Source organism: Triticum aestivum, chromosome 7D, assembly GCF_018294505.1.
Source record: "Triticum aestivum cultivar Chinese Spring chromosome 7D, IWGSC CS RefSeq v2.1, whole genome shotgun sequence".
Taxonomy (NCBI): Eukaryota; Viridiplantae; Streptophyta; class Magnoliopsida; order Poales; family Poaceae; genus Triticum; species Triticum aestivum.
The window spans coordinates 562642573-562714661 of NC_057814.1; the positions used below are offsets into that span (position 1 = coordinate 562642573).

At 43.6% G+C, this 72089-nt stretch overlaps 1 protein-coding gene across 1 annotated transcript; it reads left to right on the top strand.

Moving 5' to 3' along the window:
• The first annotated feature begins 28982 nt into the window (after window positions 1–28982).
• Window positions 28983–33461, top strand: LOC123165691 (calcium homeostasis endoplasmic reticulum protein). Its single transcript, XM_044583385.1, has 3 exons — window positions 28983–29956; window positions 31629–31894; window positions 32424–33461. The coding sequence occupies exons 1-3, from the start codon at window positions 29052–29054 to the stop codon at window positions 33131–33133; spliced, it is 1881 nt and encodes a 626-aa protein (XP_044439320.1). The 5' UTR covers window positions 28983–29051; the 3' UTR covers window positions 33134–33461.
• Window positions 33462–72089: the final 38628 nt, after the last annotated feature.

Below are 72089 nucleotides of genomic sequence, written 5' to 3' on the forward strand. Positions count from 1 at the left end.
GGTAAGAAAGATTTCAGAGAGCACTCCGGTTGAGAAGAGATGCAAGACTTGATAAGATGAAAAGAACTTGAGCAGAGGACACACACTCCGGTTAAACGGATAAGCATGAAAAGAACACGATCCCCACAACTGGAGATGATGAGAGAAGAGAGCAACATCACAATGCCTCTGGAAGAAATGAAAGAATGGAATGGAACTAACGGAGGGAAACAAGATCTTGAAAGAGCACGCTTACAACAAATGCTAGAACAGAATAGTTGGATTATCAACAACGGAAGGATAAGCTTGATGTGGGCTTATGGAAGACATCTCAAAATTATGAGGTGACAACCTGCCATTCACAGGAAAAAGATTTGATTGAGAGCTAGAAAAGATAGAAAGCTTCTTCCACCGAGGTGATAAGAAAACTTGGATCATAGGTAATCATCACAAAGAGCAACATTCCCAATGGAAGGCTTTAGGTGAAATCTATACCAAGATAACTCCAAGGAAGAAAGTGATGGATTTAAATATCTCATTCCTGAACTTGTGAATCATGAAACACAAAGAAATTGTCAAAAATGACATAACGCCATCTCAAAAGATAAGGTAGAAAGAATTGCACTTTGGAATGCAAGATGAAGAATACTTGAACTCCTCAAAACAAAACATGTGTTGAACACCATGTTTATTTTAGAGTATAGCTAGGCGGATCTTAACTCCGAGAGAAATCTTGAAGAACAAATGAAGAATGAAAGGAATCCTTGACGAACTACCATGTAGAGCCTCCATGAAGAACTCCGGTAATAAAAAGATGATAGAAAGAATGAGAAGTTGAAAACACAAGGTGGAGTCTTGCAATGATTTAGATGGAGCTTCGCGATGATGTAACCGAGAAAACTTGGAACTCCGGAAAAGAAAGATGAGCAATTGAAACCAAGAATTTTGATGAACCTCCGGAATAAGGAATAGAATTTACTCGATGAAGCAAGAATAAGAATTACATTATGCTTATCCTTCATCAATTAAATTGATGACCCACAATGGATTTGGCATGCCACTTATTCTCATTAAAAAAATGATTAAAGAGAGATAGAACAAACTTGGGAAGGTCTTGAACGAACCACCGGTAGGATTATGAGAGAACAAATGAATTGATACGATACCAAACGAAGAGGAATCTTAAACAAACCATGGTAAGAACTGAAAATGAAAGTAGCAAAGGCACAATTCACCGGGAAGAATTGGAAAACGAAAGAAGATACTTGAGGGGATTTAGATACATGAGAATGAAGAGATCGTGAACTGATTAGAGGATATTTTAACGACGCACCGGTAAGATTTGGGGAACAAGAGCTGAAAGCTGGAATGAATAATTCTGAGATGATGGACTCCGGAGAATCAAACTGAAAAGAGTCCTGAAATGCTTCGGATGGGTATGAAAAGAATCCTTGATGACCGGAGCAATTATGAGGATGGCATGAAGCTAGAACCATGAATCTTTGGAAGAACGGGTAAGGATTTAAGAGGAACTCCTCTTCGGTCTTCAAAATCCGAGAATGACGATGAGAAACACCATTAATTGTTGAGGCACTCCAGAATGAAGAATAGAAAGGTTGAACCAGCGATGAAAGAATTTGAAAGATCTTGGAGAAACACATTTGACTGGTGACAATTCATTCTTATGTCAAACTTGGGGAAGAATTTGAGAGTAACTCCGGAAAACTTAGAAGAGTCAGGTAAGATTCTGGGAAAAGACCTGTGGGTTAGGGCCCACTCAAAAGATACACCGTTGAACGATTCAAAAGAGAGATGTGCCGGTTGAATTAAATGGCTTGAATGAGATAACAACCTCGAGATAGCTTGAACGGATCTTGAATGAAAAGACGAGCCTTCTGAGATATCTTCAGCACTCCGGAACAATTGAATAGCGAGAATTGGATGATTAAGAGGTGCACCGGCATGAGAAAACATTTGAAACAAGGAAAGGTATGATCGACAAAGCTTGAATTGAATCCACCGGAGAATAAAAGAATGAAGAATGATAAACTTGAAGCTCCGTTAGTATCTTCATGGGAAATCACCGGATAAGAACATTGAAATAAAAGAAGGAGAGACTTCACATCAATAAAAAGGATACTTGATTAAGAAATCTGAGTCCTTGAAGAAAAGGGTGGGAGGGTGGGACAACAAAGGAAACTTGGGGACGGATGAAACCAACAACGTTGGGAAACTGAGAGGTGATCTTGCGAATGTTGAAATGATCGGATCCACTTGAAGAGAAGCACGCCGGTTGGAAAAGAGTTGACATGACAACCTCAGTGATCAAGAAGGATTAGCACTCCCATAGAAATATGAGAACACCGTTCAGAAAAGGTATGGAATCCACATTTGACTTCGAAGCAACTCGAATACCACAACTCAAAACCAAACAAAGGATTGGCTTGCAAAATAAGCCGGAAACAAACATATGGTAGATCCCATATCGTATCATGTGTCTGTTGGAAAGATATTCTAGGAGCTACTTGAATTCCCACTTATAAACTCCCAAAACTTTCTGGTTATGCAATCTGGTGTTGGGGATATAGGGGACGCAATATATCTCACCCAAACTAACAATCCCTAGATCCAGCTGTATCCATCCGTCAACACATAACCAAGAAAACACCGAAAATCGTGTACGTCAACCTTCGAAAAGCGTCCGTTATACGAGTTATGGCAATACTCCTGAACTCCCGCCCCAGTACTGGGTGGCGTCGAGGTGATCTCACCAACAAACAACATAAAAGAGATTTTCGATGTCGGCGAAACTCAGGTATTCCAGAACTGCAGTGATAAAATTGTGACGACAACACCTCGGAGCTCAACTCCCCGGGACACTGCCACAACCCCTAAATGTCAGGAGGCACCAAGAACAATGTTCTCGTTACAAGACTATCGGAACGATTCCAAGATACCCGCGTGATCCTAAAAAAATTTAGTGAAATTTGAGGATAGGAAAGTCAAAACATCTACGTCAGGAGGCCTCACCAGAGCGACGAAGGGACTGAGGAGTAAAAAGAATCCTACTCTCCGATATATATAATACTAAGACTCAAAACATTTTGTTCTAGACTCAACAACGCCAGCGATTCGATCAAGCAGGGGGCTCCTAAGTCGGGGATGGCTCTGATTACCAACTTGTAACGCCCACGATGTGGCTATATCTCTCATGTGTCGAGGCACGACTTAGAGGCATAACCGCATTGTAGGTTTTGTCGCAAGAAGGGTCATCTTCACACAATCCCATGTAATGAACAAGAATGGAATAAAGAGGGTTGGCTTACAACCGCCACTTCACACAATACTTAAATAAATCATACATCATTCAAAATACACACATAGACCGACTACGGTCAAATCCAAATGAAAAGAAGATAACCCCAAATGCTAGATCCCCAATCGTCCCAACTGGGCTCCACTACTGATCATCAGGAAACGAAACATAGTAACGACCAAGGTTCTCATCAAACTCCCACTTGAGCTCGGTTGCGTCACCTGCACTGGTATCGTCGGCACCTGCAACTGTTCTGGTAGAATCTGTGAGTCACGAGGACACAGCAATCTCACACACGCGAGATCAAGACTATTTAAGCTTATGGGTAGGAAAGGGTAATGAGGTGGAGCTGCAGCAAGCACTAAGCATATATGGTGGCTAACATACGCAAATGAGAGCGAGAAGAGAAGCAACGCAACGGTCGTGAAGCTAGAAGTGATCCTGAAACTACTTACGTTCATACATAACACGAGACCGTGTTCACTTCCCGGACTCCGCCGAGAAGAGACCATCACGACTACACACGCGGTTGATGTATTTTAATTAAGTCAAGTGTCAAGTTCTCTACAACCTAACATTAACAAATTCCCATCTGCCACATAACCGCGGGCACGGCTCTCGAAAGTTTATACCCTGCAGGGGTGTCCCAACTTAGCCCATCACAAGCTCTCACGGTCAACGAAGGATATTCCTTCTCCCGGGAAGACCCGATCAGTCTCGGAATCCCGGTTACAAGACATTTCGACAATGGTAAAAAAAGACCAGCAAAGCCGCCCGATGTGCCGACAAATCCCGATAGGAGTCGCACGTATCTCGTTCTCAGGGCACACCGGATGAGTCAAGCTACGAGTAAAACCAGGCCTCGAGTTTCCCCGAGGTGGCCCCGCAGGCTGCTCGGTTCGGACCAACACTTAGAGAAGCACTGGCCTGGGGGGGTTAAAATAAAGATGACCCTCGGGTTACTTACTCCCAAGGGAAAGGTAATAGGTTGTTAGGAAAATGTAAAACCAAGGTTGGGCCTTGCTGGAGGAGTTTAATTCAAAGCGAACTGTCAAGGGGTTCCCATAACACCCAACCGCGTAAGGAACGCAAAATCAAGGAACATAACACCGGTATGACGGAAACTAGGGCGGCAAGAGTGAAACAAAACACCAGGCAAAAGGCCGAGCCTTCCACCCTTTACCAAGTATATAGATGCATTAATTAAATAAGAGATATTGTGATATCCCAACATATCCATGTTCCAACATGGAACAATCTTCATCTTCACCTGCAACTAGCAACGCTATAAGAGGGGTTGAGCAAAAGCGGTAACATAGCCAAACAACGGTTTGCTAGGAGGGTGGGTTAGAGGCTTGACATGGCAATATGGGAGGCATGATAAACAAGTGCTAGGTAGCGCGACATAGCGATACAACGAACAACTAGCAAGCAAAGATAGAAGTGATTTCGAGGGTATGGTCATCTTGCCTGAAATCCCGCAAGGAAGAAGAACGAGTCCATGAAGAAGACAAACGGACGTAGTCGAACGAATCCTCACAATCGCAACGTTACCGGAACTATCAAGGAGAAGCGCAACCAGAAAGAAGCAAGCAACATAGTAAACAATCATCACATAAACATGGCATGATGCACAATCAAGTATGATGCATGACCGATTTAATGAGCATGGCATGGCAAAGTGCAACAAACAACACTACAAATTAAGTGGAGCTCAATATGCAACCAGTTGCATATTGACGAAGCACCACATCCATTTATTTAGTTCTCTCCCGTTTATGTACCCAACAATATTCAATGTTGTTAACCATGGCAAGAGGTGAAGCATAATAAAACTACCTATCTAGGCAAGTTTAAATGAGGCCGGAACAACAAACAACAATTCCGGAAAATCCTCATGTGCATATTTCGAATTTGGTACTGTTCTGCCCTAATTCATATTTTAAAGTTGTTAAACAGTAAAACAAAGTGAACCATGTTAAACTAGGCATTTTTCTACCCCATTTACATATAAAGTTTATTAAAACCAAGCTACGGTTATTTAGTTATGAAATAAATCATTTTAACATGTCATTTATGCAAAATTAAACAAACAGCAAGTTAAACATTTTAAACATGGATGAAAGTTGCATATTATGAAACTAGACAGAATTCTAAGCATTTTACATGTATAAAGTTTTTACATATGGTGCATGGTTATTTGGTTATTAAATGCATGAACAGTAAGGGTTTTTCTGCAAAACTGCGGATCCTGGAATAATAGCTAAATTCGCAGATCTAGGAAAAAACCTACACAGGCCGAATCTAAACTGGAGCAGGCCCAACAGAAGAAAAACAAAGGGGCGCTGGGGGGGTTTCTCACCATGGGCCATGGCCCAGTTCGGAGGTGAGGTGAGGCCACAAATGTGAAGCAAGACCCACTCCCTCCCATCCCAGGGGGGCGGATGCAGGCCGAGGCGAGGCCGGCCCAGGCAAAGTCAACGCGCCTGGTTCCTTCGATGCAGGGAAGCAGGGGATCAAGCTCGTGCTCGACAAAAGGCAGCGACGGCGCAGGGACGCGGTCAACGCAGGCGGTCGAGGCAGAGGCGATGCAGGTGTGGGAACACCGGATCTAGGCAGCGGCGCGCCCGGCAAGAACTTGGCGACGACGGCTCCTTGCTGCAGCAGCTACAGGGAGAGAAAGAGATGTGAGCCGAGAGAGAGAGAAGGAAAGGAAAAAGGGAAGGGCGGAGGGGAGCAGAGGGGCGGCCTGGTAATCGAGGTCGCCGGCAGCAGGTCGAGCTGGAGGAGCTTGGGGCCTCAGGTGCGGGAGCATAGGAGGCCGAGGCGCCATGGCAGGGGAACGGCAGCAACGTGGCATCCGGATGGGCTCGACGACCTGCTGCTCGCTGACGGGAGCGCAGTCCGATGAGGCTCGGGAGGTTACAGGAGGCGGAGGAGCTCGCGATGCGGAGGACTTGGCTCGGGGTCGAGAGAAGACGAGGACGAGCGTTCCTGCTCGGGACGACGAGGAGGTTCGGGGCCCGCGCGAGGTTGAGCTCCAGGAGGTGCTTGGGCATGGGAGCTTCTTCTCCGATGGGGATGGACGGGGGAGGTGGCTCGGGAGGAGGGGATCGAGGGGAGCTCTAGTTGGGTTCACTGCAAAGACGAGGAGAAGGTGGTGGCTTGCTGGAATTCGGTGGCGGCGGAAAACAAGGGAACTGGTCGGAGCTATCCGGTTGGCGGGGATTTTGGATCGGGCGGGATCCCGAGGGAGACATGAGAGGGGGCTAGCGGCGGCGCGATGGGAATTGGTGGATTGGACAGGTAGGGGCTAGGGTTTAGGATTATTATATAGCAGGTGAATTTTGGTTAGGTGCATCTGGTCCCTCCGATCTTAATCGGACGGTCGCGAATAAATAGCTAGGGAGTCCAAATAAGAAAACGGAGATGTTTTATAGATGTTTGGGGATGATCCGGACCCAACGGCGATGATTGAGCGGGTCGGGTTTGGGGAAGTTTTGGGCACGCGCGAGGGGTCTTAGAGAGGTTGACAAAGACAAAGGGGCCTGACAAAAGGTCAACGGAGACAAGGGAAGAAGCGGTAACCACGAACTACTACGAGTTTTTATGAAAACATGCAGATGCAATGCACATGATGACATGATGAAATGCAACAAATAAAATAAAACACACGACGGCAATGAAAAACATTGAAGGCTTCTGAAACGTCGGTCTCGGGATGGATATCTTTCCTTTCCCCCTCTCTCTCCTTCCCTCTCCTCTCCTACTCCCACATGGAAGGGGGGAGTCCTACTCCCGGTGAGAGTAGGACTCCTCATGGGGCGCGCCAAGGGTGGCCGGCCTCCTCCCCCTCCTCCACTCCTTTATATACGGGGAGGGAGGCACCCCTTGGAGACACAACAATTGATCCCTTGGATCTCTTAGTCGTGTGCGGTGCCCCCCTCCACCATAATCCACCTCGATAATATAGCAGCGGTGCTTAGGCAAAGCCCTGTGTCGGTAGAACATCATCATCGTCACCACGCCGTCGTGCTGACGGAACTCTCCCTCAAAGCTCGGCTGGATCGGAGTTCGAGGGACGTCATCGAGTTGAACGTGTGCTGAACTCGGAGGTACCGTGCGTTCGGTACTTGATCGGTCGGATCATGAAGACGTACGACTACATCAACTGCATTGTGCTAACGCTTCCGCTTTCGGTCTACGAGGGTATGTGGACACACTCTCCCCTCTCGTTGCTATGCATCACCATGATCTTGCGTGTGCGTAGGATTTTTTTTGAAATTACTACGTTCCCCAACAGTGGCATCCGAGCCTGGTTTTATGCGTAGATGTTATATGCACGAGTAGAACACAAGTGAGTTGTGGGCGATACAAGTCATACTGCTTACCAGCATGTCATACTTTGGTTCGGCGGTATTGTTGGATGAAGCGGCCCGGACCGACATTACGCGTATGCTTACGCGAGACTGGTTCTATAGACGTGCTTTGCACACAGGTGGCTGTCGGGTGTCAGTTTCTCCAACTTTAGTTGAACCGAGTGTGGCTACGCCCGGTCCTTGAGAAGGTTAAAACATCACTAACTTGACGAACTATCATTGTGGTTTTGATGCGTAGGTAAGAACGGTTCTTGCTCAGCCCGTAGCAGCCACGTAAAACTTGCAACAACAAAGTAGAGGACGTCTAACTTGTTTTTGCAGGGCATGTTGTGATGTGATATGGTCAAGGCATGATGCTATATTTTATTGTATGAGATGATCATGTTTTGTAACCAAGTTATCGACAACTGGCAGGAGCCATATGGTTGTCGCTTTATTGTATGCAATGCAATCGCCCTGTAATTGCTTTACTTTATCACTAAGTGGTAGCGATAGTCATAGAAGCAATAGTTGGCGAGACGACAACGATGCTACGATGGAGATCAAGGTGTCGCGCCGGTGACGATGGTGATCATGACGGTGCTTCGAAGATGGAGATCACAAGCATAAGATGATGATGGCCATATCATATCACTTATATTGATTGCATGTGATGTTTATCTTTTATGCATCTTATTTTGCTTTGATTGACGGTAGCATTATAAGATGATCTCTCACTAAATTTCAAGATAAAAGTGTTCTCCCTAAGTATGCACCGTTGCCAAAGTTCGTCGTGCCCAGACACCACATGATGATCGGGTGTGATAAGCTCTACGTTCATCTACAATGGGTGCAAGCCAGTTTTGCACACGCAGAATACTCAGGTTAAACTTGACGAGCCTAGCATATGCAGATATGGCCTCGGAACACTGAGACCGAAAGGTCGAGCGTGAATCATATAGTAGATATGATCAACATAGTGATGTTCACCATTGAAAACTACTCCATTTCACGTGATGATCGGTTATGGTTTAGTTGATTTGGATCACGTGATCACTTAGATGATTAGAGGGATGTCTATCTAAGTGGGAGTTCTTAAGTAGTATGATTAATTGAACTTAAATTTATCATGAACTTAGTACCTGATAGTATTTTGTGTTGGGGAACGTAGCAATAATTCAAAATTTTCTACGCATCACCAAGATCAATCTATGGAGTCATCTAGCAACGAGAGAGAGGAGTGCATCTACATACCCTTGTAGATCGCGAGCGGAAGCGTTCAAGAGAACGGGGTTGATGGAGTCGTACTCGTCGTGATCCAAATCACCGATGATCCTAGCGCCGAACGGACGGCCCCCTCCGTGTTCAACACACATACGGAGCAGCGACGTCTCCTCCTTCTTGATCCAGCAAGGGGGGAGGAGAGGTTGATGGAGATCCAGCAGCACGACGGCGTGGTGGTGGAAGTAGCGGGATCCCGGCAGGGCTTCGCCAAGCGCAAGCGGGGAGGAAGAGGTGTCACGGGAGGGAGAGGGAGGCGCCAGGGCTTAGATCTTGCTGCCCTCCCTTCCCCCCACTATATATAGGGCCAAGGGAGAGGGGGGGCGCAGCCTTGGCCCTTCCTCCAAGGAAGGGTGCGGCCAGGGAGGAGTCCTTCCCCCCCAAGGCACCTCGGAGGTGCCTTCCCCCTTTAGGACTCTCCCTTTTCCTTATCTCTTGGCGCATGGGCCTCTTGGGGCTGGTGCCCTTGGCCCATATAGGCCAAGGCGCACCCCCTACAGCCCATGTGGCCCCCCGGGGCTGGTGGACCCCCTTGGTGGACCCCCGGACCCCTTTCGGCACTCCCGGTACAATACCGATAAAGTGCGAAACTTTTCCGGCGACCAAAATAAGACTTCCCATATATAAATCTTTACCTCCGGACCATTCCGGAACTCCTCGTGACGTACGGGATCTCATCCGGGACTCCGAACAACTTTCGGGTTACCGCATACTAATATCTCTATAACCCTAGCGTCACCGAACCTTAAGTGTGTAGACCCTACGGGTTCGGGAGACATGTAGACATGACCGAGACACCTCTCCGGCCAATAACCAATAGCGGGATCTGGATACCCATATTGGCTCCCACATGCTCCTCGATGATCTCATCGGATGAACCACGATGTCGAGGATTCAATCAATCCCGTATACAATTCCCTTTGTCTATCGGTATGTTACTTGCCCGAGATTCGATCGTCGGTATCCCGATACCTTGTTCAATCTCGTTACCGGCAAGTCTCTTTACTCGTTCCGTAACACATCATCCCGTGATCAACTCCTTGGTCACATTGTGCACATTATGATGATGTCCTACCGAGTGGGCCCAGAGATACCTCTCCGTTTACACGGAGTGACAAATCCCAGTCTCGATTCGTGCCAACCCAACAGACACTTTCAGAGATACCTGTAGTGCACCTTTATAGCCACCCAGTTACGTTGTGACCTTTGGTACACCCAAAGCATTCCTACGGTATCCGGGAGTTGCACAATCTCATGGTCTAAGGAAATGATACTTGACATTAGAAAAGCTCTTAGCAAACGAACTACACGATCTTGTGCTAGGCTTAGGATTGGGTCTTGTCCATCACATCATTCTCCTAATGATGTGATCCCGTTATCAACGACATCCAATGTCCATAGTCAGGAAACCGTAACCATCTATTGATCAACGAGCTAGTCAACTAGAGGCTTACTAGGGACATGGTGTTGTCTATTTATCCACACATGTATCTGAGTTTCCTATCAATACAATTCTAGCATGGATAATAAACGATTATCATGAACAAGGAAATATAATAATAACCAATTTATTATTGCCTCTAGGGCATATTTCCAACAGTCTCCCACTTGCACTAGAGTCAATAATCTAGTTCACATCACCATGTGATTAACACTCACAGGTCACATCACCATGTGACCAACATCCAAAGACTTTACTAGAGTCAACAATCTAGTTCACATCACTATGTGATTAACACTCAATGAGTTCTGGTTTGATCATGTTATGCTTGTGAGAGAGGTTATTAATCAACGGGTCTGAACCTTTCAGATCCGTGTGTGCTTTACGAATATCTATGTCATCTTGTGGATGCTACCACGCGCTACTTGGAGCCATTTCAAATAACTGCTCTACTATACGAATCCGGTCTACTACTCAGAGTCATCCGGATTAGTGTCAAAGTTCGCATCGACGTAACCCTTTACGACGAACTCCTTTTCACCTCCATAATCGAGAAAATTCCTTAGTCCACTAGATACTAAGGATAAGTTCGACCGCTGTCATGTGATCCATTTCCGGATCACTATTGTACCCCTTGACCAACTCATGGCAAGGCACACTTCATGTGCGGTACACAGCATAGCATACTGTAGAGCCTACGTCTAAAGCATAGGGGACGACCTTCGTCCTTTCTCTCTCTTCTGCTGTGGTCAGGTCTTGAGTCTTACTCAATACTCACACCTTGTAACACAACCAAGAACTCCTTCTTTGCTGATCTATTTTGAACTCTTTCAAAATCATGTCAAGGTGTGCGTTCTTTGAAAGTATCATCAGGCGTCTTGATCTATCTCTATAGATCTTGATGCCCAATATGTAAGCAGCTTTATCCAGGTCTTCCTTTGAAAAACTCCTTTCAAACAACCCTTTATGCTTTCCAGAAATTTTACATCATTTCGGATCAACAATATGTCATTCACATATACTTATCAGAAATGTTGTAGCGCTCCCACTCACTTTATTGTAAATACAAGTTTCTAACAAACTTTGTATAAACCCAAAAACTTTGATCACTCCATCAAAGCGTATATTCTGACTCCGAGATGCTTGCTCCAGTCCTTAGAAGGATTGCTGGAGCTTTGCATACTTGTTAGCATCTTTCAGGATTGACAAAAACCTTCTGGTTGTATCACATACAACCTTTCCTCAAGAAAATCGTCGAGGAAACAATTTTTTGACATCCTATCTGCAAGACTGCTAATACAATTCCAACAGACTCTTAGCATCGCTACGAGTGAGAAAGTCTCATCGTAGTCAACTCCTTGAACTTGTCGGAAAACATCTTAACGACAAGCCGAGCTTTCTTAATGGTGACACTTACCATCATTGTCTGTCTTCCTTTTAAAATCCATCAGCACCCAACAGCCTTACGACCATCAAGTATTTCTTCCAAAGTCTATACTTTGCTTTTATACATGGATCCTCTCTCGGATTTCATGGCCTCGAGCCATTCGTCGGAATCCGGGCCCACCATCGCTTCTCCATAGCTCGTAGGTTCATTGTTGTCTAGCAACATGACTTCCAAGACAGGATCACGCATTACTCTGAAGTAGTACGCATCCTCGTCGTCCTACGAGGTTTGGTAGTGACTTGATCCGAAGTTTCATGATCACTATCATAAGCTTCCACTTCAATTGGTGTAGGTGCCACAGGAACAACTTCCTGTGCCCTGCTACACACTAGTTGAAGTGACGGTTCAATAACCTTATCAAGTCTCCACCATCCTCCCACTCAATTCTTTCGAGAGAAACTTTTCCTCGAGAAAGGACTCGTTTCTAGAAGCAATTACTTTTGCTTCCAGATCTGAAATAGGAGGTATACCCAACTGTTTTTGGGTATTCTATGAAGATGCATTTATCCGCTTTGGGTTCGAGCTTATCAGCCTGAAACTTTTTCACATAAGCATCGCAGCCCCAAACTTTTAAGAAACGACAACTTAGGTTTCTCTAAACGGTGTCGTCTCAACGGAATTGCGTGGTTCCCCTTTTAAAGTGAATGCGGTTGTCTCTAATGCCTAACCCATAAATGATAGTGGTAATTCGATAAGAAACATCATGGTATGCACCATATCCAATAGGGTGCAGTTATGATGTTCGGACACACCATCACACTATGGTGTTCCAGGCGGTATTAATTGTGAAACACTTTCCACAATGTCTCAATTGTGTGCCAAACTCGTATCTCAGATACTCATCTCTATGATCATAACACAGACATTTTATCCTCTTGTCACGACGATCTTCAACTTCACTCTGAAATTACTTGAACCTTTCAATAATTCAGACTTGTGTTTCATCAAGTAAATACACTCAGCATCTACTCAAATCATCTGTGAAGTAAGAACATAACGATATCCACTGCATGCCTCAGCACTCATTGGACTGCACACATCAAATGTATTACTTCCAACAAGTTGCTCTCTTGTTCCATCTTACTGAAACGAGGCCTTTCAGTCATCTTGCCCATGTGGTATGATTTGCATGTCTCAAGTGATTCAAAATCAAGTGAGTCCAAACGATCCATCTGCATGGAGTTTCTTCATGCATATATACCAATAGACATGGTTCGCATGTCTCAATCTTTTCAAAAATGAGTGAGTCCAAAGATCCATCTACATGGAGCTTCTTCATGCGTTCTATACCAATATGACTCAAGTGGCAGTGCCACAAGTATGTGGTACTATCATTACTATCTTATATCTTTTGGCACGAACATGTGTATCACTGCGATCGAGATTCATTTTAGGTGCAAGACCATTGAAGGTATTATTCAAATAAACAGAGTAACCATTATTCTCCTTAAATGAATAACCGTATTGCGATAAACATAATCCAATCATGCTCAACGCAAACACCAAATCTCGATGGTAGAGGGAGCATGCGATGCTTGATCACATCAACCTTGGAAACACTTCCAACACATATCGTCATCTCACCTTTAGCTTGCTCCGTTTATTCCGCAGCTTTTATTTCGAGTTACTAACACTTAGCAACCGAACCGGTATCTAATACCCTGGTGCTGCTAGGAGTACTAGTAAAGTACACATTCATATAACGTATATCCAATATACTTCTGTCGACCTTGTCTGCCTTCTCATCTACCAAGTATCTAGGGTAGTACTGCTTCAGTGACCGTTCCCCTCATTACAGAAGCACTTAGTCTCGGGTTTGGGTTCAACCTTGGGATTCTTCACTAGAGCAGCAAATGACTTACTGTTTCATGAAGTATCCCTTTTTGCCCTTGCCCTTCTTAAACTAGTGGTTTTACTAACCATCAACAATTGATGCTCCTTCTTGATTTCCACTCTCGCGGTGTCAAACATCGCGAATAGCTCAAGGATCATCATAACTATCCCTGATATGTTATAGTTCATCACGAAGCTCTACTAGCTTGGTGGCAGTGACTATGGAGAACCATCACTATCTCATCTGGGAGATTAACTCCCACTCGATTCAAGCGATTGTAGTACTCAGACAATCTGAGCACATGCTCAACGATTGAGCTTTTCTCCCTTAGTTTGCAGGCTTAAGAAACTTGTCAGAGGTCTCATACCTCTTGACGTGGGCACTAGTCAGAAATCCCAATTTCAGTCTTCGGAACATCTCACATGTTCTGCGACGTTTCAAAAACGTCTCTGGTGCCACAATTCTAAACCGTTAGCATTACGCACTGAACTATCACGTAGTCATCAAAACGTGTATGTCATATGTTTCACAACATCTACAGACGACGCTGAGGTTCAGCACACCGAGCGGTGCATTAAGGACATAAGCCTTCTGTGCAGCAATGAGGACAATCCTCAGTTTACGGACCCAGTCCGCATAATTGCTACTACCAACATTCAACTAAATTTTCTCTAGGAACATATCTTAAACAGTAGAACTAAAGCGTATGACATAATTTGTAAAGACCTTTTGACTATGTTCATGATAATGAAGTTCATCTGATTATTGAACTCCCACTCAGATAGACATCCCTCGAGTCATCTAAGTGATACACGATCCGAGTCAAACTAGGCCGTGTCCGATCATCACGTGAGACGGACTAGTCATCATCGGTGAACATCTCCATGTTGATCGTATCTACTATACGACTCATGTTCGACCTTTCGGTCTCTTGTGTTCCGAGGCCATGTCTGTACATGCTAGGCTCGTCAAGTCAACCTAAGTGTTTTGCATGTGTTCCGAGGCCATGTCTATACATGCTAGGCTCGTCAACACCCGTTGTATTCGAACGTTAGAATCTATCACACCCGATCATCACGTGGTGCTTCGAAACAACGAACCTTCGCAACGGTGCACAGTTAGGGGGAACACGTCTCTTGAAATTTTAGTGAGGGATCATCTTATTTATGCTACCGTCGTTCTAAGCAAATAAGATGCATAACATGATAAACATCACATGCAATCAAATAGTGACATGATATGGCCAATATCATCTTGCTCCTTTGATCTCCATCTTCGGGGCACCATGATCATCTTTGTCACCGGCATGACACCATGATCTCCATCATCATGATCTCCATCATTGTGTCTTCATGAAGTTGTCACGCCAACGATTACTTCTACTTCTATGGCTAACGCGCTTAGCAATAAAGTAAAGTAATTTACATGGCGTTTATTCAATGACACGCAGGTCATACAAAAATGAAGACAACTCCTATGGCTCCTGCCGGTTGTCATACTCATCGACATGCAAGTCGTGATTCCTATTACAAGAATATGATCAATCTCATACATCACATATATCATTCATCACATCTTCTGGCCATATCACATCACATAGCACATGCTGCAAAAACAAGTTAGACGTCCTCTAATTGTTGTTGCAAGTTTTTACGTGGCTTGTATAGGTTTCTAGCAAGAACGTTTCTTACCTACGTAAGACCACAACGTGATATGCCAATTTCTATTTACCCTTCATAAGGACCCTTTTCATCGAATCCGTTCCGACTAAAGTGGGAGAGACAGACACCCGCTAGCCACCTTATGCATCTAGTGCATGTCAGTCGGTGGAACCTGTCTCACGTAAGCGTACGTGTAAGGTCGGTCCGGGCCGCTTCATCCCACAATGCCGCCGAAACAAGATAAGACTAGTAGCGGCAAGAAGAATTGGCAACATCTACGCCCACAACTACTTTGTGTTCTACTCGTGCATAGAAACTACGCATAGACCTAGCTCATGATGCCACTGTTGGGGAACGTAGCAATAATTCAAAATTTTCTATGCATCACCAAGATCAATCTATGGAGTCATCTAGCAACGAGAGAGAGGAGTGCATCTACATACCCTTGTAGATCGCGAGCGGAAGCGTTCAAGAGAACGGGGTTGATGGAGTCGTACTCGTCGTGATCCAAATCACCGATGATCCTAGCGCCGAACGGACGGCACCTCCGCGTTCAACACACATACGGAACAGCGACGTCTCCTCCTTCTTGATCCAGCAAGGCGGGAGGAGAGGTTGATGGAGATCCAGCAGCACGACGGCGTGGTGGTGGAAGTAGCAGGATCCCGGCAGGGCTTCGCCAAGCGCAAGCGGGGAGGAAGAGGTGTCACGGGAGGGAGAGGGAGGCGCCAGGGCTTAGATCTTGCTGCCCTCCCTTCCCCCCACTATATATAGGGCCAAGGGAGAGGGGGGCGCAGCCTTGGCCCTTCCTCCAAGGAAGGGTGCGGTCAGGGAGAAGTCCTTCCCCCCCAAGGCACCTCGGAGGTGCCTTCCCCCTTTAGGACTCTCCCTTTTCCTTATCTCTTGGCGCATGGGCCTCTTGGGGCTGGTGCCCTTGGCCCATATAGGCCAAGGCGCACCCCCTACAGCCCATGTGGCCCCCGGGGCTGGTGGACCCCCTTGGTGGACCCCCGGACCCCTTTCGGCACTCCCGGTACAATACCGATAAAGTGCGAAACTTTTCCGGCGACCAAAATAAGACTTCCCATATATAAATCTTTACCTCCGGACCATTCCGGAACTCCTCGTGACGTCCGGGATCTCATCCGGGACTCCGAACAACTTTCGGGTTACCACATACTAATATCTCTATAACCCTAGCGTCACCGAACCTTAAGTGTGTAGACCCTACGGATTCGGGAGACATGTAGACATGACCGAGACACCTCTCCGGCCAATAACCAATAGCGGGATCTGGATACCCATATTGGCTCCCACATGCTCCTCGATGATCTCATCGGATGAACCACGATGTCGAGGATTCAATCAATCCCGTATACAATTCCCTTTGTCTATCGGTATGTTACTTGCTCGAGATTCGATTGTCGGTATCCCGATACCTTGTTCAATCTCGTTACCGACAAGTCTCTTTACTCGTCCTGTAACACATCATCCCGTGATCAACTCCTTGGTCACATTGTGCACATTATGATGATGTCCTACCGAGTGGGCCCAGAGATACCTCTCCGTTTACATGGAGTGACAAATCCCAGTCTCGATTCGTGCCAACCCAACAGACACTTTCAGAGATACCTGTAGTGCACCTTTATAGACACCCAGTTACGTTGTGATGTTTGGTACACCCAAAGCATTCCTGCGGTATCTGGGAGTTGCACAATCTCATGGTCTAAGGAAATGATACTTGACATTAGAAAAGCTCTTAGCAAACGAACTACACGATCTTGTGCTAGGCTTAGGATTGGGTCTTGTCTATCACATCATTCTCCTAATGATGTGATCCCGTTATCAACGACATCCAATGTCCATGGTCAGGAAACCGTAACCATCTATTGATCAACGAGCTAGTCAACTAGAGGCTTACTAGGGACATGGTGTTGTCTATTTATCCACACATGTATCTGAGTTTCCTATCAATACAATTCTAGCATGGATAATAAACGATTATCATGAACAAGGAAATATAATAATAACCAATTTATTATTGCCTCTAGGGCATATTTCCAACATTTTGCATGTCTATGTTTGTTGTAGGTAGATGGCTTGTGTTGTTGTTCCGTTGAATTTTAATGCGTTCCTTGAGAAAGCAAAGTTGAAAGATGATGGTAGCAATTACATGGACTAGGTCCGTAACTTGAGGATTATCCTCATTGCTGCACAGAAGAATTACGTCCTGGAAGCACTGCTAGGTGCCAAACCTGCTGCAGGAGCAACACCAGATGTTATGAACGTCTGGCAGAGCAAAGCTGATGACTACTCGATAGTTCAGTGTGCCATGCTTTACGGCTTAGAACCGGGACTTCAACGACGTTTTGAACGTCATGGAGCATATGAGATGTTCCAGGAATTGAAGTTAATATTTCAAGCAAATGCCCGGATTGAGAAATATGAAGTCTCCAATAAGTTCTACAGCTGCAAGATGGAGGAGAATAGTTCTGTCAATGAGCATATACTCAGAATGTCTGGGTATAACAATCACTTGATTCAATTGGGAGTTAATCTTCCGGATGATAGTGTCATTGACAGAATTCTTCAATCGCTGCCACCAAGCTACAAGAGCTTCGTGATGAACTATAACATGCAAGGGATGGATAAGACGATTCCCGAGCTCTTCGCAATGCTAAAGGTTGCGGAGGTAGAAATAAAGAAGGAGCATCAAGTGTTGATGGTCAATAAGACCACCAGTTTCAAGAAAAAGGGCAAAGGGAAGAAGAAGGGGAACTTCAAGAAGAACAACAAACAAGTTGCTGCTCAAGAGAAGAAACCCAAGTCTAGATCTAAGCCTGAGACTGAGTGCTTCTACTACAAGCAGACTGGTCACTGGAAGCGGAACTACCCCAAGTATTTGGCGGATAAGAAGGATGGCAAGGTGGACAAAGGTATATGTGATATACATGTTATTGATGTGTACCTTACCAGAGCTCGCAGTAGCACCTGGGTATTTGATACTGGTTCTGTTGCTAATATTTGCAACTCAAAATAGGGACTACGGATTAAGCGAACACTGGCTAAGGACGAGGTGACGATGTGCGTGGGAAATGGTTCCAAAGTCGATGTGATCGCCGTCGGCACGCTACCTCTACATCTACCTTCGGGATTAGTTTTAGACCTAAATAATTGTTATTTGGTGCCAGCGTTGAGCATGAACATTATATCTAGATCTTGTTTGATGCGAGACGGTTATTCATTTAAATCTAAGAATAATGGTTGTTCTATTTATATGAGTAATATCTTTTATGGTCATGCACCCTTGAAGAGTGGTCTATTTTTGATGAATCTCAATAGTAGTGATACACATATTCATAATGTTGAAGCCAAAAGATGCAGAGTTGATAATGATAGTGCAACTTATTTGTGGCACTGCCGTTTGGGTCATATTGGTGTAAAGCGCATGAAGGAACTCCACACTGATGGACTTTTGGAATCACTTGATTATGAATCACTTGGTACTTGCGAACCATGTCTCATGGGCAAGATGACTAAAACGCCGTTCTCCGGAACTATGGAGCGAGCAACTGATTTGTTGGAGATCATACATACTGATGTATGTGGTCCAATGAATGTTGAGGCTCGTGGCGGGTACCGTTATTTTCTCACCTTCACAGATGATTTAAGCAGATATGGGTATATCTACTTAATGAAACATAAGTCTGAAACATTTGAAAAGTTCAAAGAATTTCAGAGTGAAGTTGAAAATCATCGTAACAAGAAAATAAAGTTTCTGCGATCTGATCGTGGAGGAGAATATTTGAGTTACGAGTTTGGTCTACATTTGAAACAATGGAATAGTTTCGCAACTCACGCCACCCGGAACATCACAGCGTAATGGTGTGTCTGAACGTTGTAATCGTACTTTACTAGATATGGTGCGATCTATGATGTCTCTTACTGATTTACCGCTATCGTTTTGGGGTATGCTTTAGAGACGGCCGCATTCACATTAAATAGGGCACCATCAAAATCCGTTGAGACGATGCCTTATGAACTGTGGTTTGGCAAGAAACCAAAGTTGTTGTTTCTTAAAGTTTGGGGCTGTGATGCTTATGCGAAAAAGTTTCAACCTGATAAGCTCGAACCCAAATCGGAGAAATGTGTCTTCATAAGATACCCAAAGGAAACTGTTGGGTACACCTTCTATCACAGATCCGAAGGCAAGACATTCGTTGCCAAGAATGGATCCTTTCTAGAGAAGGAGTTTCTCTCGAAAGAAGTGAGTGGGAGGAAAGTAGAACTTGATGAGGTAACAGTACCTGCTCCCTTATTGTAAAATAGTTCATCACAGAAACTGGTTCCTGTGACGTCTACACCAATTAGTGAGGAAGTTAATGATGATGATCATGAAACTTCAGATCAAGTTGTTACTGAACCTCGTAGGTCAACCAGAGTAAGATCCACACCAGAGTGGTACGGTAATCCTGTTCTGGAGGTTATGTTACTAGACCATGATGAACCTACGAACTATGAAGAAGCGATGGTGAGCCCAGATTCCGCAAAATGGCTTGAGGCCATGAAATCCGAGATGGGATCCATGTATGAGAACAAAGTATGGACTTTGGTTGACTTGCCCGATGATCGGCAATCCATCGAGAATAAATGGATCTTCAAGAAGAAGACTGACGCTGACGGTAATGTTACTGTCTATAAAGCTTGACTTGTTGCAAAAGGTTTTCGACAAGTTCAAGGGATTGACTACGATGAGACCTTCTCACCCGTAGCGATGCTTAAGTCTGTCCGAATCATGTTAGCAATTGCTGCATTTTATGATTATGAAATTTGGCAAATGGATGTCAAAACTGCATTCCTGAATGGATTTCTGGAAGAAGAGTTGTATATGATGCAACCGGAAGGTTTTGTCGATCCATAGGGAGCTAACAAAGTGTGCAAGCTCCAGCGATCCATTTATGGACTGGTGCAAGCCTCTCGGAGTTGGAATAAACGTTTTGATAGTGTGATCAAAGCATATGGTTTTATACAGACTTTTGGAGAAGCCTGTATTTACAAGAAAGTGAGTGGGAGCTCTGTAGCATTTCTGATATTATATGTGGATGACATATTGTTGATTGGAAATGATATAGAATTTCTGGATAGCATAAAAGGATATTTGAATAAGAGTTTTTCAATGAAGGACCTCGGTGAAGCTGCTTATATATTGGGCATCAAGATCTATAGAGATAGATCGAGACGCTTAATTGGACTTTCACAAAGCACATACCTTGACAAAGTTTTGAAGAAGTTCAAAATGGATCAAGCAAAGAAAGGGTTCTTGCCTGTGTTACAAGGTGTGAAGTTGAGTAAGACTCAATGCCCGACCACTGCAGAAGATAGAGAGAAAATGAAAGATGTTCCCTATGCTTCAGCCATAGGCTCTATCATGTATGCAATGCTATGTACCAGACATGATGTGTGCCTTGCTATTAGTTTAGCAGGGAGGTACCAAAGTAATCCAGGAGTGGATCACTGGACAGCGGTCAAGAACATCCTGAAATACCTGAAAAGGACGAAGGATATGTTTCTCGTTTATGGAGGTGACAAAGAGCTAGTCGTAAATGGTTACGTCGATGCAAGCTTTGACACTGATCCGGACGATTCTAAATCACAAACCGGATACGTGTTTTTATTGAACGGTGGAGCTGTCAGTTGGTGCAGTTCTAAACAAAGCGTCGTAGCGGGATCTACATGTGAAGCGGAGTACATAGCTGCTTCGGAAGCAGCAAATGAAGGAGTCTAGATGAAGGAGTTCATATCCGATCTAGGTGTCATACCTAGTGCATCGGGTCCAATGAAAATCTTTTGTGACAATACTGGTGCAATTGCTTTGGCAAAGGAATCCAGATTTCTCAAGAGAACCAAGCACATCAAGAGACGCTTCAACTCCATCCGGGATCAAGTCCAGGTGGGAGACATAGAGATTTGCAAGATACATACGGATCTGAATGTTGCAGACCCGTTGACTAAGCCTCTTCCACGAGCAAAACATGATCAGCACCAAGGCTCCATGGGTGTTAGAATCATTACTGTGTAATCTAGATTATTGACTCTAGTGCAAGTAGGAGACTGAAGGAAATATGCCCTAGAGGCAATAATAAAGTTATTATTTATTTCCTTATATCATGATAAATGTTTATTATTCATGCTAGAATTGTATTAACCGGAAACATGATACATGTGTGAATACATAGACAAACAGAATGTCACTAGTATGCCTCTACTTGACTAGCTTGTTGATCAAAGATGGTTATGTTTCCTAGCCATAAACAAAGAGTTGTCATTTGATTAACGGGATCACATCATTAGGAGAATGATGTGATTGACTTGACCCATTCCGTTAGCTTAGCACTTGATCGTTTAGTATGTTGCTATTGCTTTCTTCATGACTTATACATGTTCCTATGACTATGAGATTATGCAACTCCCGTTTGCCGGAGGAACACTTTGTGTGCTACCAAACGTCACAACGTAACTGGGTGATTATAAAGGTGCTCTACAGGTGTCTCCGAAGGTACTTGTTGGGTTGGCGTATTTCGAGATTAGGATTTGTCACTCCGATTGTCGGAGAGGTATCTCTGGGCCCACTCGGTAATGCACATCACTTAAGCCTTGCAAGCATTGCAACTAATGAGTTAGTTGCGGGATGATGTATTACGGAACGAGTAAAGAGACTTGCCGGTAACGAGATTGAACTAGGTATTGAGATACCGACGATCGAATCTCGGGCAAGTAACATACCGATGACAAAGGGAACAACGTATGTTGTTATGTGGTTTGACCGATAAAGATCTTCGTAGAATATGTGGGAGCTAATATGAGCATCCAGGTTCCGCTATTGGTTATTGACCGGAGACGTGTCTCAGTCATGTCTACATAGTTCTTGAACCCGTAGGGTCCGCACGCTTAAAGTTCGATGACGGTTATATTATGATTTTATGTGTTTTGATGTACCGAAGGTAGTTTAGAGTCCCGGATGTGATCACGGACATGACGAGGAGTCTCGAAATGGTCGAGACATAAAGATTGATATATTGGACGACTATGTTCGGACACCGGAATGGTTTCGGAGAGTATCGGGCATATACCGGAGTACCGGGGGGTTACCGGAACCCCCCGGGGAGATTAATGGGCCTATTGGGCCCTAATGGAGAAGAGGAGGGGCGGCCAAGGGCAGCCGCGCGCCCCCTTCCCCCCCAGTCCGAATTGGACAAGGAGGGGGGCGGTGCCCCCCTTTCCTTTCCCCCTCTCTCTCCTTCCCTCTCCTCTCCTACTCCCACATGGAAGGGGGGAGTCCTACTCCCGGGGGGAGTAGGACTCCTCATGGGGCGCGCCAAGGGTGGCCGGCCCTCTCCCCCTCCTCCACTCCTTTATATACGGGGAGGGAGGCACCCCTTGGAGACACAACAATTGATCCCTTGGATCTCTTAGCCGTGTGCGGTGCCCCCCTCCACCATAATCCACCTCGATAATATCGTAGCGGTGCTTAGGCGAAGCCCTGCGTCGGTAGAACATCATCATCGTCACCACGCCGTCGTGCTGACGGAACTCTCCCTCAAAGCTCGGCTGGATCAGAGTTCGAGGGACGTCATTGAGTTGAACGTGTGCTGAACTCGGAGGTGCCGTGCGTTCGGTACTTGATCGGTCGGATCGTGAAGACGTATGACTACATCAACCGCGTTGTGCTAACGCTTCCGCTTTCGGTCTATGAGGGTACGTGGACACACTCTCCCCTCTCCTTTTCTCTATATTTGTATAGATTCTCGAAGTGGGAGTCGGTCATAGCCTCATACTTCATCATCAGCTCACACCACCCTGCCTCAAATTCTTCTAGCATCAAGCTGAAGTCAACACAGTTGTTGAAATCTTTGGACAAGCCAGGGTTTCGCCCCAGCAATGCTCCAAGCTTCTCTTGTGCTTTTTTCATAATATGCTGATACGTCCATTTTGCATCATGCTTTTATATCGTTATTTATTGCATTATGGGCTGTTATTACACATTATGTCACAATACTTATGCATGTTCTCTCTTATTTTACAAGGTTTACATAAAGAGGGAGAATGCCGGCAGCTGGAATTCTGGACTGGAAAAGGAGCAAATATTATAGACCTATTCTTCACAGCTCCAAAAGTCTTGAAACTTCACAGAAGTCATTTTTGGAATTAATAAAAAATACTGGACAAAGAAAATACCAGAGGGGGGCCACACGCTGGCCAGGAGGGTGGGAGGCGCGCCCTACCCCCTGGGCGCGCCCCCTGCCTTGTGGGCCCCCTGGTGGCCCTCCAGTGCCCATCTTCTGCTATATGAAGTCTTTCGTCCGAGAAAAAAAATCATAAGCAAGCTTTCGGGAAGAAACTCCGCTGCCACGAGGCGAAACCTTGGCGGAACCAATCTAGGGCTCCGGCAGAGCTGTTCTGCCGGGAAAACTTCCCTCCGGGAGGGGGAAATCATCGCCATCGTCATCACCAATGCTCCTCTCATCAGGAGGGGCCCAATCTCCATCAACATCTTCACCAGCACCATCTCCTCTCAAACCCTAGTTCATCTCTTTTATCCAATCTTTGTCCCAAAGCCTCGGATTGGTACCTGTGGGTTGCTAGTAGTGTTGATTACTCCTTGTAGTTGATACTAGTTGGTTTATTTGGTGGAATATCATATGTTCAGATCCATTATGCATATTAATACCCCTCTGATTATGAACATGAATATGATTTGTGAGTAGTTACGTTTGTTCCTGAGGACATGGGAGAAGTCTTGCTATTAGTAGTCATGTGAATTTGGTATTCGTTCGATATTTTGATGAGATGTATGTTGTCTCTCCTGTAGTGGTGTTATGTGAACGTCGACTACATCACACTTCACCATTGTTTGGGCCTATAGTAAGGCATTGGGAAGTAATAAGTAGATGATGGGTTGCTAGAGTGACAGAAGCTTAAACCCTAGTTTATGTGTTGCTTCGTAAGGGGCTGATTTGGATCCATATGTTTCATGCTATGGTTAGGTTTACCTTAATACTTCTTTTGTAGTTGCGGATGCTTGCAATAGGAGTTAATCATAAGTGAGATGCTTGTCCAAGTAAGGACATCACCCAAGAACCGGTCCACCCACATATCAAATTATCAAAGTACCGAACGTGAATCATATGAACGTGATGAAAACTAGCTTGACGATAATTCCCATGTGTCCTCGGGAGTGCTTTTCTCTATATAAGAGTTTGTCCAGACTTGTCCTTTGCTACAAAAAGGATTGGGCCACCTTGCTGCACTTTATTTACTTTTGTTACTTGTTACCCGTTACAAATTACCTTATCACAAAACTATCTGTTACTGATAATTTCAGTCCTTCTGCTCCTCGTTGGGTTCGACACTCTTACTTATCGAAAGGACTATGATAGATCCCCTATACTTGTGGGTCATCATATGCCAGCGACAACAGCGGTGCACACTTGTAGGAAAGATCTTTTTAATTGACTGTGCCATTGCGATGTCTTGGTCGGCTATGATGTTGGTGGGTGCTACATTATGCATTGCCTCAAGGAAGGTCTGGAATAGCCAATCAAAGCTTGATGCCAACTCTTGCCTAACAAAGCCACAGCCCAACATGAATGACTACCCATGTCTGTTAATCCCAATGAATGGTGCAAAGGGCATGTTGTACATGTTAGTCATATACGTTGTGTCAAAGGAGATACAATCATGATAAGATTCCACGTACACCTTCCTTGGTGCACCATCGACCCAGAAAATATTCTCAACCCTGTCTTCCTCATCATATTTTATCTTGTAAAAAAAACTGGATCCTCTCTCTGCTAATCTTTAAAGTAAGCAACTGTCTCTATCATATCCCCTTCTTTTGTATCATCCTTGTTCAAGAGCATCTTGAGGTTTTTAATGTGCTTAGTGCCATAAGGTACAATGAGTTCTGACCCATAGAAATCTGACATGATGTGCATCATACGACCTGTTGACATGAAGTCACAATGGTGGTCAATCCTTTTTCTACACAAAAACAGTACCAAAAATAGTTTCTTTTCTGTTTTCAGCAAGGCAACTCAAATGCAAAGCTCATGCAATTCATCAAGCTATACAAGCAACTACAACAATACGCCTCAGGCAACGCATGAACAAAATACACAAAACAAACCAGGGGGTAACTATGCATTAGTGAGCAATAAAAATTTCAATCATAGGCAAGTTGACCTCATCCAGAAACAAGTACTATTGTACATTTTAGCTACAAAGAGACTAATCATAGGCAAGTCTAGAGTCAACACCAATTTTTTTTACACATGAAAACACTAGGCAAGTAGGAATTTGCATTGAGCAACAAACAGGTAAACAGTAGGCAAGTCCAGCATCCAGAAACAAATCAGGCATTATATCTTTTTGTATTGCTGTAAGCAATTTAATGTCATTATCAAGCAACTAAGTCACATGTTTGAAGCAAACAGTCACATGTTTCAAGCAAAAATCAGGTAGTTGTTGATGGGCCAAGAAACTTACAACCAGTAGGCATGTCCATGTTCTTAAAGTTAGAAGGTAGGGGGACCTGTAGTTAAATTGCAGTTATGAAGATGAGTAAGGAAGGCCCTTTCTTCTGGCGGGATCCCTTGGTGTGATCGCAAATACTTAGTCAAACATGGCTTGTCAACCAACGGATGGTTGTGCTCGCCAACAAAGTAGATCACCTCCCATCTGCCATCTATTATGTTCACAATCATCTTAGCTTTGCAACCAGTTTGCACAATTTTATCTCCTTTTCATTTCTTGCTCCTCTTTTTGCCTTTACTATCATCATCAAGAAAGACAATAGCCTCATCTTCATTATCATCTTTTGCTTGCTCAACAATGTCATCTAGTACGGGAATCTTTTCTGCCCCTCCGTCATCGACATCAGGCTTTCAAAACTTGTTGCAAACAAACTGTTGTTTTATCAACTCTCCGGTTTTCATATCCTTCCTTGAAGTATTCATTTTGATTGAAAACCCCATCTGTAAGGAATATGCATTGTAGTGCTCCTTGGCATCTTCCAAAGTGTCAAACCTCATGCCCACATAAGGCTCCTTGGGCTGTGACCAAGCTTCATCATCATTTTTAGCACCCAAACCATTACCAACAGTCCCACCAGTATCACCTGCAGCACCTGTGCCATCAAGGGTATGAGCATCACTCTCAGCTGCTACTGCTGCAGGTACTTGTGTACTGCCCGGAGCCCGTCCCCCACGACTTGACTGCCCATCTGTCTCCATTGCTTCTGTAGCAGCATTGACTTTTTGCATGATAGGGGGATTAGGTGATTCCGTCACAAATTCTGCATTTCCAGCAGCATGTTGCGTACAGTATAAAGGATCACCATTATTTTCATCTGGTTCCTCATTCAGGTCAATCATTATCAATCTGTTTATTTTTTTCAACATGGGAAAAAGTAAAGCAAGTCAGCAGAATGATGCAAGCAAGTAGCATAGTAAATACAGGCAAGCCAATAGCACAACCACCCAAGCACACCACAAACAGGTCAATCATCTTCAACCTGTGCATTTTTTTAACCAGAAAAATTAAAGCAAGTTAGCTTATTGAGGCAAGCTAGTGCCACACTAAACACATGCAAGCAAGTAACACAACAACCCAAGCACACCAGATTCACAAGATAGCATTCATTTTTGTTTTTAAGGAAACAATTGAACATAACCAGGCAATTCAAAGTACACTATCAGGCAATCCAAACCATATAACCAGGCAAGTCAAACTATATATGTCAGGCAATATATTTTTCAGGAAATCCATGTTTTTTTGTACTAATGAAACATTTGTACATATAACATAGGCTTGTTTTTTGTGTATCATAATATATTTTCTTATTTGTTTTTCTTAAACGCAGGCAACATTAATTTGGTGAAGCGAGCCTCCTGCCATAGAAGTGCTACTTTTGAAGTGTCTTCAGAATGGAATTCACTCCAAAATAAGAGAGAATAGAGCATGTTTTGTGTTAGAAAAAACTTAAGTTGGCAGTTATGGGCATGGTCGCTCTTTATATTCAGACTATATTTTCAGTACCTATGTTTTCATCTTATAGCAGCAAGCTTGTGTGTTTTGGCTATGCTCACTATGTTCAATGTTGTTTCCATTTTTGCACAATTGGTTGAAGTAACGTTTCGTAGCTGAGATAGTTGTTGGTATATGGCTTTTCTTGTTTTTTTTCTTTCTTTGCAGGATGAAATACTAATAAATTTGCAACTGTATCTTGGCAACTTTCCAACTTTTTTGGGATCATGGTGAAGGATATGCTATAACAAAGGTAAATTGTACTACGCAATAGTCTCTCTTGTTTTTTAGCTGCAATTTTACGTTTATTCTTCTCATGTTTTTTCACTGTTGAACCAAAAAATAATGGAAACAAATGACCAAGAGGAATGTTTTTCTAGCTTCATCAGGAGTTGCCTGGACATCATTATGCTTTTGCTTAATCCTATAATGCAAGTTGCTCCAATCAGCCATTTGTTTTTGGTCCACATGCACCAAAAAGATCTGCTAGGAAAAATCCTTGTTTTTTGCCTTTTTTCCATAATGATGTCAGTGTTCATCGTCTTATAATCGTCTTATAAGTTTCAAAAGTGTTCATGTTTTGCCATGTCATAAGTTTCCAAAGTTGTGTACATACCGTATACCTAGTTGCCTCATGATAGCTATGTTTTTGCTCAAACAGAATGTCTAATTTACCTAGAACATTTTCATAAGCAATTAACAGAACTGGAACACATTGTTAATAGATCATGATCATGATAGCACTGTTTTTGCTCAGTCGTTTTTTTTGCTTAAGGCATGATATTTTGTCCCCAGCAATACTATCAGCACTTGCTTACAACTTATAATGTGTTCATATGCAACAGAATTGCAAACAGAATTTGAAAATTGGCAAAAACTATCCTTTAGGGTGCACAACACTACTAAATTTGCCCAAAACAGGGGGCTGAAACTTGCCTAAATACCAGACTAAACATGCTTAACATCACATCTTTTACACAATCTTTTGCATAACTGCAACCTTGTACAAATCATGGGGAAAGAGGAGGGATCTGGAAGTGAGCTAAATCTGACCTTTTTCCTTTGCTTATTTTGCCTTTTGCTAGGCAATCTGAAACGAGCCCCCTTGATTTGCCTAGAGAAGAAACGCTAATGAGCCGCCATTGAAGGGTTGTGAAGGTTTTCTGGATCTGGAAGTGGCGAGGGGAAGGGGCGTGTTGTCCTTTTTGGCTTGGGAGAGAAGAAGATGGAGCTGGGGGTTAGGTGAGGAGAAAAGGAGACGCCAAGGGATGGGGGAGGGACCAGGGGAAGGGGAGGATCAGGTGAGTTTGCCCGCTCGATGGTTGGTCGCGGGAATCGGGAGGGGGACCACGGTTTTCCTATCCTGGATAGGGGGACATAAAGTTACTATATTTGAAGGGCTGCCACGAAACGTTAGGGAGCAGCTGCTGCCTAGACGCGTCCAAAAAGAAAAAATAGAGTTGTAGTTGTTGTAGACTAGAAGGCCAATAATAGAAATCCAGCACTCCACGGGGGCCTTTGTCAAAAAACCTGCCAGCAGGGGCAGCCTAACCCTCTTCTCCCCTCTTCCTCCGCCGCCGTCACCACCGGCGCAGCGAGCCCTACCCTACCCCCACCCCTCCCCTCCCCGCCGCCAAATCCCGCCGCCCCATGGACCGGCAGGCCCAGGACTACGCGGCGGCGGCCATGGCGTACGCGCAGGCGCAGCAGCCCCCGCCGCCGCAGTACGGGTTCCACCCGCAGGCGCAGCCGCAGTACCAGCACCACCCGCCCTACGCCGCCCCGATGCCGCAGTACGCGCCCTACCCGCGCGCCATGCCGCCGCCGCAGCAGCAGCTCTACCCGCACCTCCCGCCGCACCAGCAGCCGTCCCCCTACCCGCCGCCCCACGCCCAGCCGCCGCCGCCCCACCCCTACATGCACCCGCCCTCGCCGTTCGAGCCCCCCGCGCCGCCGGCCCCCGCCCCGCCCCCCGCCGACCCGGAGCTCCAGAAGCGCATCGACAAGCTCGTCGAGTACATCGCCAAGAACGGGCCCGAGTTCGAGATCGTGATCCGCGACAAGCAGCACGACAACCCGGACTACGCCTTCATCTTCGGCGGGGACGGCCACGCCTACTACAGGTACATGCTCTGGGTCACGGGGCGCCCGCCCATGCCGCCCTACCCGCCGGGGTCCATGCACATGATGCCGCCGCCGATGGGCCCGATGGCGGCGCACGGCCCGCCGGCCCCAATGCACCAGCCGGGGTACCCGCCGTTCTACGACCAGCACCAGCACTTTGGCGCCCACGGCCACGGGGAGTACGATACCGGGGCGACGTTCAAGGGCCTCTCTGGGCCGCTCCCCGCTGATGTCGCCGCCGAGCTGCACGACGTGCTTAGCAATCTTAATGGCACCAAAGAGTCGATAAAGGGTGCCAAGACATGGTTTATGCAAAGGGCGCCGTTCGCGCCTGCTCTGGCCGAAGCTCTGAGGGAGAGAGTATTTGCCTTGGAGGATTCAGAGAGGCAGCTGCACATTGTTTTCCTGGTGAATGATATTCTTTTTGAAGGGTATGTTTTCATTCCAGCATCTATTTTGTGAATACAATTGCTCGCCTTATGACTTGTAAATTAAGTGTAGTAAATTTGAGCTATTTCCAAGCTGTGTTCAGTGTTCAAGCTGATGAAAACTTGAGTAAAGAAATGATGAACTTTGATGCAATTGAAATACCAACACATCAAGAGAATTTCAATTGACAGATCTTATTGCCATCTTAGCTTATTATGCCCCCCTTTGGATTGAAGGAGTTTTGTAAGATTTTAATCTATAGGAATTTTCCTTATGATTGCTTTCATACACCCAAATCAATAGGATTCAGCAAGAGGTTGGGCCTCATGGAAATTTCATTTTGTGTCCTGCACTTTCTGTCTCTTCCAACCTCCGCAAAATTCTTGTGGAGCATCCAAAGAGCAATATGTGCAAATTCTTGTGTTTTGGTTTTCTTTAGGATTCAATAGACCACCACGTCCCAATCCTGCATTTGTACTAGTCCTACGTTTTAGAATCCAGCATTCCAAATAAGCCCTACAAGATTCTAGAAAAATGCACTAAAGAAAGAACCTCCCATTTTTTGGTTTCGAAGTTATTTTCCATTCAAAGTTTTAAATGACAACTGAGTGCCATTTGATATGACTTACTTCACTCTGATTCATTTCAAAGATCAACGTACGAGAGAAGATCAAAATATAAACAAATTATTGTTATAGGCTACCCTGATACTTTATTTATTTGTTGTACCAACATTAGATTCATACTTGATACCGATACCCTTTATGATATGTATCACCAAGTATCAAAATGATTTCCATTTAGAAGTGATTTTGATACATCTCCACTGAGGGACAATCACTCTGTCAATACAAGCCCAGTAACCAATGCATTATCTAACATAGGCCAGCCCTAGTTCTTCCTTCCTCTTGATGTAATCACGCAGAACAGCACCTTTCCTAGCACGTGCAACATAAACAGCATGCTCCAATCATCACTGGCAGGAACTGGATGATGTTATCTTATTGTGCCCTTCCTTCCTCTCACCTCCAGTCCTTGAAGTCTTGATATTATATTTTAAGTATATGTATACTAGCATATTGATTATCCTTGTTTTGGGAATATTTGGTATCGAGGCATCTGAATCGCATATCAGGGCACACTAGATCTTGCCTGGCGTTCCTATTAGGGAGATAGCTCGGGTGTCATGACTATTACTTAGTTGGGATTTGTTTGTTTAGAGATGAAAATGTTGCTGCCAAGCCTAAGTAGGCCTTGAAAAACTTGCGGTGCACTCATAATGTTATTTTGCTTTAGCTTTTTGCCCATTTTCATTTGTTAGGAAGGCCACTATTAATTTCCTCGCAGAATATGCAATGAAATTGATTTGGTGAGATATCAGCAATATCAAAATCAGCTTCTAAGAAATGATATACCAATAATAACATGATAAATAGTATCGAAAAAGGGACTACTGTTTCATGATATCCGACATGTAGGATGCATATAGCGAAGTGTATTGCTGTAGCTTGTCCTAGTCAATCTCTGTTTGGCTATGATCTTTAATTGTTTCATCTGGTTAAGCTACTTATTAATCGAATCTATTATGTCACATCCTCAAATTATACATGGGCTTTATTGTGCATATTTAATGTATTAATGGTACTTTTCTCAACACAATTCCATATCCTGCAGCTTGCAGAGACGAACTAATATTCAGGACCTTGACAATGAGGCTATTGCTTTTCAAGCTGTGCTGGGCTCCATGCTTGCGAGGATTTATAATAATCCGCAGAATAAAGATGAAAATCAGACTCGCCTTGAGAAAATCTTGCAATTCTGGGGTTCAAAGGAAGTTTATGACCAGGAAACCGTTGCTAACCTTGAAAGAGAGATGAAAGGTGGCATTTCATATCCTTCGGCGCCACAACATGTTTCACCAGATCCCTCAACCTTCTCAGGTTTTTTTTCTCTCCCCCTCTTCTACTAACTCTGCTTATACTGTTCTGTCTAGGTGGTTATTATTATCTTTTCTCATCTGTGTTTAGCTTTTAGGGTACCAGCATTTACATATAAGGCTTTGGTGTAAGTTTGGTGTATTTTAGTAGTCCTATTATCCTTTTGTCCTTTTGCTTTGATAACTCTCAGGTTGTACTGATATGTTGATGCCCTGAAACTTTATAGGCTGGTTACTTTGAGATATGTAAACAGTTTGCCAGGCTATACAGTAAAGATAATAACTGAAGTTACCGCGTCAACACTGAGATCTAACCAGAAATTTTCTGGACTAAAATCCTTTTTCACCAATCAGATTTGTATACATAATATAACTAAAAATAATAATTTGACCATGCTTGATCGCACGGGTTCTCTAAATTCTCCAAATTATTTCCCTGCTGTTACACTGAACCAAATGGCTTTTATGATGCATTCGTTTATCTTTTGCTTGTTGGAGGCAAACCTAAGCACATTTGATGGATATCTTTTCAGGATCAGCAAAGCCCTCAAAATGGTCCTCTGCTCCGCCAGAAATGGAGAAGGCATCCCAACCTGTCCCTTCTGCACAATTTCAAGGAAACCAACATCCTGCCGGCGTTTACGGCCAAACTACTTTTCCAGGATCTTTGCCAGTGCAACCATCTTTGCTCCTCCCCGCGCTTCCTCAAAGCACAGCACCAGCCGCTGCAAATGATCCAACTCCACCTCCGTATCCACTATTCCCCCCTGGTCTCATTCCAGGGATGGTCCGGAAGATGCAGATCGGTAGTGGAGTTCCATACTCTCCCTTGAGCCCGCTGGACATCCCCACGACCATCCCGCCATCGACCGTTCCCGAGTCCGAGATCCTTGAGCGCGTGACGAGGTTCTTCAAGGAGATTGGGGAGGAAAACCCATCAGAAGGTCCGATGAAGCAGGGCGAGCCCGGTGACTACGACGACTACGAGAGGGAGCTCCCTGCCCGCAAGGGAGGTGCGTGCATCCCTCCCCCTGCCAGCCTGCACGTGAACCCTGAGACCGGGATGCGCGCTGATGGCTCGTTCGATAGCAAGCCGGGGTCTAGCGGACGGTTGGGCCTTGGAGCCTCCGCTGATCCCAGCGAGGCGAGCCACCAGTATGGCGATGTGTATTCGTCGTATCGCAAGCAGAGGAGCAGCAACTACCATTCTTCCATCAGTTCTCGTGCAGTAGCGCCGAGGTGAAATGAAAACGGCGGAGACTGTGTGCGAAGAGCGTTTCCATGTCCATTTCTTCCTGCTGCTGTGGGTGAAAATGCGCGTCAGTAACTGCAAAGAATGTACCTTAGTAGACAGAACTAAAATTTTCAGATGATTGAGCAATGTAACATTTTCCCCCCTTCTTTTGTCAGAGGCAAAACTTTGAACCGCAGCGAGATTCTTAGTTTTGAGAAGAGTAGCCTGTTGGTAGTTGCAAATGATGTTTGTTTCGTAGATGTGATCCTACATTTTGATGTGCGCGTGCGCGTGCTACCCTGTTTTTTTTTTCTATCAAATTGTAAATTTTGTGTCCTGGTAACAACATTCGGAGGTAGGAACCGAGCCGGATGGAGCAACAAGATTTACATCGCATCGATTGCATTTGCAGCTATTCTCGCCTGTGGTGCTGCGGAGAGTGTTGCACTGATGCAGAACATAGGCTCAATGTTGCTTCATCACAATATTGCCTTGTCAGGGCACTGTCGACACCAGATGATGGCTAGGCAGCTGACAGAGAAGCTCGGATCTCCTCGTGGAGCTCCTGCAGCAGCATTGTGAGGTGTCGGTTTGTTCTTCACAGTTCATCACGTTGCTATGCACATCGTGTATGTGCTTGCTGAAGTTAAAGTGTTGCAAATCTGGTTCCTTATTCACAATTCATTTAGAGTTGTTACAAGGCTGTCTTCCTTATTCACAATTCATTCAGAGTTGTTACAAGGCTGTCTTCCTCCCGTACAACATCATATAAGCCTTTATTAACTGTATTCTTGCAATTGTATGAATCGCCAAAACACTTGCCCAAAAGCTTACATTTTACCTGCTGCTGCACCGGGCTACAGTTTCCAGGATCGAAGCCACAACTGAGGCAGTTGAATCAAGAATGCAGGAACTAGATAAGAAATTTAACAGGTGGCAAATTAGAATTAACAAGTAATTCCATTCCTTGGTTACATCTTTCAGGCCTTCTCCAAATAAACAGTCTATATTGCACAACATAATTCTACTTCTTTTTAGTTTGCTCTGTTTTTGAAGAAAAAGTACTAGCTAATGGAAAGAAGGTACTCTCGCCATTTATTTTTGTAAGGTGCATTTGAACTAGAAACATCAATTACAGAGGTTATACGATCCAATAGAATGTTATTAGGGGAATGACCCTGATTTAATGTCAGTATTGGGTAGCTCAATCCCTTGACATGCCTCTGCATAAGACTCTTTAGTTTTGGATTGGGTTTTAAAGTTTGTGGCTTTGTCAGAAATCAGTACTTCCCTACAAAGTACAAACTGGACAAAACTGGTTATGAGTTATGACAACCTTTGCCTCAATACTGTAGATGTGGTTTATTGAATTTCTCACCTGGACCCCATGAGTGTCTTCTGTTTGCATTGAGCCATTGACTGTAACTCTTGTATGCTACCAGTAAAATACAGATGTAGCTATTATATGTTCAACAAAACTAGTATGTGTTCTATATATGGTTCTTATTTGTCATTCATGCAAGTTTACCCTTTGCATGAATCTTGGGTTCTTATGTATGCATTCCCTTAACGTATAGATTGCGAGGAGTGCCGCACTTGTGACTGTGACGAGTGCACTGTTGACTTCAACAACCAAGGCAGGTGACGTTTTGATCATGATACCCTATTTTCATTACGCATTGTAGTATGCCATGATAGAATGTGAGTTAAGAACTATGCTAATACAATGCTATGACACCTAGTAGCATAACCTTAGAATCCTTACCCTATTACTTGTAACCATCGAGTAGTCAATTCTTAGCTTGCTATGAGGGGAGAAGGGGTGGCAACACACTAGTGGACATGTTACTATTTATGGATGTCTACTTAATAACAACTTAATTAATGAATCATCTGGCGGGTTGACTATTAATGGGACTACGAGAGGTTGCAGGTTGGGATTGTATCAAAGGAAGCTGCACCAGGTGTTCTTGTTACCAGGCCGGGATGAAATCAAATATAAAAATCCAGATAAAGACCCGGCAATGAAGAAGATAAACAGACGCGCCATGGGCAAGTTTAGCGGCGCGTTGTTCGCCTGGAAAGTAAGGGTGAAACATCGGATCATCGACAAAAAGGACCCTACTCCGAGATTGTAAAGGATAATCCGACAATTACGGAAGATCAGTTTGAAATATTCAAGGCGGCTTGCGTTGCCGAAGCTGCCAAAGAAAAGTCGGAGTACATGAAGGGGCTTCAAGAGAGGAACATGGGGTGCCACCACCTCGGAAGCCGTGGTTACGCGGGGAAGAGGTCCATATGGGCCAAGGAGGACGCGGAGCGCGAAAGTCTGGGCATCCCAGACCCCTTGGCGGAGTTCACCATCGTGACGTCCTCAGGGCCCGGTACCATTGGGACCCAGTCAAGAAGGTTTTCGAGACGGACGCGGTCACGACGGAGTTCATGAGACTGCTGGTATTTTTTAATTTACCCCCTAATTTTAGCTTCTGATCAATTCGACTGCACGTGTAGTCATATTTGAAAACGATCCTTGTTCCTTTTGCAGAGAGAGTAGCACAAGATCGCGGCCGAAAGCGACCCACCGTCTGAGGCGTTGGCGAGGCCCAAGTGGGACACCCCATTCAACCGGGCCTTGAACATATTGAAAGGACTCCCAGTGGACACTCGGCCGTCGTATGGACACGTGCACGGCATCAGAGACGGCGCCACGTGGAAGAAGTATTACCGTGAGACCATGGATGAGAGAAAGGAAAGACGGAGGTTAAATGAAGAAAACATCGACAAGAAGGTTGCGATTGTGGTTGATAAGAAATCAACCGGGACAGTCAAAGCAGCGGTAGCTGCCGCAAAAGAGGAAATGGCAGCTTTGTATGGTGTGTTGGTTCGGGCTACCGTCGACAGTGCCCTTTCCAACTTCTTCGGGAGCAGCTCGACTAGCGTTGCACCAGCACCTGCTCCCGCACCTGCACCATGAAAGTGCGTTATATCGACTAGAGGGGGGGTGAATAGGCGATTTTTATGAATTCTTCACTGAGAAATTTTAGGGTGAGGAAATTCCTAAGCGAAGAACTACTTGCAGCGGAATAAGTACTCAGATGTAATCATAACAGAACACAAGCATGGTCATCATGATGAAATGAAGACAAGCACAGAGTACAGAAAGCGTAAACACAGGATAACACAGGATGAAGACAAACAGACTGAAGAAATTGAATTGAGGAAATCGAGAAAGTCTTCAGTCAAAGTCTTCAAACAGATATGAACAAGCACACAACAACTGTAATGAGGAAATGAAATAGTTGAGGAAATAGAACCAGTAGTGTTGAGGATATAGACCTTAGAGTCACCCGCCAGAAGGGGCCGGGTTACTCATAATGGTCATCGCCAGAAGCCCGGCGCCAAGCTTGAAGACGGTGGGCCAAAGATGGGCTTAAGACCCGGATATGGCTTAAGGCCCGTAGTTACAATCATTATTATGGTAGAACTTGTAGTGTAAGGCAAGAATAGTCGAGAGTCCGAGCCGGACACTCTTATGAGCCGGCCGGGACTCTGAGAGCTGCTGGGCGTCAGCCTCCCTATATAAAGGGACGACCCAGCAGCGGTTTAGGGACAAGAAAGATCTCATCGAGAGCCAGGTATAGCAGTTTAGCTCCCTGGTCATCGAAACCCTAATCAATACCACCTCAAACTGGACGTAGGCTTTTACCTTCACCGTAAGGGGCCGAACCAGTATAAACCCTCGTGTTCCTTGTCCCACTTAACCCCTTCAAGCTTCCTAGTTGCGATGGCTCCACGACTAAGTCCTAGCTCGAGGACATCTGCCGTGACAATTCCACGACAAGTAGGCTTGGTGAAGACAATGATTTGGTAGACCAGTTCCAACTGTTGTGACAGTTGTACGTCTGGTTGGAGCGGCTAGGTATTTAAACCTGAGGACACACAGTCCTCACCGTATTCTCCTTGAGCTAAGGTCACACAGACCTCGCCCAATCACTCGTGGTAAGTCTTCAGGTGACTTCCAAACCTTCACAAACTCAGTCACTCGGCAATCCACAATTTCCTCTTGGATGCTCTAGACCATGACGCCTAACCGTCTGGAAGATGCATAGTCTTCAAAGGTAACAAGCGTCGGATCCACGCAGGATCAATCTCTTCAGTGATGCTCAATCACTTTGGGTTTGTAGGTGTTTGGGTTTGGGTTTCCTCACTTGATGATTTTCGCTCAAAGTCCTCGGAGGATGGGATGCTCTCAAATGACAAGTGTCAGTTTCTCTCAGAGCAGCCAACCAGCTAGTGGTTGTAGGGGGCGGCTATTTATAGCCTAGGGAGCAACCCGACATGATAAGACATAAATGCCCTTCAATGATATGACCGTTAGGTGGGTAGATATTTTGGGACAGCAGGCACATAGCACAGCAACGGTCGGAATTTTGAGGCTCGATTTCCTCAGGGCTATCATGTTCCTCACTGTGTAGGCAATCCGCACTGGCGAATTCCTAACTCCCCAGTCAGAATAAATTCCTCAGAGACCAGAAGAACTTTGTCTCTGTCACTGAAGAATATGACTGAACTGTATGAGATTTCCAATGGCTTCACTCGAAGGGATTGGTAGGTGTAGGATTTTGAGTTGAGCATCACTTGGAAATTTTTCCTTAGTATTTCCTCGATCCCCTTTAACAGTACGGTGTTTCCTATGACTCAAGAAAGAGAATGAAACTAAGAAAACAAAAGTCTTCACGCTCCATGTTCCTCGAATGAATACCAAGTCTTCAAGGTCACACCAATTTCTTCACTTTCAAAGTCTTCAGAAAACCAAAATCTTCAGTCGAAGATATTCATTTTTAGGGGTCGACTTTCTCTGTAAATATCAAACTCCTCATAGACTTATAGACCTGTGTATACTCACAAACACATTAGTCCCTTAACCTATAAGTCTTCAATACACCAAAATCACTAAGGGGCACTAGATGCAATTACAATCTCCCCCTTTTTGGTGATTGATGACAATATAGGTTAAGTTTTCAACGGGGATAAACATATGAAGTGTAAATACTGATACTGAGGAATTTGATTGCAAGATATAGAAGAACTCCCCCTGAAGATGTGCATAGTGAGGAATTTGCTTTTGGAGCAATGCACACTTGAAGAGTAGAATCATGGAGATCTCCCCCTATATCTTGTAATTCATACACGCATTTGACATATAATATGAAGAATTTGAAATGCATGATGAAATATGGTGACTGATGTAATTCAGCATGCATGCATTAACATTAACGAGGAATAAGCATGCAGAAAATCTCAGCAAAAGTATCAGACCACCATAGAGTTTAAGTTTACAACTCGATCAAATAAAGTCTCAGAAGAACGAGAGTTGTAACTTAGCAAAAAAACGCCCCATATAGATAGACCCGCATGAAGACTAACTCAAATTTCTCCCCCTTTGTCATCGAATGACCAAAAGGATCGAAAAGTGAGGACTAACGCCCCTGAAGAATATCAGGTTGATGAAGGAGCGCCAGCGTTGTTGGGGTCGTTTGTTGTTGTAGGGCCTGCCGCACTGTCGTCCAAGTCTTCATGTTCATCGGTTTCGCGTGATGAAGAATATGAGCTGGCCACCAAAGAAGGAACCTTGACTTTCTTGAATTTCTTCGGTGGAGGAGCAGACCAGTCAAAATCCTCCTTGAGACCCATTTGCTTCAGATCTTCTTCACCATACAGATGTGACAGAATAGCCCAGGTGCGACCGAAGACTTCATGGAGGTAGAAATGGTTTTTCTTCACTGCATTGTGTGTAGCAGTCATGTTGTGAAGAATAGAACCAAACTGACGCTTAACCCATTTTTGGTTTCAATCCACCTTCTGGTGAAGACTAAGAAGAAGCTCACGGTCAGTCATCACTCTTGGAGCAGTGGCTTGAGGATTTGGCTTTGATGCATTAGCGGCAGAATCATGAGTGGCAGAGTCATCATTGGTGGAATAAGATGCAGCTTTGCGAAACTGACCATCCAATGAACGAATGCCTTCATCAATAACAGCAGGTGCCTTGCCCTTTTCATCAGCTGAGGAATATGTCCGCTTGAGGACTTCAATTGGGGGCAAGTAGCTGAGGTGATTCTGAAAATCAGCCTTGTAGTTGAGTGAAGACCTTGTTCTGAGGAATCTCATAATCCAAGGAGCATAAGGCTTCAACTCAAACGGAGAGAGTGCAACATTGGCCAAAGTCCTCATGAAGAAATCATGATGATTGACAGGAATGTCATGCATGATGTTGAATAGCAGATTCTTCATGATGCCAACGACTTCTTCATCAGACGAGTCCTGGCCTTTGGTAGGACTCATTGTCTTCGTCAGAATGCGATAGACTGTTCTGGGCACATATAGCAATTCCTTCACGAGGAATTTTGTCCTTGGGGCTTGACCGGGCTTTAGAGGCTTCATAAGCACTTGCATGTAATGAGCAGTGAGTTCAGACTCTTGGTACAGGCAGCGAGCTCCTTCAAGGGGTGGACTGATGGGTATGGCGTGAAGTAATTCAGAGGCCGGTGCCTTATAATGAGTGTTTTCGGTCATCCAGTCCAACACCCAAGAGTTGATATCATCAGCATCGCCTGTGATGTGCAGGGTTGCATAGAATTGAAGAATGAGCTCTTCATTCCAATCGCAAATATCCGTGCAAAAGTTGAGCAGTCCTGCGTCATGAAGCACACTGAGGACTGGGGTAAAGCAAGGCAGTGATTCCATGTCCACGTGAGGAATATGCTCGTGGTCGGAGACTTTGTCCTTGTTGAAGAGCAGTGAAGAATAAAAATTTGCTTGGCTGGCAGTCCAGAAGCGTTTCCTTCTAAGACGAGCAGAGGCATACGGGTTGTAGTCAGTGAAGAAAACATGCTCGCCGAAGAAGTCATCAACCTTGAATTTTTGCTTCTTCGAGAAGGGATCCTTTGGCTTGGGCTGAGGAGTATCGGTCAATTGCATCACCACCTCAGGAATCACAATCTCAGGATCCACAGGCTGAGGAATTTCAGGTTCTTCTTCAGTGACAGCCTGGGTCTTCAATTCTTCATTAACATTTTCATCAGCACTAGTGGCTGGAATTTCTTCATGGACAGACAGGGTTGCACGAGGTTCTTCAGATCCCATTTGTACTTCAGTATTGACAGGGGACTGAGGAATTTGTTGCAGTGGTGTGAACAGAGGAGAGTTGGGGTGCTGAATTTCCCAAAAGTCATCATTCAGCACTGGTGTTGTACACCCAATGTCCACATCTTCATCTTCACTCTTTTCCTCAACGCCGGTCTCTTCAGCAGTGAACTGAGGCATGGGCAATGAGACTGTTGGGGTTGAAGGGATTGCATCCGCTTCAATTTCTTCATCCAACTGCTCTGACGAAGCAGCAGAAGGATTCTCTTCATCTGATTCACTTGGAATCACATATTCTTCATCAAAAGGAACAAGGTCCTTTGATGGCATGGATGAGACCGGAATAGCATCAATTGGATTTGCAAAAGAGCTGGTCAATGGCTTCATCTTCTTCGGAGCTGAAGAATCTGATGAAGTTGATGCTTTCCTTTTCTTCACCGCTGCACGCTCTGCAGCCTTGGTCTTTTTCACATCTGATGCAGATGGAAGGATCGGAGTTGGTGTAGGTGCAGGAGGAGCAGAGGAATTTGGTTCAATTACTTCAGGCACAACTGATGCAGTTGCCCTGACTTCTTCAGTTTCTTCAGGCGCAACACTAGTGGTTCCCCTGGCAATTTCTTCAGCGGCTAGAATGCAGTCATCAGCCCTGGTACTATGAGTTTCTTCAGCAGCCTGATTTTCATCAGCGGTGCTGGCATTTTCTTCAGTCGGCTGAGCAGATGCCTCAGCCTGAGGATTTTGTTGTTGCGATGGGGCTGCAACATTGGAAGTGAACTTCTCAGTTAGATTCACAAACCTGACTTTGGCTCCAAGCTAGTCAACGCGGTATACGTCAAATTCATCACTGAGTTTCTTGATCTCAGATTGAATAGTGACAAGTTCTTCAGTTGTCATAGAGACAACGTTTTTCTTCAGGAAGCGCTCCTTCTTGTATCGCGCTTTCTTGATCTGCCTGGCCTTTTCAAATTTCCATTTTTCTTCCCGAATAAAGCAATCAGCATATGACTTTGGCCAAGAGTCATCTTGAAATCAGGCATAGGAGTGTTGGGGTCCTTGTGCCAGAGATCAATGTAATCAAGGATCAACTTTGGATCCAAAAGTAGAGGCACATTTGTGACTTTGGCTCTAGCGGCCTTGAGCTGGTTGTCTCTGATGATTTCGATAAGTTCTTCATCATCAGCTTCGTCTTCATCCGACGGCACTTGAAAGGCGACCTGCTTCTTGTGAGGACTTGGGTGGGAACCTCATCTAGCGGTGGCCTTTGTCTTTAGCAGAGAGGGGCCAGTTGATGAATTTGGTGTAGCTGAGGAACTAGCAGAAGCTCCTGAGGCAATAGAAATGCCTGTTGTCCTTTGGCACGTGGCAAGATGCACAGGTGCTGAGGATTTTGTCGGAGGAACTGAGGACTTTGGAGGAGCTGGAGCAGCTTGAGGAGTTGGCCGTGAGGGCTTTGAAGAATCTGGCCGTGAGGGCATTGCTGAGGAACTTGGCCGTGAGGGCATTTGGGGTGAAGCACTTGGCTTATGAGCAGGCTTCTTAGCCATGGCCTTCTTTGGCTTGACAGCAGAGGCCTCAGCAGTGGTAGCAGCAGCAGAGTCTTCATTAAATTTCCTCACTGCTTCCTTAGCTATTTTGGCTAGCTTGGCCTGGCGCTTGGCCCATTCATCAGGATAGTCCTCACCACGCTTGAGACTAGTGGGATCAGCTTCTTGGCCAGGTGCCAATGGAGGTCTTGGGCATGGAGGATTTAGAGCGAATTTCTTCATATACTTGGGAGTAACATATCTGTACTCCCTCCATTCCCGTGCCCATCTCCTCTCTATCCTTTGTATACGCACCTTGCGCTGATTTTTATCCTCCTCAGGGGGTGTGCATCATCCAGCATAGATGTCCTCAGGGATCTCAAATGTTGTGTTGACTTCAGGCCTCTTTCCTCCTTTCTGTGGCTTCTTACCGTCAGCCATTTTCTTCAGCTGAGGAATATGAACAACAGAATTTTCTGAAGAGGTGTGCAACTTTTCTTTGAGGAACGCTGCAAATGAGTTAAGTTGATGAGAACCTAGTGATTCAGCAGCGGACATGAGTACCTGTGAACAGAGTATAGTTGCGAGGAATTTGGAGAGGTCATATGCGTTCTCAGAAGGTTTTTCAAAAAGAACAAGTTTGAGGAATTTGACCAGATGAGTCTTGAAGAATTTCACTAAACGTTCTTTGCCTTAGGTTCCAGAGTTGTACAGATCGAAAATCCACACAATTGAGGAATCTTGAAGAAAAATGTTGCTTAGAGAAACGGATCAAGAACAGATGACATGTGAGGTGTTTAGTGTGTGAGGATTTGAAGAATAAAACACCTTTTGAGGATTTTGTAGAAAACATTTGAATCAAAGAGGGTAGTAAAAGTAACTTTTAATTACCCTGGATGAATGCTACCTCTTGAGCACTGCGTTGGTTTTCCCTAGAAGAGGAAAGGGTGATGCAGTAAAGCAGCGTAAGTATTTCCCTCAGTTTTTGAGAACCAAGGTATCAATCCAGTAGGAGACCACGCACGAGTCCCTCGCACCTACACAAACAAATAAATCCTCGCAACCAACGCGATAAGGGGTTGTCAATCCCTACACGGTCACTTACGAGAGTGAGATCTGATAGATATGATAAGATAATATTTTTGGTATTTTTATGATAAAGATGCAAAGTAAAATAAAAGGCAATAAAAATAACTAAGTGTTGGAAGATTAATATGATGGAAAATAGACCCGGGGGCCATAGGTTTCACTAGTGGCTTCTCTCAAGAGCATAAGTATTACGGTGGGTGAACAAATTACTGTTGAGCAATTGATAGAATTGAGCATAGTTATGAGAATATCTAGGTATGATCATGTATATAGGCATCACGTCCGAGACAAGTAGACCGACTCCTGCCTGCATCTACTACTATTACTCCACACATCGACCGCTATCCAGCATGCATCTAGAGTATTAAGTTCAAAAGAATAGAGTAACGCTTTAAGCAAGATGACATGATGTAGAGGGATAAACTCATGCAATATGATATAAAACCCATCTTGTTATCCTCGATGGCAACAATACAATACGTGCCTTGCTGCCCCTGCTGTCACTGGGAAAGGACACCGCAAGATTGAACCCAAAGCTAAGCACTTCTCCCATTGCAAGAAAGATCAATCTAGTAGGCCATACCAAACTGATAATTCGAAGAGACTTGCAAAGATAACCAATCATACATAAAAGAATTCAGAGGAGATTCAAATATTGTTCATAGATAAACTTGATCATAAACCCACAATTCATCGGTCTCAACAAACACACCGCAAAAGAAGATTACATCGAATAGATCTCCACGAGAGAGGGGGAGAACATTGTATTGAGATCCAAAAAGAGAGAAGAAGCCATCTAGCTAATAACTATGGACCCGAAGGTCTGAGGTAAAATACTCACACATCATCGGAGAGGCTATGGTGTTGATGTAGAAGCCCTCCGTGATCGATGTCCCCTCCGGCGGAGCTCCGGAACAGGCCCCAAGATGGGATCTCACGGGTACAGAAGGTTGCGGTGGTGGAATTAGGTTTTTGGCTCCGTATCTGGTAGTTTGGGGGTACATAGGTATATATAGGAGGAAGGAGTACGTCGGTGGAGCAACGTGGGTCCCACGAGGGTGGAGGGCGCGCCTGGGGGGTAGGCGCGCCCCCCTACCTCGTGCCCTCCTGGTTGATGTCTTGACGTAGGGTCCAAGTCCTCTGGATCACGTTCGTTCTGAAAATCACGTTCCTGAAGGTTTCATTCCGTTTGGACTCCGTTAGATATTCTTTTTCTGCGAAACTCTGAAATAGGCAAAAAACAGCAATTCTGGGCTGGGCCTCCGGTTAATAGGTTAGTCCCAAAAATAATATAAAAGTGTATAATAAATCCCATTAATGTCCAAAACAGAATATAATATAGCATGGAACAATAAAAAATTATAGATACATTGGAAACGTATCAAGCATCCCCAAGCTTAATTCCTGCTCGTCCTCGAGTAGGTAAATGATAAAAAACAGAATTTTTGATGTGGAGTGCTACTTAGCATAATTTTAATATAACTCTTCTTATTGTGGCATGAATGTTCGGATTTGATATGATTCAAGGTAAAAGTTTAATGTTGACATAAAAACAATAATACTTCAAGCATACTAACTAAGCAATTATGTCTTATCAAAATAACATAGCCAAAACAAGTTATCCCTACAAAATCATATAGTCTGGCTATGCTCGATCTTCCCCACACAAAATATTCATATCATGTACGACCCCGGTTTTAGCCAAGCAATTGGTTCATACTTTTAACGCGCTTCAGCCTTTTCAACTCTTACGCAATACATGAGCGCAAGCCATGGATATAGGACTATGGTGGAATAAGGTATAATGGTAGGGGTTATGTGGGAAGACAAAAAAGGAGAAAGTCTCACATCAACGAGGCTAATCAACGGGCTATGGAGATGCCCATCAATTGATGTTAATGCGAGGAGTAGGGATTTCCATGCAACGGATGCACTAGAGCTATAAGTGTATGAAAGCTCAAAAAGAAACTAAGTGGGTGTGCATCCAACTTGAGGAAGCCCATCATTGGAATATACAAGCCAAGTTCTATAATGAAATTTCCCACTAGTATATGAAAGTGACAAAATGAGAGACTCTCTATTATGAAAATCACGGTGCTACTTTGAAGCACAAGTGTGGTAAAAGGATAGTAACATTGTCCCTTCTCTCTTTTTCTCTCATTTTTTTATTTGGGCCTTTTCTCTTTTTTTATGGCCTCTTTTTTTAGTCCGGAGTCTCATCCCGACTTGTGGGGGAATCATAGTCTCCATCATCCTTTCCTCACTTGGTACAATGCTCTAATAATGATGATCATCACACTTTTATTTACTTACAACTCATGAATTACAACTCAATACTTAGAACAAAATATGACTCTATATGAATGCCTCCGGCGGTGTACCAGGATATGCAATGAATCAAGAGCAACATGTATGAAAGAATTATGAACGGTGGCTTTGCCACAAATACAATGTCAACTACATGATCATGCAAATCAATATGACAATAATGGAGCGTGTCATGATAAACGAAACGGTGGAAAGTTGCATGGCAATATATCTCGGAATGGCTATGGAAATGCCATGATAGGTAGGGATGGTGGCTGTTTTGAGGAAGATATAAGGAGGTTTATTTGTGATAGAGCGTATCATATCACGGGGTTTGGATGCACCGGCGAAGTTTGCACCAACTCTCAAGGTGAGAAAGGGCAATGCACGGTACCGAAGAGGCTAGAAAATTTCGGAAAGGAAGTGTGCGTATAATCCATGGACTCACATTAGTCATAAAGAACTCATATACTTATTGCAAAAATTTATTAGCCCTCGAAGCAAAGTACTACTACGCATGCTCCTAGAGGAAGGGTTGGTAGGAGTTAACCATAGCGCGATCCCGACCGCCACACAAAGGAAGACAATCAACAAATACCTCATGCTCCGACTTTGTTACATAACGGTTCACCATACGTGCATGCTACGGGAATCACAAACTCCAACACATGTATTTTTCAATTCCACAATTACTCAACTAGCACAACTATGATATTACCACCTTTATATCTCAAAACAATTATCAAGCATCAAATTTCTTATGATATTAATTAAAGCAAATTGCCATGCTATTTTAAGATCCTCAAAATAATATAAGTGAAGCATGAGAGATCAATAGTTTCTATAAAACAAATCCACCACCATGCTCTAAAAGACATAAGTGAAGCACTAGAGCAAAACTATATAGCTCAAAAAATATAAGTGAAGCACATAGAGTATTCTAATAAATTCCGAATCAAGTATGACTCTCTCAAAAGGTGTGTACAGCAAGAATGATTGTGTTAAACTAACAAATAAAGACTCAAATAATACAAGACTCTCCAAGCAAAACACATATCATGTGGTGAATAAAAATATAGCTCCAAGTAAAGTTACCGATGGAAGTAGACGAAAGAGGGGATGCCTTCCGGGGCATCCCCAAGCTTTGGCTTTTAGGTGTCCTTAGATTATCTTGGGGTGCCATGGGCATCCCCAAGCTTAGGCTCTTGCCACTCCTTGTTCCATAATCCATCAAATCTTTCACCCAAAACTTGAAAACTTCACAACACAAAACTCAGCAGAAAATCTCGTGAGCTCCGTTAGTGAAAGAAAACAAAATACCACTTCAAGGTACTGTAATGAACTCATTCTTTATTTATATTGGTGTTAAACCTACTGTATTCCAACTTCTCTATGGTTTATAAACTATTTTACTAGCCATAGATTCATCAAAATAAGCAAACAACACATGAAAAACAGAATCTGTCAAAAACAGAACAGTCTGTAGTAATCTGTAACTAACGCAAACTTCTGGAACTCCAAAAAATCTACCAAAATAGGAAGACCTAGACAATTTGTTTATTGATCAGCATCAATTGGAATCAATATTTTATCACGTTCTGGTGATTTTTGACAATTATTTCCGTGAACAGAAAGTTTCTGGAATTTACAGCAAGATCAAATAACTATCATCCAAGAAGATCCTATAGGTTAAACTTGGCACAAACACTAATTAAAACATAAAAGGACATCTAACCAGAGGCTAGATCAAATATTTATTCCTAAACAGAAGCAAAAAGCAAAAAACTAAAAATAAAATTGGGTTGCCTCCCAACAAGCGCTATCGTTTAACGCCCCTAGCTAGGCATAATAGCGAGGATAGATCTAGGTACTGCCATAATAATAAGATATATCATTAAAACTCATTTCATACTCTCTACGTTCGGCAGCAAATTTTCTTTGTGGCAAGCAAAAGTAATCAAAAGGGCTAAATATAATGGGACAAAAATCCCCAAGATCAACTTTAGGAGGTATAGGTTCCTCCTTCGGCCCTTCATATTGCACAACCAATTCATCATTATAAGCATTCTTTTGACAGAACTTGGTGAGCCTATATTCGAGAGAATATCCTAGCTCATTATTTCGAATAGCAAAATCATCATTAAGTTCAGAAATTCTATCAACTAGAATATTGGTAGGAACCTTTTTTCTAAGGTTTTCATTAAAAGCAACATAATCTAGAGATTGAAAACGCATTATTTCCTCTTGATCAAATAAGATAGTTTCTATGGGAGGACGTCCAACGTCCACCCTATAATGCGCAAAGATTTCTTTGGCCTCTTTCATAATAAATCTGAACTCATGAGCCAAAAAGATAGTAGCGGCGCGCTTAACAGAAGAGTGCTCAATGTTAGAAAATTCTAGGAAAATCCTCTGTATGCAAGGATGCATGTGCATAAATTGTCTTTCAAGTTCAACTACAAGCATGGCGATAGCGTCCGCAAGACTACTAGTTCTATGAAGAATAGAACTACCCATAGAAGGCACAGCACCGGCACAAGTAAAGAAATCTTGGATAACTCCGTTTTCAATAATGTTATCACTACCAATTCGGATTTTTTTTGTATGTAAGGTAGGGGATTCTTTAGCAGGAGCATCAAAATTTTCCATGATATTATTATTGTCCTTATCGACAATAATTTCCCCAATTTTTTCAGACATAACGGCAGAAAGAGCAAAAGGGAAAAAGAGAGAGGAAGGCGAATAAAACGACAAGGGTGAAGTGGGGGAGAGGAAAACGAGAGGCAAATGGCAAATAATATAATGCGGGAGATAAGGGTTTGTGATGGGTACTTGGTATGTTGACTTTTGCGTAGACTCCCCGGCAACGGCGCCAGAAATCCTTCTTGCTACCTCTTGAGCACTGCGTTGGTTTTCCCTTGAAGAGGAAAGGGTGATGCAGTAAAGCAGCGTAAGTATTTCCCTCAGTTTTTGAGAACCAAGGTATCAATCCAGTAGGAGACCACGCACGAGTCCCTCGCACCTACACAAACAAATAAATCCTCGCAACCAACGCGATAAGGGGTTGTCAATCCCTACACGGTCACTTACGAGAGTGAGATCTGATAGATATGATAAGATAAATTTTTGGTATTTTTATGATAAAGATGCAAAGTAAAATAAAAGGCAATAAGAATAACTAAGTGTTGGAAGATTAATATGATGGAAAATAGACCCGGGGGCCATAGGTTTCACTAGTGGCTTCTCTCAAGAGCATAAGTATTACGGTGGGTGAACAAATTACTGTTGAGCAATTGATAGAATTGAGCATAGTTATGAGAATATCTAGGTATGATCATGTATATAGGCATCACGTCCGAGACAAGTAGACCGACTCCTGCCTGCATCTACTACTATTACTCCACACATCGACCGCTATCCAGCATGCATCTAGAGTATTAAGTTCAAAAGAACAGAGTAACGCTTTAAGCAAGATGACATGATGTAGAGGGATAAACTCATGCAATATGATATAAACCCCATCTTGTTATCCTCGATGGCAACAATACAATACGTGCCTTGCTGCCCCTGCTGTCACTGGGAAGGACACCGCAAGATTGAACCCAAAGCTAAGCACTTCTCCCATTGCAAGAAAGATCAATCTAGTAGGCCATACCAAACTGATAATTCGAAGAGACTTGCAAAGATAACCAATCATACATAAAAGAATTCAGAGGAGATTCAAATATTGTTCATAGATAAACTTGATCATAAACCCACAATTCATCAGTCTCAACAAACACACCGCAAAAGAAGATTACATCGAATAGATCTCCACGAGAGAGGGGGAGAACATTGTATTGAGATCCAAAAAGAGAGAAGAAGCCATCTAGCTAATAACTATGGACCCGAAGGTCTGAGGTAAACTACTCACACATCATTGGAGAGGCTATGGTGTTGATGTAGAAGCCCTCCGTGATCGATGCCCCCTCCGGCGGAGCTCCGGAACAGGCCCCAAGATGGGATCTCACGGGTACAGAAGGTTGCGGTGGTGGAATTAGGTTTTTGGCTCCGTATCTGGTAGTTTGGGGGTACGTAGGTATATATAGGAGGAAGGAGTACGTCGGTGGAGCAACATGGGGCCCACGAGGGTGGAGGGCGCACCTGGGGGGGTAGGCGCGCCCCCTACCTCATGCCCTCCTGGTTGATGTCTTGACGTAGGGTCCAAGTCCTCTGGATCACGTTCGTTCCGAAAATCACGTTCCCGAAGGTTTCATTCCATTTGGACTCCATTTGATATTCTTTTTCTGCGAAACTCTGAAATAGGCAAAAACGGCAATTCTGGGCTGGGCCTCCGGTTAATAGGTTAGTCCAAAAAATAATATAAAAGTGTATAATAAAGCCCATTAATGTCCAAAACAGAATATAATATAGCATGGAACAATAAAAAATTATAGATACGTTTGAGACGTATCAATGAAGAACACGACGAACTGGGAAGTGTAGATGTGAAGTTCGTCAGTTCAGATCTTCCACGCCCTAACTTGGCAGAGGAAGACAGCTACGGCGGCGGCGGAGTGAAGAAATCCGCAGCCGGCGCGAGTACGACGGCGACGAGGTCGAGGCAGTGAAGCTCTTCCTCACCGGCAGCGATGAAGTAGCAGCGGCGCTAGGGTTTGAGAAGCTCGAGCGGGAGAGAGATTGAGCGGAGTAAAAACGAAGTGAGGAAGGGGAGGGGTATATATAGCCAAGGTGAAAAACTGTTCGCCGGAAGAAATTGGACGAACGTGCCCCCGACCCTTCTCATTCGCTTGACATGTGCCACCCACGTACTGAGAGGTGGAGATCGTGTGAGATCGTGGGTGAGTAGATAAATATTATCGTGGAATGTGGAACGGTTTGAACAGCAAAGCCGAAAATTTAGATAAGATAAGTTTAAAGTTCCGTTCGCAAATTCATCAACTGACAAGGACACAGTGAAGAAGTTGAACAAGTTTCAAATAGAACGCACATGAAGAATTTGTGAATAGATTGGGTTGAGTATAGTCTAGAGGGGGAAGGGTCCGATCACATTCACTTAGCAGAAAAAGCAACTTGAAGAATTAGCAATAAGTGAATGCTGTAGAGGACATAAACTCTCTATATATATAGCCAATGAAGAAAAACGACGGAAACAGTGAAGACAATGCATAGTTGAAGAAAATGAACAACTGAGGAATTTCAAAAACCGAGGAAAAACTCAAATGGAAGATTTTCAACTTTTGATGGTGGCGTGACCCACCGTATAAGAATGATGATTTCAGACACCACGTACAATTGTCGTAGGGATCTGAGAATCAAATTCTTCGTTAATTTCTTCACACTTAGAGTGTTAGTCTTCATTGATTGAAGAAAAACGTTTCTTCATGTGTTGCACATCTAAGTCATCAAATTTGCATAAGTGTTAGGATGAGTGTCCTTTTCAAAGAACATTTTAAGATTCTAGGATATTTATCTCACACCTCAACTTGCTAAATCTCTTCTCATCCAAGGGCTTTGTGAAGATATCGGCTAGCTGTTCTTCAGTCCGTACATGCTCAATAGAGATGTCGCCCTTCCACACATAATCATGAAGAAAATGATGACGAATTTGAATGTGCTTTGTCTTCGAGTGTTGAACTCGATTGTGAGCAATCTTGATTGTACTCTCATTGTCACAGTAGAGAGGCACATTCTTCATGTTGACGTCGTAGTCCTTGAGAGTTTGCTTCATCCACAGCAATTGAGCACAGCAAGAACCAGCAGCAATGTACTCAGCTTCAGCAGTAGACAGTAATACGTAGTTCTGTTTCTTCGAGGACCAATAGACCAATGATCGTCCGAGGAAATGGCATGTGCCTGATGTTGACTTGCGGTTCACACGATCACCAGCATAGTCAGAGTCTGAATATCCAATGAGATCAAAAGCCGAGCCCTTGGGGTACCATAATCCAAGTGTTGGTGTGTGAGCTAGATATCGAAGAATATGCTTCACAGCCTTATGGTGTGATTCCTTCGGTGTAGCTTGAAATCGGGCACAAGTGCAAACACTAAGCATAATATCTAGCCTAGATGCACATAAGTACAATAAAGAACCAATCATGGAGTGGTATACCTTTTGATCGAAGTCAATACCATTTTCATCATTGCATAGATGGCCATTTGTGGGCATAGGAATTTTGACGCCTTTGCAATCTTGCATGCCGAATTTCCTCAGTACATCCTTGAGGTATTTCTCCTAAGATATGAATATGTCATTTCACTGTTGACGAATTTGAAGACCTAAGAAGAATTTCAATTCTCCCATCATAGACATTTGATATTCTTCACTCATCATATAGGCAAATTCATCACTGTAACATTGGTCAGTACAACCAAAGATAATATCATCAACATAAATTTGGCACACAAACAATTCACCATCATAAGATTTAGTGAAAAGAGTAGGGTCAAGTGAACCGGGTTTGAAGCCTTTCTTCATGAGGAATTCCTTCAAAGTATCATACCACGCCCGAGGGGCCTGCTTGAGGCCATAGAGGGCCTTATTGAGTCTGAAGACTTTGTCAGGATGCTTTGGATCTTCAAAACCTGGGGGTTGAGCAACATATACTTCTTCCTCAAGCTTACCATTGAGGAATGCACTTTTCACATCCATTTGATATAAAGTGATATCATGATGGTTAGCATAAGCAAGTAATATGCGAATAGCCTCAAGTCTAGCAACAGGTGCAAAAGTTTCATCGAAGTCAATTCCTTCAACCTGTGTGTAGCCTTGAGCTACAAGTCGTGCGTTATTCCTCACCACAAGGCCATTTTCATCTTGCTTGTTGCGGTAGATCCACTTTGTGCCAATGATATTGTGCTTGCGAGGATCTGGACGATTGACCAGTTTCTAGACGTTGTTGAGCTCGAACTGATGTAATTCTTCTTGCATAGCTTGAATCCACTCAGGCTCCAGAAATGCTTCATCTAACTTAGTGGGCTCTGTGATAGAGACGAAAGCAAAGTGCCCACAAAAGTTAGACAAATGTGAAGCTCTTGAGCGTGTGAGAGGACCTGGAATGTTGATGTCGCTGATGATTTTCTCAATTTGCACTTCGTTTGCAACGCGAGGATGAGCGGGTTGTCGTTGAGGAATTTGATCAATATTTTCTTCAGCATCATTTTCCTCAGGTGCATCAGCATGATGTTCTTCACGTTCTAGAATGATTTCTTCAACAGATTCTTCAGTAGGAATGACATCCTCAGTAGCCTTGAACTTGATAGTTTCCTCAGGTGACTGTTCATCTAACACAGAAGGTAGGTGCTCTCTTTGCGGGCCATTAGTTTCATCGAACCGCACATCTACAGTTTCAACAACTTTGTGGTGAACATTGTTGAAGACTCTGTAGGTGTGCGAGTCCTTTCCGTAACCAAGCATAAAACCCTCATGTGCTTTCGGTGCAAATTTAGAATTGTGATGAGGATCTCTAATCCAACATTTAGCACCGAAGACTTTGAAATAACTCACATTGGGTTTCTTGTCAGTGAGGAGTTCGTATGCAGTCTTCTTGAAGAATTTGTGAAGATATACCCTGTTGATGATGTGGCACGCAGTATCAATTGCCTCAATCCAGAAACGACGAGGCGTCTTGTACTCATCAAGCATAGTGCGAGTCATCTCAACAAGAGTCTTGTTCTTGTGCTCCACGACGCCATTCTGATGAGGAGTATAAGGAGCAGATAACTCATGAGTAATACCAAGTTCATCAAGATAGTCATCAAGACCAGAATTCTTGAACTCAGTTCCATTGTCACTTCTGATGTGCTTGATCTTCACACCAAAGTTGGTTGAAGCCCTCGAGGAAAATCGTTTGAAGACTTCCTGCACCTCATGTTTGTAAGTGACAATATGCACCCATGTGTAACGAGAGTAATCATCAACAATAACAAAGCCATATTGAGATGCATCATTTGTAACTGCAGAATAATGGTTAGGACCAAAGAGATCCATGTGAACCAATTCAAATGGTCGACTAGTAGTCATGATAGTCTTCGCTGGATGCTTGGCATTGGTCATCTTTCCGGCTTCATAGGCTCCGCATAAGTGATCCTTGAGGAATTTGACATTCTCAATGCCAATGACATGCTTCTTCTTCACGAGCGTGTGCAGATTCCTCATGCCAGCATGACCAATTCGTCGATGCCATAGCCAGCCTTCTGAAGCTTTTGCAAGTAGACATACGGCTGGTTGTGGTCCTGTAGAGAAATCAACAATATACAGATCTCCTCTCCTAAAGCCTTTGAAGACTTTGGAATTGTCAGCTTCCATGATCACACGATACTTGCCAAAGACAACAACCATATAAAGATCACAAAGCATTGAGACGGACATGAGGTTGTATCCTAAGGACTCGACAAGCATGAATTTGCCCATGTGTCGATCCTTTGAGATCGCAACCTTACCTAGACCCAATACCTGACTTTTGCCTTTGTCAGCGAAGATGATATGCTTCAGATGTGATGGAGATAAGGGAACATCCATCAATAGATTCTTGTCACCAGTCATGTGATTTGTACATCCACTATCGAGGACCCACTCATTGGCTTTGGGTTGATCATCCTGCAGATGAATTAGTGCATCTTACGAACTCATATACTTCATCAGTGAAGAATATGACATCAATTCATCAGATCAATTTCATCAACCAATAGAACAGATAAAACAATATGAGGACGTGAGAAATGAAGATTCATTTGTTCATGATTAGCCTGCGTCCTATCAGGCATTTTCAGGTCTCCAGCAAATTCTTCAGACGTTTAAGCACGTCTGGAGACCTGACTCTGCAGAAGAGATTAGTTCTTTTTCTTCACCACCCACATCTGAAGGGGTGGCAAAGATTTCATCACTCTGCGAGCTCCATACGAGAAGGGTGGCATAGAAGGCAGTCCATTTCGTTTCACATAAGAGGAGTTAGGATAGGCATATGAATAAGCAGAGAAATTCTTCAAGGACTTATGAACATAATGGTTTGAAGAATAATGCACATATTCATAGCCCTTAGCTCTTCCCTGCGAAACAGAGGTGTTAGCACGATGATGTTCATATGATGACTTTGATCCTTTTGAGGAGTTTGATCCACGTGAGGAATTTGGTCCGTATGAGGACTTGGATCCATATGAAGAATTTGATCTGGGGTTCCTATTCTTCACAGGTGGTGTCATGATGACATACACCTGAAGATTTTCAAGGTACCTTTTGGGAACCCAGAGTTTCTTCATAGGGGAACCGTTCCTGCAGTTAGTGCGAACATATCTAGCAAATACTTCACCATTCTGATTTTTGAACAGTTTATAGTTGGAGTCAAATGACTCATCAGCAGAATGAGGAGAATCACATGTAAATCCAGATAGGTTAGATGGATCTACTGGAGGTCCCTTTGCAGCAACCCATGAGGTTTCGAGGTACTGCCCAGGCTTCCAATATGTCCCATCAGCATTGATTTTCCTCTCAAAGGCAATACCCTCTTTCCTAGGGTTCTTGTTGAGGATCTGCTTTTTAAGCACATCACAAAGAGTCTGATGCCCTTTGAGGCTTTTGTACATGCCTGTCATGTACAATTAATTACTTCAGCCCTGCATCATCGGTGATACTAGCAATGTCCTCAGATGAGGAATTAGTGATAGCACAAACAGGTGAAGAATTTGTCGCATTAGAAGCATTTGAACATTCAGGTGAAGAATTAGCAGATTCACGTTCAATGCACTTCAAACATGGAGGAACAAATTCTTCCTGAGTAGCGCTGATTTGTTGAGCAAGTAATGAATCGCGCTCCTTCTAAAGATCTTCATAACTCACTCTTAGCTTTTCAAGATCTTGCTTTCTTTGAAGAAATTCATAAGAAAGCTTCTCATGATCAGATAAGAGAGTGTTATGATGACCTTGAAGGTTGTCAAACCTAGACTGAAGTATCTGAAGATTTTCAGTTAAGGTTTTCGTGCGATCCATTTCTTCACCCAACATATCATCACTTTTGTCTAGCATGTTTTGAACCTTTTCAAAAGCCTTTTGTTGTTTCACAGCAATCTTAGCAAGTTTAGAATAGCTGGGCTTTAGGTTTTCATCAGATTCATCCTCACTAGATTCAGAGGAGGTATATTTGAGTACCTTGGCACCCTTTGCCATGAAGCAATAGGTGGGAGCATAGTCATCATTGCCTTCATTAGCCGTGTTGGTGAAGTCATTTTCTTCAGAGTTGAAGATGGACTTGCTGTCGAATGCAGTAGCGAGAGCTAGGCTCGCCACACCGGACTCGGACTCCTCAGATGCCTCCTCTTCCTCATGTTCCTCAGATTCAACCTCAGAGTCCATTTCCTTGCCAATGAATGCCCAGCCTTCTTGGAGCTGCTCTTGTTGTGAGATGAAGACTTCGAGGATTTTGACGATGAAGACTTTGAATATTTCTTCTTCTTCTTTGAGTCATCAGAACTGTAATCCTTGTATTTCTTCTTCTTTGATTCCTTTTCCCACTGAGGACAATCTTGAATGTAGTGACCAGGTTTCTTGCATTTGTGGCATAGCCTCTTCTTGTAGTCACTGGATGAGGAATCATTGCTCCTTGAGGATTTTCCAAAGCGACCACGTCTTGAGAACTTCTGGAATTTCTTCACGAGCAGTGCTAGCTCCTGGCTTAGTTCTTCAGGATCACCAAGGCTACTACCAGAATCTTCACCTTCAGATTCAGAGACAGCCTTGGCCTTCAGGGCACGTGATCTGCCATAGCTCAAACCATAGAGATCTCTCTTCTCAGCAAGCTGGAACTCATGAGTGTTTAGCCTCTCGAGGATATCACCGGGATGAAGTGACTTGTAATCTCCACATTCTTGTATCATCAGTGCCAGAGTATCAAATGAGGAATCAAGCGATCTCAGCAATTTCTTCACCACCTCATGGTCGGTGATGTCAGTGGCACCAAGTGCTTGAAGCTCATTTGAGATGTCAGTGAGGCAATCGAAGGTTTTTTAATATTTTCATTGTCGAGTCTTTTGAAGCGGTTGAAGAGATTTCGAAGAACGTCAACTCGAGAGTCATGTTGTGTTGAGACTCCTTCATTGACTTTGGACAGCCTATCCCAGATAAGCTTAGCAGTTTCCAAAGCACTCACTCTTTCATACTGCCCTTTGCTCAGATGGCCACATATGATGTTCTTCGCTTGAGAATCGAGTTGCTTGAATCTCTTCACATCAGCAGCATTCAGAGAAGGTGTGACTGAGGGAACACCATTTTCCACAACATACCAGAGATCGTTATCAATTGCCTCAAGATGCATTCGCATCTTATTCTTCCAGTAGGGGTAATCCGTCCCATCGAAGGTAGGACACCCAGCAGAGACCTAGATCATACATGCGGTCGACATAACAAAAACTCCAGGCGGTTATACCAAAATCACACAGAACAAGGGAGTACCTTGCTCTGATACCAATTGAAAGTGTGTTATATCGACTAGAGGGGGGTGAATAGGCGATTTTTATGAATTCTTCACTGAGGAATTTCAGGGTGAGGAAATTCCTAAGCGAAGAACTACTTGCAGCGGAATAAGTACTCAGATGTAATCATAACAGAACACAAGCATGGTCATCATGATGAAATGAAGACAAGCACAGAGTACAGAAAGCGTATACACAGGATAACACAGGACGAAGACAAACAGACTGAAGAAATTGAACTAAGGAAATTGAGAAAGTCTTCAGTCAAAGTCTTCAAATAGATATGAACAAGCACACAACAACTGTAATGAGGAAATGAAAGAGTTGAGGAAATAGAACCAGTAGGCTTGGTGAAGACAATGATTTGGTAGACCAGTTCCAACTGCTGTGACAGTTGTACGTCTGGTTGGAGCGGCTAGGTATTTAAACCTGAGGACACACAGTCCCGGACACACAGTCCTCACCGTATTCTCCTTGAGCTAAGGTCACACAGACCTCGCCCAATCATTCGTGGTAAGTCTTCAGGTGACTTCCAAACCTTCACAAACTCAGTCACTCGGCAATCCACAATTTCCTCTTGGATGCTCTAGACCATGATGCCTAACCGTCTGGAAGATGCACAGTCTTCATAGGTAACAAGCGTCGGATCCATGCAGGATCAATCTCTTCAGTGATGCTTGATACGTCCATTTTGCATCATGCTTTTATATCGATATTTATTGCATTATGGGCTGTTATTACACATTATGTCACAATACTTATGCCTATTCTATCTTATTTTACAAGGTTTACATAAGGAGGGAGAATGCCGGCAGCTGGAATTCTGGGCTGGAAAAGGAGCAAATATTAGAGACCTATTCTGCACAACTCCAAAAGTCCTGAAACTCCACGAAAGTCATTTTTGGAAATAATAAAAAATACTGAGCGGAAGAAATACGTCAGGGGGGCCACCACCTGTCCACGAGGGAGGGGGCGCGCCCTACCCCCCAGGGCGAGCCCCCTGCCTCGTGGGCCCCCTGTTGGCTCTCCGGTGGCCATCTTCTGCTATATGAAGTCTTTCGTCCAGGGAAAAATCATAAGCAACCTTCGGGACGAGACTCCGCCGCCACGAGGCGGAACCAATCTAGGGCTCCGGCAGAGCTGTTCTGCCGGGGACACTTCCCTCCGGGAGGGGGAAATCATCGCCATCGTCATCAACAATGCTCCTCTCATCGGGAGAGGGCAGTCTCCATCAACATCTTCACCAGCACCATCTCCTCTCAAAACCCTAGTTCATCTCTTGTATCCAATTCTTGTCTCCAAGTCCGGGATTGGTACTAGTAGGTTGCTAGTAGTGTTGATTACTCCTTGTAGTTGATGCTAGTTGGTTTATTTGGTGGAAGATCATATGTTCAGGTCCTTTATGCATATTAATACTCCTCTGATTATGAACATGAATATGCTTTGTGAGTAGTTATGTTTGTTCTTGAGGACATGGGAGAAGTCTTGCTATTAGTAGTCATGTGAATTTGGTATTCGTTCGATATTTTGATGAGATGTATGTTGTCTATCCTCTAGTGGTGTTATGTGAACGTCGACTACATAACACTTCACCATTATTTGGGCCTAGAGGAAGGCATTGGGAAGTAATAAGTAGATGATGGGTTGCTAGAGTGACAGAAGCTTAAACCCTAGTTTATGCGTTGCTTCGTAAGGGGCTGATTTGGATCCATATATTTCATGCTATGGTTAGGTTTACCTTAATACTTTTGTTGTAGTTGCGGATGCTTGCAATAGAGGTTAATCATAAGTGGAATGCTTGTTCAAGTAAGAACAGAACCCAAGCACCGGTCCACCCACATATCAAATTATCAAAGTACCGAACGCGAATCATATGAACGTGATGAAAACTAGCTTGACGATAATTCCCATGTGTCCTCGGGAGCGCTTTTCTCTATATAAGAGTTTGTCCAGGCTTGTCCTTTGCTACAAAAAGGATTGGGCCACCTTGCTGCACTTTATTTACTTTTGTTACTTGTTGCTCATTACAAATTATCCTATCACAAAACTATCTGTTACCACTTATTTCAGTACTTGCAGAGAATACCTTGCTGAAAACCGCTTATCATTTTCTTCTGCTCCTCGTTGGGTTCGACACTCTTACTTATTGAAAGAACTACGATAGATCCCCTATACTTGTGGGTCATCAAGACTCTTTTCTGGCGCCGTTGCCGGGGAGTGAAGCGCCTTTGGTAGGTGGAATTTGGTAAGGAAAAATTTATATAGTGTGCTGAAATTTACTGTCACTTGTTACTATGGAAAGTAATCCTCTGAGGGGCTTGTTTGGGGTATCTTCACCCCGACCAGTAGAGCAAAGAGTTGCTCCTCAACCTACTGAAAATGAAAATGTCCCCTTTGAAGTTCCTTCAGGTATGTTAGAAAAACTGCTATCTAATCCTTTTGCAGGAGATGGAACAAAGCATCCTGATGAGCACCTAATCTATGTGGATGAAGTTTGTGGATTATTTAAGCTTGCAGGTATACCCGATGATGTTATTAAGAAGAAGGTCTTCCCTTTATCTTTGAAGGGAGATGCATCGACATGGTATAGGCTATGTGATGATATGGGGTCATGGAACTACAAACGATTGAAATTGGAATTTCATCAGAAATTTTATCCTATGCATCTTGTTCATCATGATCACAATTATATATATAATTTTTGGCCTCGCAAAGGAGAAAGCATCGCTCAAGCTTGGGGGAGGCTTAAATCAATGTTATATTCATGCCCCAATCATGAGCTCTCAAGAGAAATAATTATTCAAAGTTTTTATGCTCGGCTTTCTGATAACAACCGCACCATGCTCGATACTTCTTGTGCTGGCTCTTTTATGATGAAGACTATTGAATTCAAATGGAATTTATTGGATAGAATTAAACACAACTCTGAAGATTGGGATCTCGACGAAGGTAAGGAGTCAGGTATGACACCTAAGTTTGATTGTGTTAAATCTTTTATGGATACCGATGTTTTCCGTAAATTTAGCACTAAATATGGACTTGACTCTGAGATAGTAGCCTCTTTCTGTGAATCTTTTGCTACTTATGTTGATCTCCCCAAGGAGAAGTGGTTTAAATATCATCCTCCCATAGAAGTAAAAGTAGCTGCACCTATTAAAGTTGAAGAAAAGACTATCACTTATAATGATCCTGTTGTTCCTACTTCTTATGTTGAGAAACCACCTTTCCCTGTTAGGATAAAGGATCATGCTAAAGCTTCAACTATGGTTCGTAAAAGCAATATTAGAACTTATACACCTCCTGAGCAAATTAAAGTTGAACCTAATATTGCTATTGTTAAGGATCTCTTAGCTGATAATATTGATGGGCATGTTATTTACTTCTGCGGTGAAACAGCTAGAATTGTCAAACCTTGTGCTAAAGATAAACATAGACATGTGGTAGGCATGCCTGTTATTTCTGTTAAAATAGGAGATCATTGTTATCATGGCTTATATGATATGGGTGCTAGTGCTAGTGCAATACCTTTTGATTTATACAAATAAATTATGCATGAAATTGCACCTACTGAGTTAGAAGATATTGATGTCACAATTAAGCTTGCCAATAGAGATACTATTTCACCAATGGGAATTGTTAGAGATGTTGAAGTCTTGTGCGGGAAAACTAAATATCCTACTGATTTTCTTGTTCTTGGTTCCCCACAAGATAGCTTTTGTCCCATTATATTTGGTAGACCCTTCTTGAACACCGTTAATGCTAGGATAGACTGCGAAAAGGATGTTGTTACTATTGGTCTAGGTGATATGTCTCATGAGTTTAATTTCTCTAAATTTCGTAGACAACACCGTGAAGAGGAATTACCTAGTAAGGATGAAATTATTTGTCTTGCTTATATTGCCGTACCTCCTAGTGATCCTTTAGAACAATATTTGCTAGACCATGAAAATGATATGTTTATGAATGAAAGAAGGGAAATAGATGAAGTATTCTTTAAACAGGAACCCATCCTGAAACACAATTTGCCTGTTGAAATCCTAGGGGATCCTCCTCCACCCAAGGGTGATCCCGTGTCTGAGCTTAAACTGTTGCCTGATACTCTTAAATATGCTTATCTTGATGAAAAGAAGATATATCCTGTTATTATTAGTGCTAACCTTTCAGAGCATGAAGAAGAGAGATTATTGAAAACTCTAAAGAAGCACCGTGCTGCTATTGGATATACTCTTGATGATCTTAAGGGCATTAGTCCCACTCTATGTCAACATAAAATAAATTTGGAAGAAGATGCCAAACCAGTTCGTGATCATCAACGACGGCTGAATCCTAAGATGAAAGAAGTGGTAAGAAAGGAAATACTAAAGCTCCTTGAGGCAGGTATAATTTACCCCGTTGTTGATAGTCAGTGGGTAAGTCTTGTCCATTGTGTCCCTAAGAAGGGAGGTATTACTGTCATCCCTAATGATAAAGATGAATTGATTCCGCAAAGAATTATTACAGGTTATAGGATGGTAATTGGTTTCCGCAAATTAAATAAAGCTACTAAAAAGGATCATTACCCCTTACCTTTTATCGATCAAATGCTAGAAAGATTATCTAAACATACACATTTTTGCTTTCTAGATGGTTATTCTGGTTTCTCTCAAATACATGTGTCAGCCAATGATCAATTAAAGACTACTTTACTTGCCCTTTTGGTACTTTTGCTTATAGACGTATGCCTTTTGGTTTATGTAATGCACCTGCTACCTTTCAAAGATGCATGATGGCTATATTCTCTGACTTCTGTGAAAAGATTTGTGAGGTTTTCATGGACGATTTTTCCGTCTATGGATCCTCTTTTGATGATTGCTTGAGCAACCTTGATCAAGTTTTGCAGAGATGTGAAGAAACTAATCTTGTCTTGAATTGGGAAAAGTGCCACTTTATGGTTAATGAAGGTATTGTCTTGTGGCATAAAGTTTCTGAAAGAGGTATTGAGGTTGATAAAGCCAAAGTTGATGCTATTGAAAAGATGCCATGTCCCAAGGACATAAAAGGTATAAGAAGTTTCCTTGGTCATGCCGGGTTTTATACGAGGTTCATTAAGGACTTCTCAAAAATTTCTCGGCCTCTGACTAATTTATTACACAAAGATATACCATTTGTCTTTGATCATGATTGTGTAGAAGCATTTGAAATACTTAAGAAAGCATTGATCTCTGCACCTATTGTTCAACCACCTGATTGGAATTTACCCTTTGAAATTATGTGTGATGCTAGTGATTATGCTGTAGGTGCTGTTCTAGGGCAAAGAGTTGATAAGAAATTAAATGTTATTCAATATGCTAGTAAAACTCTAGACAATGCTCAGAGAAATTATGCTACTACTAAAAAAGAATTCTTAGCAGTTGTATTTGCTTGTGATAAGTTCAGGCCTTATATTGTTGATTCTAAAGTAACTATTCACATGGATCATGCTGCTATTAAATATCTTATGGAAAAGAAAGATGCTAAACCTAGACTTATTAGATGGGTTCTCTTGCTACAAGAATTTGATTTGCATATTGTTGATAGAAAGGGAGCTGAGAACCCCGTTGTAGACAACTTGTCTAGGTTAGAAAATGTTCTCGATGACCCACTGCCTATTGATGATAGCTTCCTGATGAGCAATTAAATGTCATAAATGCTTCTCGTACTACTTCGTGGTATGCTGATTATGCTAATTACATCGTTGCTAAATTCATACCACCTAGTTTCACATACCAGCAAAAGAAAAAGTTTTTCTATGATTTGAGACATTACTTTTGGGATGACCCACATCTTTATAAAGAAGGAGTAGATGGTGTGATTAGACGTTGTGTACCTGAGCATGAACAGGAACAGATCCTACGCAAGTGTCACTCCGAAGCTTATGGAGGACACCACGCTGGAGATAGAACTACACATAAGGTATTGCAATCCGGTTTTTATTGGCCTACTCTCTTCAAGGATGCCCGTAAGTTTGTCTTATCTTGTGATGAATGTCAAAGAATTGGTAACGTTAGTAGACGTCAAGAAATGCCTATGAACTATTCACTCGTTATTGAACCATTTGATGTTTGGGGCTTTGATTATATGGGACCTTTTCCTGCCTCTAATGGATATACACATATTTTAGTTGCTGTTGATTACGTTACTAAGTGAGTAGAAGCTATTCCAACTAGTAGTGCTGATCATAACACCTCTATTAAGATGCTTAAGGAAGTCATTTTTCCGAGGTTTGGAGTCCCTAGATATTTGATGACTGATGGTGGTTCACATTTTATTCATGGTGCTTTATATAAAATGCTTGCTAAATATGATGTTAATCATAGAATTGCATCTCCTTATCACCCACAGTCTAGTGGTCAAGTAGAATTGAGTAATAGAGAGCTCAAATTAATTTTGCAAAAGACTGTCAATAGATCTAGAAAGAATTGGTCCAAGAAACTTGATGATGCATTATGGGCCTATAGAACTGCATATAAAAATCCTATGGGTATGTCTCCGTATAAAATGGTTTATGGAAAAGCATGTCACTTACCTCTTGAACTAGAACATAAGGCATATTGGGCTATTAAAGAGCTCAACTATGATTTAAAACTTGCTGGTGAGAAGAGGTTATTTGATATTAGCTCACTTGATGAATGGAGAACCCAAGCCTATGAAAATGCCAAGTTGTTTAAAGAAAAAGTTAAAAGATGGCATGACAAAAGGATACAAAAGCGTGAGTTTAATGTAGGTGATTATGTATTGTTATACAACTCTCGTTTAAGATTTTTTGCAGGAAAACTTCTCTCTAAATGGGAAGGTCCTTACGTTATCGAGGAGGTCTATCGTTCCGGTGCCATAAAAATCAACAACTTCGAAGGTACAAATCCGAAGGTGGTGAACGGTTAAAGAATTAAACATTATATCTCACGTAATCCTATAAATGTTGAAACCAATGTTATTGAAACCGTAACCCCGGAGGAATACATAAGGGACACTTTCCAGAACGTTTCAGACTCCGAAAAGGAATAGGTATGTGGTACGGTAAGTAAACCGACTCCAAAACAGTTTTTAAGGCAATATTTCTCCGTTTTGGAATATTTAGAAAAATAGAAAAATAAGAAGCAGTCCGGGAAGGACACGAGGCCTCCACGAGGGTGGAGGGCGCGCCCTACCCTACTGGGCGCACCCCCTTACCTCGTGGGCACCTCGTGTGCTCTCCGGACTCCGTTTTCTTGCACGATATGTATTTTGGTCGGTAAAAATTCATTATATAATCTCCCGAAGGTTTTGACTCCTGTATCACGCAAATATCCTCTGTTCTTGTTTCGAGTTGTCCTGCTGCAGATTAGAGCAACATGTCGTCCCAGAATTCGGAAGGAGAAAGCTATGTGGATGATTACCTTGCAGATCCTAAGGTCTATGGAGATGTGGAGCACTATGGTTGGACTACTGAGGAAGAAGAGGACTATGAACCCAAGGGAAAGGAGGAGATGAGCTCAGATGAAGATGAAGTCCCATTACCTCAACCTGGGGACATGCATGTGGAGTTCAAAAAGTCAAGCCTCCCTGATAGGGCAAAGAAACTAAAGATCGAGTTTATCCCTTTTCGTTTCTTGCAGGAAAACAAGCAGGAGCTATGCAAAAAGATATTAACCCTGGAGCAGGAGATTGATGACTTGAGGGATCAAAATTCTGTCCTCAAGCGCAAATTAAGGGAGAAGCCTACGCCATCAACTAAGTCATCACCTCCACCTTCTTCATCAGCAAAGGAGACATAATCACATGGGTATGGGCACTCCCCTTGGCAACTGCCAAGCTTGGGGGAGGTGCCCCGGTATCGTATCACCATCACACTCCTATCTTTACCGTTTTTGTTAGTTCGATCCTATTAGTAGTATCTTGATCTAGTAGAATAAAGTTTTGGCATGATCTAGTTTTGAGTTTTGCTTTATGATCTCTCTATGTAATCGAGTCCGTGAGCTATATAATAAAGATTAGTGTTGAGTCAAGGGCTTGATTATTTTTCCATGATCTTGAGTGAATAATAGAAAAGAGAAAAGAATAAAAAGAAACAAAGAGTTCATATTGATCTTATTGAGAGTAATGACTTCACATAGAATGAGTATGATGATTAAAAATTGTTGAGAGTTGGCAAACATAGCTTTGGTCATCGTTGCAATTAATAGGAAGTAATAAAGAAAGAGAGGTTTCACATATAAATATACTATCATGGACATCTTTTATGATTGGGAGCACTCATTAAAATATGACATGCTAAAGAGTTGATGTTGGACAAGGAAGACAATGTAATGGGTTATGTTTTCTTATATCTGAGATAAAGTATATTGTCATGGATCATCCAACCTGTTGAGCTTGCCTTTCCACCTCATGCTAGCCAAATTCTTAGCACCAAGTAGAGATAATACTTGTGCTTCCAAATACCCTTAAACCAGTTTTGCCATGCGAGTCCACTATATCTACCTATGGATTGAGTAAGATCCTTCAAGTAAGTTGTCATCGGTGCAATCAATAAAAATTGCTCTCTAAATATGTATGATTGATTGGTGTGGAGGAAATAAGCTTTATACGATCTTGTGATGTGGAAGAAATAAAAGCGACGGACTGCATAATTAAGGTTCATATCACAAGTGGCAATATAAAGTGACGTTCTTCCGCATTAAGATTTTGTGCATCCAACCCTGAAAGCGCATGGCAACCTCTGCTTCCCTCTGCGAAGGGCCTATGTTTTATCATTATCCTCTACCTTATGCAAGAGTCATGGTGATCTTCACCTTTCCTTTTTATATTTTATCCTTTGGCAAGCACAGGGTGTTGGAAAGATCCTGATAGATATATCTAATTGGATGTAAGTTAGCATGAATTATTATTGTTGACATTACCCTTGAGGTAAAAGGTTGGGAGGCGAAACTATAAGCCCATATCTTTCTCTGTGTCCGATTAAAACTCTGTAACCACAAGTATTGCGTGAGTGTTAGCAATTATGAAAGACTAAATGATAGTTGAGTATGTGGACTTGCTAGAAAGCTCTGACATAGACTCTTTCTGATGTTATGCTAAATTGCAATTGCTTCAATGACTGAGATTATAGTTTTTTAGTTCTCAATAAAGTTTCTGATTCATACTTGGCATTGTGAATAGATTATTATTTGAGCATAAGAAATCATATGACAATATCCATATATGTTGCTGTTATGAGAATAATCATGATGCCCTCATGTCCGTATTTTATTTTATCGACACCTCTACCTCTAAACATGTGGACATATTTATCGTTATCGGCTTTCACTTGAGGACAAGCGAGGTCTAAGCTTGGGGGAGTTGATACGTCCATTTTGCATCATGCTTTTATATCGATATTTATTGCATTATGGGCTGTTATTACACATTATGTCACAATACTTATGCCTATTCTCTCTTATTTTACAAGGTTTACATAAGGAGGGAGAATGTCGGCAGCTGGAATTCTGGGCTGGAAAAGGAGCAAATATTAGAGACCTATTCTGCACAACTCTGAAAGTCCTGAAACTCCACAAAAGTCTTTTTTGGAAATAATAAAAAATACTGAGCGGAAGAAATACGTCAGGGGGGCCACCACCTCTCCACGAGGGTGGGGGCGCGCCCTACCCCCCTGCCTCGTGGGCCCCCTGTTGGCTCTCCGGTGGCCATCTTCTGCTATATGAAGTCTTTTGTCCAGGGAAAAATCATAAGCAACCTTTCGGGACGAGACTCTGCCGCCACGAGGCGGAACCTTGGCGGAACCAATCTAGGGCTCCGGCAGAGCTGTTCTGCCAGGGACACTTCCCTCCGGGAGGGGGGAATCATCGCCATCATCATCACCAACGCTCCTCTCATCAGGAGAGGGCAATCTCCATCAACATCTTCACCAGCACCATCTCCTCTCAAAACCCTAGTTCATCTCTTGTATCCAATTCTTGTCTCCAAGTCCGGGATTGGTACTAGTAGGTTGCTAGTAGTGTTGATTACTCCTTGTAGTTGATGCTAGTTGGTTTATTTGGTGGAAGATCATATGTTCAGATCCTTTATGCATATTAATACTCCTCTGATTATGAACATGAATATGCTTTGTGAGTAGTTATGTTTGTTCCTGAGGACATGGGAGAAGTCTTGCTATTAGTAGTCATGTGAATTTGGTATGCGTTCGATATTTTGATGAGATGTATGTTGTCTATCCTCTAGTGGTGTTATGTGAACGTCGACTACATAACACTTCACCATTATTTGGGCCTAGAGGAAGGCATTGGGAAGTAATAAGTAGATGATGGGTTACTAGAGTGACAGAAGCTTAAACCCTAGTTTATGCGTTGCTTCATAAGGCGCTGATTTGGATCCATATGTTTCATGCTATGGTTAGGTTTACCTTAATACTTTTGTTGTAGTTGCGGATGCTTGGAATAGAGGTTAATCATAAGTGGGATGCTTGTTCAAGTAAGAACAGCACCCAAGCACCGGTCCACCCACGTATCAAATTATCAAAGTACCGAACGTGAATCATATGAACGTGATGAAAACTAGCTTCACGATAATTCCCATGTGTCCTCGAGAGCGCTTTTCTCTATATAAGAGTTTGTCCAGGCTTGTCCTTTGCTACAAAAAGGATTGGGCCACCTTGCTGCACTTTATTTACTTTTGTTACCTGTTGCTCGTTACAAATTATCCTATCACAAAACTATCTGTTACCACTTATTTCAGTACTTGCAGAGAATACCTTGCTGAAAACCGCTTATCATTTCCTTCTGCTCCTCGTTGGGTTCGACACTCTTACTTTTAGAAAGGACTATGATAGATCCCCTATACTTGTGGGTCATCAATGCTCAATCACTTTGGGTTTGTAGGTGTTTGGGTTTGGGTTTCCTCACTTGATGATTTTCGCTCAAAGTCCTCGGAGGATGGGATGCTCTCAAATGACAAGTGCCAGTTTCTCTCGGAGCAGCCAACCAGCTAGTGGTTGTAGGGGGCGGCTATTTATAGCCTAGGGAGCAGCCCGACATGATAAGACATAAATGCCCTTCAATGATATGACCGTTAGGTGGGTAGATATTTTGGGACAGCTGGCACATAGCACAGCAACGGTCGGAATTTTGAGGCTCAATTTCCTCAGGGCTATCATGTTCCTCACTGTGTAGGCAATCCGCACTGGCGAATTCCTAACTCCTCAGTCAGAACAAATTCCTCAGAGACTAGAAGAACTTCGTCTCTATCACTGAAGAATATGACTGAACTGTACGAGATTTCCAATGGCTTCACTCGAAGGGATTGGTAGGTGTAGGATTTTGAGTTGAGCATCACTTGGAAATTTTTCCTTAGTATTTCCTCGACCCCCTTTAACAGTACGGTGTTTCCTATGACTCAAGAAAGACAAAATGAAACTACGAAAACAAAAGTCTTCACGCTCCATGTTCCTCGAATGAATACCAAGTTTTCAAGGTCACACCAATTTCTTCACTTTCAAAGTCTTCAGAAAACCAAAATCTTCAGTCGAAGATATTCATTTTTAGGGGTCGACTTTCTCTGTAAATATCAAACTCCTCATAGACTTATAGACCTGTGTACACTCACAAACACATTAGTCCCTTAACCTATAAGTCTTCAATACACCAAAATCACTAAGGGGCACTAGATGCACTTACACACCAGCACCGGCTCCCGCACCTGGTCATAGCAGCCCGTCCTCCATCTCAGACGTGCTCGGCGGTGCTTCATATTTGGCTGAGCTCGACGCCCTCACGGTACCAGTCACACCGGCCCTCTTCAATAAATGTATAATCTCCCGTTTCCATTGCCTTTCGGATGTCTCACGTCACAGACATGTCTTTGCAGGCCGACGTAACCCCGTGCACCATATTGTACACCATCAGCAGCCAGAAGATGGACGTGGGGAAGGCAACGATAGTGAAGCCAAAGGAACAATTGTTCCACAGCAGGCCGATCCCCCCTGATGTCTTCAAGGTTTCCATGGCCAGTGTCAAACCGGGCCACAAGAATTTGGATCCTCCAGTACTAGGGGGAGATGATGACGAGACCCCACGGCGGCTTGGCGATTGCAAGAGGTGGGTCCTGTTGTGGCCAAATAGTCTGTTTCGTCTGGAGGCGGCCGGGAGCACACCCACAACCATGTAGCCTCAGCAAGGTATGAACATCAACACCCCACCTACCGAATTAGCATCGCCTATCGTGCCGGGTGATAGCGGACGGGGTGAGGAAGAGGCTCCATTAGTCGCTGATGACGTCGCCATCGTTGAAGAAGCAATGCATGATATCGATGCCATCGATGAGGATGACGATGACACTCTACAGTATCTCAATACTGGCGCCTATGACGATGGAGGATTGATGGCTCAGTAGTATGAGTACTCAGAGTTTGAGCGTCATGAGTCGGTGCCTGAATTGCCGGAGGCTGGACGGATTATAGACGACCTTCCAGTAGCAAAGAAGCATAGGAAGAGAGCGAGGAAAGGCGACAAAGCTGCTTCTATGATCCAGCCGCCTCCGCAGCCTCGGGTCCAATACTGTATACCTGTCATGGGTGCTGCGAAATACCATATCCCCGGTGAACCAATCCTACCTAAGGCAATGGTAGAGGCCATATACGACGATCTGAAGAGACTTCATGACGATGTGTTGCGAAGAGAGAAAAGCCTGATTGCCTCGCAAAATCCAGGATACCCGCTCTATGTGGTTAACATGCCGCAGCAAAGGTTGTATGTCGACACATTCCCCGCGGAAAAGTTCTTCCTTCAATTCGATTACATCTTCGACATGTTTCACTTGAAAAAGCTGGATTTTACGTTTTTCCGCCTTTTTGCCTTGTACATGAACTACATGTTGGAGATATGCCCTAGAGGCAATCATGTGATGATGACATTTCCATATGTATTCATGAGTCCTTTGTATTGTCCTTGAACATCATCAATGATATGTATCAATAAGTATGTGACTTGTTTGTGGAACTATATATTGTATGATGATTGTTCTAATGGTCCCTAGTTGATAAGGTTATGCGGACACATATCCTTGACTAGTATACTACTCGATTGATGACTATGTTTCACAAGTCATGTGCATGGAGATGCTAAACCGATAGTATGGACTCGGGGATGGAGATCACCGAGTCGGACAGACCCACTCTGAGACGCAGCGAGATATAGCCATCTGTTAGTCTCAAGTACAATGTCTATGCCATGTCCTAGACCTGAGGTCCTCACATGTTCTCGGGATGAGGATAGACTCACTTAGGGTCTATCAAACGCTACTCCATAACTAGGTAGTTATAAAGGTAGCTTTCGGGTGAGTTGTGAGACATGCTGCGAGACATGGTTGACCAAGATGGGATTTGCCCCTCCTATTTGGAGAGATATTCTCTAGGCCCTCTTGAGTGATCAGATTCAGAAAGCATGGCCATGCGACTTGGGTTAAGTGTTAACCCAGTTCGGGAATCTGTATCACGGTTTCGAGAAGAGAGGTCGAGCTATCACAAGGGTGACAAGTACCTCGCCTTGAGATCGACAACAAATATCGTGAGGCAAAAGGAATGTTGCATATGACACATTGTCGAGGTTCGTCAAACGACTTTACGCTCACATGGGAGTTGGCACGTTCTGCTAGGAGCTGCTACCAACTATCGACTTGGTCGTGTCCATGCGTACGTGAACCTATAGGGTCGCACACTTTAGGGGCTGCAGCCCATTCGGATTGGATCCGAGTGGAAAATGGATGTGGACTCCTAGTGGGCTCAAGTGTTGAGCCCACCTCAGAGGTCTTTATAAAGGGGAGTGGGCGCACCACTTAGGGTTAATATTTCTAACCCTGGTTAGCTACTGCCACTCCCTATGTCCATGACGTGCGACCGGACCTAGCAGTCTGCCGCCCGCCGCTGCACCCCGCACGTGTGGATACCTTGGAGGCATCGCATCTGTGGTGCTTGGACGAACCGTTCGAGGGAACCGCGAGGTGTCGTTCGCGGGAGATCACCGTTCACGGGTCTTCGCTGTTCGCGGGAGATCGGCAACGCTAGGAGGAGACGGCCCAGAGATCGGCTACACGCATCACCAACTCTACTTCCGCTATGGTGACTGCGTGTCTAGTGGTAAACCCGATCCCGTGATCTATTTCTAGCAGCATGATCTTGGGTGTGTGGTAGAAAATTTTATTTGGCGCTAGCGTAGCGTACCGCATGTTCCAACACTACATCATCAGGATTGAGCAGATACATTATATCTGTGTTGCTCGCCCATACTTCATGCACGAGAGCTTCTTGTCAGTCTGCGAAAAGCACCGTGAATACACGGGTAACTACATCGCCGATTTCATGGTCGGCAATAAGGACAAGGAGACGATTCTCGTGCCTTATTATCCCATGTAAGTCATCCGCGCGGATATCCTTCCTTCGATTTCAATCATTTCATTTGCACGCATGGAGGCTAATTTGAGGTGTACTTATTTTGTGCAGCGACGGGCACGTCGTCCTCATCATCCTTTACCCCCGATTCTCCCATGCTATTTACTTGGACTCGTCGAAGAACATGACGAAAAAGGATTACACCCACATCAAGTCTGTTCTCGACAGTGCTATCTTTAGCTATGGCCTACGGGGTGGAGAGATCACGACCAGGAAGACAAGGAACCGCAAGCCCGCCTTTGGCCATAAGACCGACTTCTGCTGCATCCAGCAACCGAGTGGTACTCTCAGTGATGGATTCTATGTCCTCCACCACATGCTGGAGTATAGATGGGATCAGCAGAACCTTCGCATGTCACCTAGATCTGGCGATGCCCATATTCTACAATGGGCAAAGAACCTAGGAGATATCCCGGATCATCGAGTCCGAGCTGAGTTCTATCAGCTCCAGCGTGAACTTGCCCAAATCATCATGAAGGAGGTCCTCGAAAAAACAGGGATGTTCTACGAAGAAGGGCAAATGTCGCGGGAAGACGTCCGAACACGCGTAGCCGCTCAGCATCTCGACCTGAAGCCTTTCACTTCGCTCAGGGACTATCTGCCTGACTTGGATGGATGGCACGACATGTTGGAGTGATTGACGATATATGACAATGTGTTTGTTTAGTCCATACTTTCTCTATGACAAAACTTTGAGTTATGCACGACGAAACTTTATTTGTGATGTAATTAAATTGTCCTCCCCAACTAGCGAAGATCACTCTAGTTAGGGCATTTTGGGTACGATGAACTTTGTTATTTATGCTTATGGTATGTTCCTTCTATTTTTGCCAAGTCTGTCTCTTTCTGTTGCTCAACTATATATGTTGCGTATCATCGACTCATGTGACGATGCAGGTGCATAGATAATCGATGGCGAAGAAGTGCTATGCCAGGAGTATACGACGAGTGGCCGGAGTGTCAAGCCCAGGTGTACCGGTTTCCGGCTTCTGAGCGACAGCCAGTAGTT

What these genes read in the sequence shown, in the direction of transcription:
- LOC123165691 (XM_044583385.1), top strand. Translation starts at nt 29,052, where the DNA reads ATGGACCGGCAGGCCCAGGACTACGCGGCGGCGGCCATGGCGTACGCG. An exon ending in AATGATATTCTTTTTGAAGG is followed by an intron (nt 29,957 to 31,628) that starts GTATGTTTTCAT and finishes CATATCCTGCAG; the next exon opens with CTTGCAGAGACGAACTAATA. An exon ending in AGATCCCTCAACCTTCTCAG is followed by an intron (nt 31,895 to 32,423) that starts GTTTTTTTTCTC and finishes ATATCTTTTCAG; the next exon opens with GATCAGCAAAGCCCTCAAAA.